The sequence below is a fragment of the Ostrinia furnacalis genome, unplaced genomic scaffold (genome assembly GCF_004193835.3).
Source record: "Ostrinia furnacalis isolate ACB-3 unplaced genomic scaffold, ASM419383v2 OfSCF2870, whole genome shotgun sequence".
Taxonomy (NCBI): Eukaryota; Metazoa; Arthropoda; class Insecta; order Lepidoptera; family Crambidae; genus Ostrinia; species Ostrinia furnacalis.
In genome coordinates this window covers 160,894-221,841 of record NW_021133109.1, presented here as the reverse complement: position 1 = coordinate 221,841, position 60,948 = coordinate 160,894, and the positions used below count along the sequence as shown (strand labels likewise).

General features: G+C 35.7%; 1 protein-coding gene and 1 long non-coding RNA gene across 4 annotated transcripts; one reads left to right on the top strand and one right to left on the bottom strand.

Annotated features, from left to right (window-relative positions):
• Positions 1–540: 540 nt before the first annotated feature.
• On the bottom strand, positions 541–14,030 carry LOC114356718 (uncharacterized). Of its 3 annotated transcripts, none has more exons than XM_028310050.1 (3): positions 13,784–14,030; positions 6,290–6,744; positions 541–1,758 (listed from the first exon to the last, which is right to left on the bottom strand). In XM_028310050.1, exons 1-3 carry the CDS (start codon positions 13,851–13,853, stop codon positions 1,279–1,281), a joined length of 1,005 nt encoding a protein of 334 aa, XP_028165851.1. In that variant the 5' UTR covers positions 13,854–14,030; the 3' UTR covers positions 541–1,278. The 3 variants fall into 3 exon arrangements, with proteins under 3 accessions (XP_028165851.1, XP_028165852.1, XP_028165853.1); XM_028310051.1 differs by lacking the exon at positions 13,784–14,030 and adding an exon at positions 9,515–9,829; XM_028310052.1 differs by lacking the exon at positions 13,784–14,030 and adding an exon at positions 9,612–9,829.
• Positions 12,364–18,669, top strand: LOC114356719 (uncharacterized). Its single transcript, XR_003656240.1, has 4 exons — positions 12,364–12,845; positions 17,832–18,121; positions 18,318–18,460; positions 18,549–18,669. It is a non-coding gene; the product is annotated as an uncharacterized LOC114356719 (long non-coding RNA).
• The last annotated feature ends 42,279 nt before the right edge of the window (positions 18,670–60,948 follow it).

The window sequence follows — 60,948 nt, the reverse complement described above, 5'->3', positions numbered from 1 at the left end:
ATGACTTTCTGTAACTTTTTGGACTTTAAATAAAGTCCGTCATTAATTTATGCCATTTTATTGATGTTTACCTCAAAGATTTAATGTATTTCATTTTATTAATAGGAAATTGTCGTAGTTTTTTAATATCCGGTATCCGGCCGGATAGTGAGTTACTATCCGGTATCCGGCCGGATAGTAAATTTAGGCCGGATATCCGGCTTACCGGATAGTTACCGGATATCCGTTTCATCTCTAATCTAAACTATCTGATTGACGTTAATTAAAGATTAATTAAAATATTTTGAAATTTTTGATTTTATTGATAAGGCCTAGATTATGAATACATAACTTCCTATGGTAAATAGACGTTTGGTGTGTATTATTGTTTCTTTTATATCATTTGATTAGTAATTCTCTTAATTATAATATTTATTTAGTGCTAGGGCCCATAAATTAAAATTAAATAAGTTTATGATAGAGATCGAGTGATTGAAACAAAACAAATGCATTATAAATAATCCAATCATTTATTTCATGTTTACATAATGTAATACGTTATCTGTCCAATGTTAAATGAAAACTCTGCATTCAATTATGCATTATATTTACACAGTAAAGGTAATATTCACATGGTATCAGTTCATTGTTTACAACCTAACAAACTATCTAACGGCAATATTTTACAGTACATAGTTGATTTAAAATTACATCAAATATACTTTATCATCTATTGCCAAATATTTTATATCTTCATAGTTGTAACTTCAAACCAACTCTGCATAATTTAAGTTAAATATAGATCATAAATTAATTATGCAACTTAAATTAATTTAAAAGTCTTTCGTGGCGAAAATGGCATAACAATTTGCCTCACAATAACACTATACGAGATATACATTAGTAGGAGATTGAATAGAAATAACAGTTTCTATGCTTTGCATAAAAGTATTATTCATGATTTACAACAATCGGAAATGGAAAATAAATAAGAGATTATAAAATCAAGCGACAAGACGAGAAAGAGCATCGCGCATAAGTACAGTTGGACTTACATCGACTTAAATGCTAATCAATAAATTAATAATTAACGACTACACAATACTAAATATCACAGAGAAAGTACCCAATACTTAATCAACAAATCGTATCGTCAAACATTCAAATTATGCCTAACATCTCATGTAAGAGAGCATAATTTTAAATAAATAAGTACTGAAGCGGCAACAATGAGTTCAATAAATACAAATTAAGTCNGTTAAGTTGCAGAATCTATATTCCGCGTTAAAGCAAGTTAACTTATGGGCTGCTCGGCTGCTTCTTGCGTTTATTTCTTTTGCGCTTGTTTCTTTTTTCTCTAAGGTTGTTCTCGTACTGCACACATTTGTGCAGCGCTACTTTTCTGTTCTTGCCTGTTTTCCTGAATTTGGAGCAGTTGAACTCTAGATGCCAGTTATCTAATAAGTTTCCATACGCTCTGAGGAGGATGTCGTCATTTTTTAGGTATCTGGCTGCGTCTACTTTAGGTTTTATTGTGTCTAGCTTCATTTTGGCCAGGTTGATTTTGGGGGCAGGCATTTTTACGCTGATCATGGCGTCCTTGATATCTTCTATCGCGCTGTAGAGGTCGTCGGTCGTCTTGGTGAAGATGACCTGCCTCTTGACGTTGTAGCTGGTGATTTGTGTGTCGGGGGATACGACTTCCACGACTTTGAAGCGCTTGAACAGCTCGTGGTACTCCAAAAGAGATTTGTAGAGCTTTCGGATCAGAAAGACGAACTGTAACAAAAGAAAAAGGAGATAAGTTATTGCTGATCGTGTAATGAGAGGAAATACAATGTTATTTTTCAAATTGCTTATGCGTTATAGGTGAATAATTTTAACTACGCTTTAATGCTATACCTAGGTGTAACTTGTAACTTTAGTGCAACAAAAGACAATGTTAAGTCATTTCCACACATAACAGCTTTGTGAATGGCGACAATAACATAAATTTGCTAAAGCAGGCTCATGAAGGAATTAAGTTTCGGTGGCTTGCGACAGAGCGCGTATGAATTAAGTGCGGCGTATATTGTGAATACTTTAGTGTGCGTATTTGTGTCGAGGCTGCGTATTCTGTAAACATTATTAGGTAGTATCTATAGTTGGAATCGCTCTTAGCCGGATCAATGCGAGCTTCTGTCGCAGGCTTTCGTGTCACTAAGACGAATTGTCAGGACTTAAGGGCATTTGAATTTAGACATTATTGTGTAGGCTAAACATTTATCGCTCCGTTGAGTTCTCGTAACTGCATTCGTTGACGAATTCTCCAATAATGTCAAGTCAAATGCTGGTTCATGTAAAGCCTTAATAACGTAAGTATAAAGGTCATATTGTCTTAAAACGTAAATAATACTTGGTCGTGTTTGTTTGCAAAGGTTACATTGTTAATACATAACGTAATCAAACGTACCTATTAATATTACATTCGCGTTGTAATGACAATAAACATAGTTTTGTAATTGAAACTCATTTGTCTGGAAGATATTACGGAAACAATTATTTTAATTGTAAATTATTGACTATCAAAATTATCAGCATTAGAGCTTTGATCATGAGTTTCTATTTACATATATTATGCCGCAGGTTTAAGCGCCACTATTATGCAAAAGATTGTCTCATAACTTGCTAATTAATAAATAGCAATTTTCAGTTAATGCTTACGTATTTTCGCACCTCGCCGCGAGTCTAGTTATTTACATGAGCAGTAATAAATCTGTGTTGTTTATTTGTGATTTAAAACGACTTTATGTAAGTTTATTTATAGTTTGCGACATGTGTTACTATTTCCTGAGTTTCGAGTAGATTTCCATTGAGTTCCTGATTTATTTCAGGATAAACAGTAAATTAAGAATTATAATAAATGACAAATAGACGTAAAGAAAGACGTCCTAGGACAATACAAATAGTCGATCAACAATGACAGAGCTGACGGGCCGGTATGCAGGCGGCCGGTTTGCCTCGATCCGAGTAACCGATCGCGCATTATTCTTCTAAAAATGCGCGAGCGCTTATGCAAGCGAAGTGAGGAAAATTTACAATTTGTTCACGTGTTACTTGACTACTGTGGTACAGAGTTCAATCTAAGAACAGTAGCATCTTATGTCGTAGTAATAGATGTTATTTGGCATCAAAATCTCTAATGTGCTCTTGACTAAACGTATTTTTGATGAATTATATCCATAAAAGGGGTTAAAGTACAACAAAAGCTTTATGTTTGTTTTGGACTTAGGATCACTACACCGAAATGAAATAACGTCATGAGTTCGCGGTTTGAATGTGCTTTATTTTGACGGCTGTTGCGGTCGCAGGTTCGTATCCCGCTGGGGGCAAATTTTTGTGTGATGAGGAATTAATGCTGTGTTAATACTTATTATTGGATCTATTGTGCTTAGTTTAATGTGATTTAGAGAAAAAATAGTGTTCTAAATTGTCAGATCCTTCTGTTTTGTAGAGTCATAACAAGTAGGTATTACATTTATCTCCGTTAGCATACAATGCATTCACTGTCAATATTGTTTACAAACTGACAGTGAAAAATAAAATATTTGAAAGTCAATTTATTACTGACCGACCTGATTTCTGAAAACAAGCCGTTTGTCTAAGACTTGACTGATATCTAAAACATGAAAATGATCTGGAAAATGTTGTTCTTCCGATTGTTTTTCTAAACACGAATGGTTTTGCGCAAATACAATAACTACTTAGAATTGATCTTTGAATCACTTCTGCAAATAAGTTGGCGCTTCGAAGTGATATTGATTAATAAACTATGGTGTTAAGTGCGTCTTTAGTATTGTTGTTGCTAATGATAGTGTTTATAGGTAGTTTCCTAATAATAAAGATATAAATTTATGTGACTTTAAGCGACACTCTTAATTTTTATTTTATTTTAGAGTTGTTTGTATATTGGTATAATTGGTTTCATTCATACACAATATGTTTTAAGTCGTCCGATTTTCTTTTGTTTTCTTTTCGCATTTCAATTGACATGTCCGATTGTTTTTGTCTTTTGCACGAATTTAAATTATTAAAGAAAGTTAAATTAAAAACTGCTTGATTGGTAACCTCAACCTCTGACTAAACATTTCAACTGCTAACCGTTCAGCCGAATGAACTCATCTCATTAAGTGGCCCACTCACCGTTCCGGGAACGCGGAGCCAGCGATCAAGTACTAGGTATTTGTTTACGGAGTCGCATGACACGATCGGCGTCCCGTGGACTTCCTCTATAGACTTCATTAATTAACGAAATGATTAATAACAATGCCGCAGACGGAATTAAATGTTTAGGTTTGAATGACATCCGCTATTATGATAACTAGAGCTAAGTTTAAAATTTTTCGTTGTTCATTCAACAATATTATCAACTGTAAAATATTTAAATAATGAAGCTTTTAGAAGAAAAATTTCAAAATTATCAGAATGATTTACATTAGTCCAAAAATGCATTCTAAATCTAAGTCCATAAACCGATAATCTAATAATGATCTCAAACATTTCACGGCTCATAAACCGATTAACGCGTCGCTTTTCCGCGGCATTGTGCGCGCGCGCAACCAATAAAGCGGCGGGCAAATATGGCGGACTAAGCTGAAAACGCAGCCACAATGCGCCTCGCAGGCTTAACCCGCGAAACGTGTCGCGGACAAACGGCCCAAGATCGTAAGTTCACATTCGTCTCACTCGGACAAATAATGTGTTTTTAACATTTCGTGCTGTTTTGTTAAATCGTAAATACTGTACAAACACTAGCGCGAGCGCTCGCCGTGAAAGCACTGCGTGGTGGAATGTCCCCGCCCTTTATTTGTGCTGAAATATTATTAAACGTGGCCGGCTAAGGGTTTTAGAATTCTCTCTAAGCTCTTAGAAAATTGCTTTTAAGTTTACATTATGAAACAAAGCTTAAAAGAAAAACTAATTCAGCGCCACAGTTCACACTTCAAACCTTTTGTCGAACCCTATTTTCATCTCATTAGAGCATTGTTTAGTTTTTAAATCGTTCTCGTCAAATAAAGCTTAAGATCACTTGAATTCTCTAACGCTTTCCTTTGCCCAATGTCAAATATTTGAATTTCTTAAGTGGCCGTGCATTGACGAACTGTGGAGCCGTACTGAGTGTTCAATATTCATAGTTTGGAATACTGGTCGACTCTACACTGTTGTGTTAGAAAATAATTTTGTCAATGGTTCGCCGCGCGTCTGGACACCGGACACTGGCACACACTTATTGTCTCGCATTAAGTTTTGTGTACTAATTAGTGGGTGTCCGATATGAATACATAATAGAAAGTCATAACCGCGGTCCAGATGTGTGTTCGGTAAATACCGAGCCTCGGTCCGTTAAGTGCTTTAAATATTTTTATGAGCCGAGGTGAGAAACAATCAAATAATCAAGTCTGACTGTTATTACTGGTTGCCGATAATGCGTTTGTCTGTCATTTGCTAATTGGTGTCTGTGCGATCGCGTGCGCGGGCGCCGAAATCGGACGATGTCAATCTATGCAAATACTTGAGCGTTTAATTGGTTGGCTGGCCAGCGGCCGGTTAACGCCGTTATTAATGGACTGTCTGCTGGGGCTTTATGGTATTTTGTGCTTTGTTTTACAATCGACGATAGGGAATTAACGACAGTATTGACATTTAAATTAAATTTACAATTTCAGTAAATTAAACAGTAAAGCCGACAATTTAAGCGACACGTTTTTGTAAAGACTTGACATTTATCAAAAAGGCAATAAAATCGCTACAAGTACCGCAATGGAGTGACTCAAACTGTGCATTGAGGGATCGAAGCTGAGTTAATCTGTGCCAATTTTTAAAGGCAACGGCTTTAAAATTGAAGGGCCTGTGCCTAGTTATTGCCCTTAAGTACAATGTGAAGTAAATAAACGCGGTACAAAGGCGGCTCGGGTGTAATTTGGCCCGACGAAGCTCATTTAAGCCGCGGCCTGCTAATGCACGCATCCTTTGTCTCGGATAAAGTTGAGAATAAAAATTAAAAATGCGCGAATATTGAACGGGAAGAGTTGATGAGCCCCGCCCCCGAGTGATGGAGCACGGCAATTATGCCGTCAGATTTGTACACCGAACGCTTACGCCTCATTGTAATCGCATTGCATCACTATAATCAGTGACAAGAATTTTTTTATCAAATGATGTCATATTACCAGCACTGTATCTACAAACTTGCTGGTGGTTATTAGCACTAAAGTTACAAGAATTGCCTGCTTCTATTTTTGTTTGAGATATTTAAAAAATAAATACTTACAATGCGTTTCGATTTCGCCGCCTCATTTTTGTGTGAGATTCTGTAGTTGTGGAAGTGGATATCCACGAAGTTAGTCTTGGGCAGCCACGTCGGCATCCCGGAGCCATAATCTCCAGATTCCTTCAGCTCCTTCCGCCTCTCGTCAAAGTTGTCTTTCGTGTACGCCACTTTATTCTCTATCTTTATTCGCGCTCTCTCGTACGGGTCCGTCTGTCTTCTTAAACTCCCGAGGGTATCTTTGGTTGTGTGGGTCCCGTTCTTCTGGCCTTGATGCCGCCTCTTGTGGTCCTTCAGCAGAGCCTCTGTCCGCGACACGCTGGAGTCTTTGGTTGGTTTCATGTTGTCGTGCAGGCCTCTTTGTCTCTTGTGCTCTATGGAAGCTGCCTCTGCTGGCCTCAGGCACATCGCTACGATTATCACTACCGTTACAGCTACCAATAGCTTTTTGGGAAAATCTGGAACAAGAAAACGTATTGTTAGCACTCTGAATGAAAGTGAACTGATTGTTTTATCATTAATGCGATACGGTTAATTCCTTATCGATTTGTATTTAGTATCAATAAAATTAAATAATTACTCATATCGTATATCAAGTGTCTGTGTCATTACGTATCTATTTCCGATTTGTAGGCTATCGTGATATAAGGTGTAAGCGGAATGGTACTCTAAATATATGTATAGGAGTAATGAAAGTCGAATTACCCTAATATTGCATGATAATACAGCAGTGTTTCATAATGATTAGAGTTACTTATTTAAAAATTTTGCACAGTTAAGTAATAATTTATCTTCTCTCTAAGTACATGCCGACAAACGAAAACTATTCATTAAGCCTAGTTAAGCTCGCGAGGATGGGAGCCCGTGATCTTATGAGTAGTATAAACTTGATTGCACAATAATTGCACGTTTGGATGGTATACTTGATCATATTTAATCTTTCATTGACTATTAGCGATAAGCGAGTCTTGCGTACCTTGCGTAGGGTCCACAAATCTCGGCAGTGCTATTAAATTAAAATAATGAAAATCTCGTTACGAAACCAGTGTTGGCTCAAAAACGTGCATTCATATTAAGCGGGCGGGAGTAGCGAGGAGTCACATAAAAAATAATAAGCTCCATGATTATCGTAAACGCGGCGCTTCGTACTCAACCGCATGAGTTCTTGCGCGATCTCCATCTCGGGGGCTTTCTCGGCGCCCATTAGCCTTCGCTGGGACGCACGTGATTTTTTTAATCAATTTCGGTCAGAGCACTCTCATGGGACAACGTTTGGTACCGCAATCGATACTAAACGCCACTGCATAAATAATGTTCGATTCATAAAGGGCGTTCTCGGTGGAGACTTCTCGATAAATTGATTCGAGCTCGCGTCGGAGTTGTTTTGTTGTAAAGTAATTTGATGTCAGCGCCGTCAGTCAGCGGCGCATGCGCGTCGAGCCGGCGTAAAAAGCCTAGCGACGACGTCATTATGCACATTTTCTAGTAGACTATTACAGGTAGCCCGAGTGATTTAATGACATGTGGACAGCGACTAGTTTCTATAGTTTGTTCTCCGAAAGGCAGTTTCATATGTGCGCTGCGTGACGCGCAGTGCACCGTTTGCGCAAAAATCGCATGTCTCCTCATTCGATTTAACGTTTCTCTGTTATTGAAGGTTTTGATGTTTTGCGCCGCCGCCATAAAACATATTTTATGTGCCAAACGGAGACGTGCAATTCTGCAGCGACGTTTTCAAACTTTAAAAGGAGGAGAAACAGCGCCAACTTTGAAACGCCTTTTGTCCGCCTCAAGTGCTAAAACGTAGAAAGTTACCCTTTTCATGCCGTATTTACAATTTTTATGTGTCAATAGTCGCCAATGGTAGGCTATAAAGTTTTAATAGAGCTCAATATTGAGCAAGTCACGGCCTCAAACGTGCGCCAATAAAGCCTCACTTTGGTATCAGTTTTGGAGGAACTCAAACACTTAACCCGTGGCAATATCTTAAGTTATTCGCTATTTCTCGGTACTTCTTGGCATTTGTGTGTTTGCCGGTGTTATAGGCGAATGGTATTTCGATGAACTGTTTGTAACGCGTGTTATCGTTTGAACTAATAGTGAAAATTTAACACGTTCGTATGTTACGTCAGACGAGGATAAACCGAGGTAAATGGTCAGTGAATCATTAGGTCAATCAGAGTCGTTGACAATATAACGTATGCTAAATAGATGCGATGCTGTGACGTCCAAACATATGAGCGAGGCTCGCCTACTGCGGATCAGCCGAGGTTTTTGTGGGAACTTTTTTAGGCTGTGCCAGCTATAAGCGTTTTGCAGATTAAAGTATCAACGGATCGAGATCAAACAATGCTAACGCGTGTAATTGTTACCGCGAAAAATGACGGGCATGAAGTGATTTACCGTCATGGGGTTTTCCCAAAGATTTATCGCATAGTGGAAAGCTTATAGGACTGTAACGACTGTTTTTAAAATCATTATATACTCATACAAAATATTTTCGCATTAGCCACTCAAAAATACTGAAATCAGGTAGAAGCAGTTTTTCCTAACTGTTTAAATTATATTCAATAAATACTAAGTATAGCTAATATCATTCTCAAATTTTCTCAATATTTGATTAAGTATGTAAATCTATACCACAGCAAAATTTTCGAGATTGAATTAAATTATGTCCAAAATAAGTAGCGCGCATCGGTTGCCTCAAAAAAGTTAAAGTTAGTGAGTATCGCATGACATCGGGCGGGTTCCAGCGAAATATGCTTTGATCGATTGCCGACACTCGAATGTTGTTCATTCCCACACGATTCGCTGTCTAGGCGGTACGAGATTTCTCGTTTGGTGCCTCCAAAAATGATCATCAATCGAGTTAGGACTCGGCTTGCAGAATTACAATGACTGATGCGGTTTCATGTGTAACTTACCACGGAGAAAGGGAAGCACTTAAGTCCCGATGCTATCAAGATTTCTCTGTTTATGGGTCTCGCGTTATGCATTGCAATGAGACGTATTTTATATTTTCATGAGGCCTTACGGTCATGTGCAAACGTCACGTTTTACGATTTTAATTTAATTTAATTAGAATTTAATACCAAGCCTCTCAAGTTTGCCCACCGGCGAGTGAAATAAGCAATGATTAAGTTTCGCATGGAATATTCAAAATGATTGCAAAATTTTCTAATCATGAAAAGTATTTAAAAATATTATGTAAAAAACACGAATACCCACCGTTGGTCAACTGTTTAATGTCAACGCGTATTCCTGAACGAAAGCGGTCTCTCATTTGTCTACGAAGCAACAAAAAACATAAACAAACATCACACACCAGTTAAAAAGACATCCATGAACAACGCATTGATGTTCCTTCGGGCAAGTCCATGTTCCGAACGCGGTTTTTTTGTTCACTGAAAACTGGCCACTCGCACTTTTGGAGGATTAAAAAAATTTTTTGTAATTGGAATCACTGTTAGTGTTTACGTTCGTTCGTGTGTCACCGGTGCGCGTGCGAGGCCGGCGCGCGGGCTGGCTCCGATCGTTGAATGGGCGCCGAAATGCTGCACGGTACATGAAATAGCCGGTCAAACACTATGCGAAAACCCTTACCCGCGCCACGCAGCGAACTCCGGCCCTCTCGGAGACTCCCCAAGCGTTTGTTTTTTGGTACTGATGCGTTGATGTTTAATATACTGCACTAGTACGTTTTTAATTTTGACTAAAAAAGTTGTTGCTAAAACTAGGAAAATGCTTTCCTACTTATAGGAACATTTTTATGCGATTTTCACTTTACAAATTAAAGAATAATTTTTAATGTATTATATAATTTAATGTATGATCATGTTGTTTGTAATATAATTATGTATTAAAAAGAATACTGAGTCATTTGTAAAACAATAAAAACTTTTTATTATGTTACATGTTAATTACATAGTTACTAAGATTTTCGTTATTTAAATAAACTTATGTACAGACAACCTTAATTATTGTATGTATGTAAAATATAGATGTACGTGTATGATGAGATGTATTACGTTTCGATTGAGTAATATATTTCCTGACTAATAATAAAANTATTATAATACTTTGCAGGAATGTCGCAATGGAGATGAATGAGGACAAAATTAAACTGATGTAAAATTATATTAATAAATATGATTGAATAGGAATGTACGTTTTGCGTATGTTAAAAGTGACACCTTATTTAGGTGTAGACTGGTAGCCTACCTGCTTATTACTATTACAGATCTATTTTTGCTTCGGAAATTTACATCAGCTGTTCCATAACACTAAATTTCCACACTACATAATTCAATTCTGGCGCGCCTGTAAACTTGTAAGAAAACATCACTTAAATGCAAATTTATTTAAAGAATATTCGTCTCTACACTCGTCGCTGTTCTCGTGCAAGTGTACATTTATTCGGTTAGACCTGCGGTGATTCATCGATGAGTCTATCCTAAACTTTTATCGGCGTATCGAGTCGCAGACGCGTGTTCGATACGGCGCGCCGATTCGCGATCGAGTTTGTAACAAGTTGAGACTAAATCGCAACCTGATTACGATTACGATTGACGTATTTACAAATTATTATGTTAAACGTAGCCAAATATTACAGCTGATGTGTTAGAACTGATAATTTCGCAATATTGTGAAAAATAACATAATAGTTGATGCCATTATCAATGTTTATCATTTAAATAGTTACAATTCTCTGTGAAATTCTTTACTTTGTAACAAAAGGCAGGAATTTTATTTAAAATTGTAGAGTTAATTTAGTAAAAAGAAAACTTTTTTGCTCCCCATTTATAAGAGAAAGTCATTTAACAAACATAACTAATCATTAGGTACTAATCATTATTAACGACGTAGTATCAAAAAGCGAAACGCACGCGCGAATTAATTTGTGTAAACAAAAAAGTGTCACCGAAGTAGGTAAGTGGGTACTTTCAATTTCTCTCGCCGTCGGCACACGAACTTCAAATACATCGCGAAAAATGGAAGAACTCAACACGTGCGAATTGGAAGGAAAGCCTTAACGAGGCCTGGGAAGAATACTGGACATGTTGTCGCATGGTTTATGGTTCATTCATACTGGACTTGAATTTATTTCTACAAAATAACAAAGATTTAGGAAAATAACGACGTGAAACTAAGGCTTTATAAAAGTAAATCAATGCCTCTGTAATATTAGGTAGCATATCCAAAAAAGTAACCTTAATTGTACCAAAATTCGAGACATTGTGTCACGTAATAACGACATACCTAAACGTAACCGCTTATCTGATCGGTGTAGATGCACCTTAAGCTCGCAGGCCACACCAAAAAGCCGAGAATCACACACGTTACTTTGTCCACTGAAAGGAACGGGTTTCGTGCCAGATTTATCTCGTATGTCGTTTACTAAACATTTGGACTAGCAACTCGAGTATTTACATTGACACGTTTTTTGTCGGCTAACAAGCCGGCCCATTGTGTTCGGATGTTTATTGATACTGTCAATAGAGGATTATTACGTCTATGATTAATACTTCCCGAATATCGGAGCTTTGTTTTGTCTATGGTAAATGCCTCGGAAATGAGAACGTAGGAGGTCCGTACGATTAATACACTTACTTACATTTTTTACTCGATAATGTCAATGCGAATCCGTTTATCTTGTGATTATGGTTTTTTATCTTATATTTGGCACAATTTTGAAAATGATGAATCAATACGATATCATATTAGCAATGTTTTCAAACATAAGTGTGTTTTATTGTTCTTTGTGTCAGTCACGCGATAAGTATACTTGCTTTCAGGGTTCCCTAATACAGACTGAAAATTTATAGTAAACTGAAAACTGTAATTTGTACAAGACTAGTATCATTAGGGCAGTTTAAATATCGCTATTTGCTTTTCTTACCCTTTTTAGCTACAAAGGAAGAGCATTTCAAAATTTAAATTTAGCTAATATTTTCTTTACAACCATTACCAATTTGGCAAATTAGTGTAATAATGTGTCATGCGGTCACAAGTAATTAGGTTACTAAATTAAATAACTTTGTAAGGCACATACGGACGCTAGTAGTCGCGATCAACTCGCTCTTTGCGCATCGTTTCTGCAAACAATATAATTAACGGCTATGCAGAACTCGGAACGAGCAATTAAGATACTTTTTTCATCCGAGGAGATTCCCATTGTGAATAGAATGTGATATAATAGCTTAGCTTTCATCGATGTTTTTGTGCGAAATTTTTCTAATGGTTTCCATAATAGGAGGCTTTTCCGCGGGTTGTCTCACCGGTGAGTCACGGATTTTCCCGAATTTTCCCGAGTGGGCGAAATGAAAACCTACAAAAGCGGTGTCAGATCACTCACTCGGCCATTATTACTCACGCTCGTAGAAAGTAAAGTAGATCCGGCGATTCGTCATTCAGAAGCGATGTGATTTGGAAGATCTTTGGTGTTAAATCCTGGTTATGGCGGTCAGTGATTTGTGTTTGTTTTTTAATGTTACCTAATGACCTGCTAATGTAATAGAAGTTCCACATACCACACCAATTTTTCCAAATGGAAAATCACGTAAGTGTATAAATGAAGTTGCTCTACAAATCGCATAATTTTCTTGTGTTCTGGAGAAAAGTGCTACTCATTTAATTTAAAATCGCCTTATTTTTCACATTACATTTTAATTTTTTTTAGATATCACAGCAAACTTTTACTGTGTAACATGTTAGCCCTTACAAGTCAGGTGTTGAAATTCCTCAACATAATTTCAGCGGCTAATTTAACTTTACCGTAAGCGAAGGCTTCCGCGACACTGCGGTGCGCTAGCGCCGAACGGCATTGTTCTGGAGCCGCAATGTAAATCAACGTGTACAGAGGCTTTTACTCATCACGGTAACCCCTTTAAAAGCTATAGAACCTCATTGTGCCATATGTAATGACCCACAGAACTTAGTGTTACGAGCTTATCTGTGGCGACTTAGATATTTATTTATTTATGAGCACGCGGCGATCCGCTGTCGTCACTCACCGGCGCGAATTTCAAATTAAGCACCTATTGTCTATTGTTTTTTTAAGTTCAAATACTTAATTCAACTTTTTTTAAAAGTGAAGCTTGACATTCTGAGTGTGATTTCCCGCCAAAAAAGAAAACTTTTCTTTTTCAGGTATAGTTTTCTTTTATTTTGTGAACTGGTATGGTTTAATATTTATTTGTCAGAATCCTCGCAATATTTTTATAAACTTAAATAAAATTAATTTTAATTGTGAAATTGATTGAATGAAAATTAATTTTAACTTTGAAACTGAAATGTTGGAAAATGTTTATTTACAGTAATTTCTTGTATGTAAATTAAAAGTTATGGTAATTGTAATCATTAGTGCATTTATTAAATGCTAATCAATGACACCTTATCGTAATTTCATTACTGAAAAATTTATACTTCAGGTGAAAATTATTATAATAAATATATTCGATATTTTTTAACGATGTATTAATGAATATAAATACTTACAGTGTAATCTGAGAGATTCAAATCCTTGTTTTGAGGAACATTGTTTACTGCAGGTGCACGTGTCAATCATTTTGTTTTTATTATCACAGAGTAAATATCTTTGGTATAAAAAAATGTCACACGATTTCACAGTTCAGTCACTGGCACATCACAATTTTCTTTTAAAAGGAATAAATTAAAAATTTGAAAACAGAACAGAAGTCGGCCGCGATAAAAAAAATATGCTACGCGGTGGCGACTTCAGGCGATCGGTTGTTACGATCTCAGGCCGGTTCGTTCGGTTCGCCGCTTATATGCCGTTGCCGGCGCTCCCGTATAAAGGGTGCAAAAAACTGATTGTTTGCATTAGAGGGCCCGCCATTACGTCACGGATGCGACGTCGCGCGCGCTAGTACGTAAACGCGCGCCTTCTTACGCAATCGCTTGTCCAAACAAATACATGTGTTCCAGTACCGGATCCTGAAGGTGTGTGAAAATCGCTCTGGACGCGCGTCGCGGTATCGCTGTTTAGTTTGATGTAAAGTGACCTTTTTAAATATCAGCAATAAGCTCACAATGTGAGCTGAGCTGCGGATATGGAACTAATTCATCAATATTGATTTCGACGGTCTTTTTTTCAGAAATATCTGAAATGCAGTGTGTTTTCAACTCAAATATATTAGTTAATTTATTAATGAGTTGACGATAAAATATTATTTTAAAAACTTACAGTTAGCATCACCAGAAGTTGTAGATTGCAAATTCCTCTTCTTCTTCGGATATTTAAATTTTGATTATCTCAACTGTTATCTGTAAGAAAAAAAAATATTTTCAGTTTGATTGTAAGTTCATGGCTCTTTATAATCCAATATCCTTAGTCCTAAAAGCATTTTTAGAGAAAAGTTTGTCAAACCGGTCATTATGGAAATCATTGGGGGAGGCCTATGTTCAGCTGTGGACATCCTATGTCTGAAATGATGATAATTATGTAGAAACGAAAAAGTTCATAGAAAATAGGCTTTTAAGTGGGGTCATGATCAAAAACAATTTAAGTAAAAAAAAGATGTCTTTGGTCTAGTTTCTAGTATCGTAGATACATACTACGTGCTACGCATTTTGTAGACGTAGTCGTAGCTACTGTATCTTCAAATACACAAATACTAGTAGTGATTAATTTGAAGAATAATGCAAGTTCGAAGATCCAAATAAGTTTAAAAAAGTTTCATGCGTGAAGTTATCTAAGTTACTCATTTAATATTTTCCAAAATATTTAAGTTAAGTGAAGCGATAAGGGTTTGACTGGTTAATGTATTCAGAGATTACTTAAATCCGCAGAACCATTCCATTCAATTATGGAAGCGTTAATTAATATGAGTCATTGGTAACACTTTTAATTACTTGACCGAGCTACAAAAGAGGCGCCAGCGAGAGGCGACTCGTTTTGAAGCTAGTTGGTCATTAATCAGAGAGGAAGAGGCTCTTCTTTCAAAGTAACTTTAGCATCACTCGTAATGTGATTCATTTAAAGCTTAATAAAAGGTTTTTAAAATAAGCTTTTGGTTTGTAAGATAGTTCAATTTTCATAATTTTCTTCTTCTATCTTGTGATTGTACCCACGGAGGTCACTGTGCTAGTATAAGCCATTATAAATATAGATTTCATAGCTGAATCAAACCAAAACCAAAAGGTTTGAAGAGCCTTTCCAAGTATGGACCTCAATATTATTCAACTACCTGAAAACCTATGTTAATTCAAGCCCTTAATGTTCTAAACAAATTAAGAAAAAAATACAAAATAATTTTTCAGCCTTTATGTTCAAGTTGTAAAATAAGCACTTAAAGTGGGTCAAATTCAGCCTGTATTTCGATAAGTGGGTCAAATTCAACCTGTTTTTTTTATTGGAGTATTATAAGTATTGGAGTATTCACACATGTTGGGACTGGCAAAGCTCGTAACAAACCAGGAAGAGCCAAATTGTTTGAAGAACTGAACCTTCAAGACTGAAAAAGTGAGCCAGATGTTTGAAAGGATTTTAAATTTATTGTATTATCACCGCTTCCTGGTTTCTGGCTTTACATTTCTCATCAATCTCTGGTTTGCGTCAATCAATGTTGGCAGTAGTTGGCTATAATGAAGGAATGGGAGGAGTTGGTGTCAGCATCCCGCCTCTTGCCACCTCCAGCGGTGCTCCCGGAATGCTCCCGCCCTATTGGTTGGGCTCCCTTCGCATATAACGGGCATACTTTAAACTAACTAGAGCGAATGCTCAGTACACATGTCGGCACGGCCCGCCGGCTATTGGCGATTGTATTTAGCTTGGCGGACCCACTCGGAGAGTTGTGTGCATTTTTATGGGCTTTTAAAAGTTGTTTAGAAATTCAATGCTTATTTTCATAGCTTAGGTAAATGACTGTTAAAATTAAAAAAAAAAAAAGGTAAATTAATACTAAAATAAATTTTATAAAAATATAAATAAAAGTGTACACTTACCTACCTGTTATATTGTCCCGTTATATTTTTCTATCGAATGATAGAAAAATATAACGGGACTGGTGGATGTAAAAAGCGAAAAACCTTGTTGCGTAGCGTCTCTTGTGGTAGGCTTGCCTTACCCTCAGCAATGGACTGCCATTGGTTGAAATGATGAAAAGTTTCACAACGACTAGATTTTATATCAAGATACGAGTTGTAATTTACCTGTGTAATGGTATTTATTTATCTAATCTTTAATTCCATAAAAATTGGTACATAAGGTGAACTTATTGCCATAAGGCATTCTTTACCAGTATACCTAACTTAGGCATAAGCAGATGGTATCACGATCACAATCAACAACGACAAAAAAAAATAGATGGAACCATAAATCTTAAAACTTTTTTACTATTTACCGATTTTAAAAAATCGTTCATTTACATTATTCAGCAGTATTATTTTCCACAGACTATTTTCAGCAGTATTATAGGTATGTAACTAGTCAGACAATTTAATAAATAAGGTAATTTGATTATTTTGAGACATGCTATCACTATTAAATCATCGATGTGAGTTCATCGATTTAAGTTTTCAGTGATGATGACATACAATAAAATTCATATCTAGTACTTACTGAATTTATAGTGAAAATTACTAATAAACTTTATCACAAAAACACAAATAATTAAGAATTTAAGGAAAAGCATAGCCCATCCTAATAATTATTTTCGCTACTACTTAGATATTGCTATAAATATGTAAAGTGAAACTTCCGTTTATTAACTCCGTTGGTAATTTGTATCATTAAGTCTATTCTTGATGACGCTTTTATTACAAACTGAAATAGAAAAAGCAAACTCATGAATAAAAAAAATAAAATCACTCTTTAGATGATAGAACTCTCACACACTTTTGACCGTTCAAAGTAGCGAAGAAACACTAGAAAAAAATCAAAAAATAAAATTGGGTAAAGAAACCAAAGGCTCTAGAAATCATAGATCGATAAACACTGGATATCCGAGTGACTATTCTTTTGTATCGATAATCGCGATCGGCTTGACGACCGCGGTATGTCAACGCTACGATATCGTGATGCGCTCGCATTGTGAACGCATAATTACTACGTAAATGCACTCTTGAACAAAAGACACAATTACGTATGGAAGTTCACATCACACCGTAGCCTTTACCTTGTAACCTATTGTTCGACTGGTGACATTGCGACTTGTAATCGATTGGTGACAGATTCTGTTGAGGAATGCGCGTTATGTCATTTCTAGAAACAGTTGCTAGGGGAAACTGGTAACAGGGCTTTCAGAAACGGTAAATACTCGCATAGTATCATATACGAATAGTTATATAGTTATAATAATTTTTTTTAATTTTTGTAAATTATTTTTGGTTTTCAGGTTTAACTACGTCCAACTTTGACCTCACATCATTTACAAATAAATCGTTAATCATTAGTTTATAATAATTACGAGTACATCTCTCAAATTCTAGCTAAAATGTTGCACTTGCATGTAACTACATTCGAAAACAACAATGTTACATGTTAATGTACAAAAATAATAAAAATCAATTAAACTTTTTTCAGGAAATCCGGTGTCTACGCTCGCGTCGGTGTGACTGTCACCCACAGTGAGGTCATTAACGCACAAAAAGCGTGCCTTTCTCAGGGAAATCTGAATTGGTTCGGTTCATATTAAGTGGTTTCAAAACGTGGGGTTATTTACACATCCTGATACTGAGATTACAGAGAATTCAGTTACGTTTGACCTGTGGAAACCCCGTACTCATTGTCTATGCAAATCCTAGATTCTACAAATGTCCAACGCAAATGGCAATCGGAAATGAGAATGCACGACTGCGTAGGATCCCATCTACGTAAGTATTTTTTGTGCAAGTATTACTTGTTATGACTAATCTTTTCAATATAGTACAATTGAAAATTTGACATTTAGATTATAGATTATCTATTTCTATAAAGCAGTAAATAAGGTTTCCTTACGTTTGAAAAGTTGTGATAAGATAAGAATTTGTAACAAATAATTAAGTACATATTTCTTCTGTTTAATTTCAGGATCAACGGTTTTCCTAACCTGAAAAAGGACAAAATACACTTCAAGAATCATTCATTTATACAAATGGTGTAAAAACTTGGAAATTGGAAAAGCCATCATAGAGAGATAACAAACGATGAGCCAGTTTTATATGGGTCTAAAGGTACAGCATTTATGAATACATTAGATTATAATCAGAAAAATCTGTTACGTTAGCAATTGTATTGTTAGTCAGATTTTTATTGTTCTAGCTCAGGGCACAGGCCTTCCCCTAGTACACAGATGGGCTCTAAAATGATGTGATTTCATGAAGTTAGAAGTACTAGGCACCAACATCCCAAGTATGGTTAAAGGCAATTGTAAAATCCGAAAACGGTACGTACGTTTGAGAGGTAATTTCCGTAAGATAGGAAAAGAGTATTTTAATTTAAGATGTTTTATTCTTAAAGTAGGTTACTTGTATCTTTGTAAATCGACGTTCTAAGTACTAGGGATGTACCGCTTCGCTAAATATTGTTTACTTGTAAATAACTAAGGTTATAAACCTTCACCAGCTAAATAGCGTGAAGTAATTTCGACTTATAAGGTGGTCTAATAAAGGTTAGACTTGAGTTGGTGTTTCGTCATATCCCAATAAACTTTATGAAGGTACTACGACCATAATAAAATCGAGACACCCTCCTACAACAAATCGATAGTGTGTTTGCATCAATTTAGTTCTTGCGGCTAAGTACCTACGGTATTAAATTTGATATTGTAGATTCGTTGTAGTCAATTATTGTAAAGTATGGAGACTTATGTTCAGCAGTGGACGACGCGCGACGTCCTGTAGCTGAAATGATGATGATGATGAAAATTAATACTAGTGACAGTTTGCTATCGCAAACGGCTTTGTAGCCACGCTTTTCTTAATGGAAATGTTGAAAATGATTTGAGTATGGAAGACAAGAGGAATTGAGGATATAAATCATTTGTAAGTTACGACTACGTAACTACATAAAACTATTGAGTCACTAAGATACTGTAAGCCTTTTTATTCATTGAAGGTCTTTCATTCACGAATTCCTTTCGGTTGATGGTATGCCGAAAGTTCTGCGTGACTAATATGACGTTAGAAGGATTCTGGGAACATCTCAGGTAGAATTTGAGGAAATGCCATTCAATTTTATAGTGTTAGATTATCTTTTAATTATAGGTAAAGTAGTTACAGGTAAGTGGTCTGTAACCATACAGGTTTCATGATGGGTAATAAAGTTAGAAAGTGTAATAGTACCTACCTACTTATTTTTTCATTGACTTTAGGCCTGTAGAGTGTAGGTACAGGACATGTATCCTGGATCGAATTTCATTTAAAATCATTTAAATTGCGGTCAAATACTTTCCTTGTTCTGCATAAAAAATAAATCTTTTTTTTTGACCGGAAAGGCTAGGTATTTTCAGCCATTGTGTTCACATGTAAACAATAATGCAATATTCCCATCCCTGATTAGCCTAAACTGGACACTCATCTTACGACGAAACATGGCAGTTAACAATAATTTACGTATGGACAAAGACTCATTTGAATATAAAAGTGCGATCGTGTGACCAATTATTATAATCTAGTTCCTACGGAATCGCTGCAACCTGCTACGAGAATCGCAGTAACACTTACACTACCGGAAAAACTGGAAAGTTCTACCATAAAATGGTTTTTTGTGCGATTTGAATACGGCGCGGTCCCACGCTGGTGGCCATCCTTGAGCCTTTTTACCACATCTAATTAATTGATGTAATTAGCATCGTGGTTATCACTGGAAATTGTCTTGGATGAATATGTTTAATATCAGTAATATAACCGCAACCGATCAATAGAAATTTATTTTTATTTGGTCGCAGTTCAAGCGATTACGGCAGATTTTTTTACACCATTAATAAACTTGAGTATGGATAATAATAGTACGCAATCATTATTGAAACGAAGCAACTAATTAACTATGAGTAAGTATTAAGATGCAATTAAAAAAATGATTCCTTCATCAAATAGCACTCCAAAAAAGGCTTATTGGTGTAAGTAAATGAGAAACACAATTACCTCCAATTACTACTTACGACTTCATTATGGAAAGCCTTTATCCAGCAGTGGACGTCATTTGGCTGAAACGAACGAACGAACTACTTACCTAGTATATCCGGCATTAATAAAACATTCGGCCTACCCAGCCCACCTGGCCAGCGTGGAAAGTGTAGGCCAATCCACCATTTCTCCTGCAAAACCCTCTCTAATTAACAGGAGGCAGCAGGATTTACAGGAGCTTTAACTTTGACTTCCTTGACTTAAGGTCCTCTGTCCCCTAGATGGGGCAGAGGGCGTCCACAACAGTCCTCCATCGCGTTCGGTCTTGAGCTTCGCGTTTGATCTCGCTCCAAGTCTTGCCGATTTTCTTCACCTCGTCTGCTACAGTGCGCCGCCAAGTATGCTTGGGGACCACTACAGCTTTAAAGAGACTAATTACCGGATGATGACGATAATGATGATTACCTACCTAGCATTTAATTACTAAACTGCTTACCTTAATTTTATCGCTTAACCTAGGAAAGTTAATCAAGATAAAATTAAATTAGGTCGTATCACTAGCCACAAACGGAGGTATAAACAGCGCGTGGCAACTTTAGCGAGTGACCGCAAGCGTGCGGTTTGGCGTGGTATGGCCAATAAAAGCCGTGAGTACATGATATGACATGACCGTCTGGGGGTAGAAGGTTATTATGAGATCATTTGTAGTAAACATGATCCTTGAGGAGACGAGTATATTTTTTTGTCAGGTGCATACTTATTTCATTCATCAATCATTACTTTAGATACTCGTAGCTCCATGGCAATTAGAGGACCTCTAGTAAAATATTCCTTAAACAATGTGCTATTAGACTCTAGAAATGCTCGTAAATCGTAATCTAGTCAAATTAAATTAATATGTGTAGTATTGTCAATAACTGCCCTTGCCTAATAGGTATATTGTTTTTTAAAATTTGGCAAAATGCACTTAACTAACGTCAATACTAACACTACAAGCCATATTTTGTGACGTCCTTTGAATTTCATGTTTATATAGCTTCAATCAGTCATAATTATGTGACTAGAAACTATCTCTAATATCTATTAGAGTAGTGTGATAGCTTTGGCATATCAGAACCATTAAGAGATCTCATTTCACTGTTACATAAAACACGTGATGCGCCCGCGCCGGAGAAAAAACGGCTGATTCCGCACGACAAGTCGACTAATGGCGACTGCAGTTAAGGTGCACATCTACTGCGGATACAGTGCAACTGTCCCGCTCTACTTAATATCTTTAAGGCTTTATTTTTCATTTTCTTTCTTTTTTTAATTAAACAAAAGGATACAAATTACATAAATTCTGTAAATTATTTTTATTAATCCTTGTTATATTTCAATCGTTTATGATAATAATTAATTACACATTTTTTTTCACATTGAAAAGGTTTATTTGTCGTGATTGTTGTTTGGAATGAGTTTGACCGAACACCGTTTTGGGTAGTGAAATCAGTAGCAAACGCTTGCTACGAGTTTCATACATTAGGCGTAGCACTGTAACGTGTACGAGTATAGCATTGTAGCTGGTAGAGTTTTCGTTGAATCTTTGACGTGACGTGACCTCACTAGTCTCAACAACTTATTGAGTGGTCTGAAATGTTAACGCTCGTCTTCACAAACATTACTACGAGGTCTCAAAGTCCGTGTGGACGCACAGCGTGACACACGCACCAATCACAGTGCTCTACTCAACGCTGTGCGTTCGATTTGCTGCTTCATCTAAATGAATGGTGTGTTAGTACCCTTACACTGCACTCGCCCGGCCTGTATTTCCTGTTTCCCTCCGGTTACGCAAAACTACCACACGATTCAAATTCCATCATTTTGCCTCGTCTTGACCATTGTAATCGCTTCTTAGACATTTGCTTTGTCTCCGATATGAGTGTTACGTAATTTATGCATATCAACTGGTGCTGACAACTTTTTAATGTTTGCATTGTGTTAACGCTATAATTAGCTTCTTTGCGTACAAGGAAATTAATGTTTTGTTTATCAAATAAAATTTATTGAACATTCTACTGAGTTTACTTCTACAAAAATGTGTTTGTTGTAATATAAGTGAATAACGAATTTTTTTTATTGTTGTGTCTATTTTGATCCCATGATACCTGTTACTATGAATGGTAACATAACTGTGGGTTTGTTTAAGCATTGAATGAAATCTATAAATCAAGCTTAGTTTACCACAAGAGCAAGTTGATGGTTGTGGTATGTATGAAATCTGGTTATTTAAACTTGTCATCGCCTTATAATTGCTGTCGACATATTGATCTGGACATACCTGTTGTAAAGGGATATGTTGACTTATATCATCTAAGAATAGATCGCGTATAAATCATTTGCTATTTTTAAAACAATATACGTGGAAAGCTGACGTCTGAATGCGGTGTAATGAGTAATTAATATCAATACACCGAGCAGATTTATTACTGTAATTTATTCAATTAAAGTAGTCTTTGTCATGGACTCACGTGTGTTGTTTTGTTACTTCACATAGGTACAATTGGTAACCACAAATTTATACTGGGAATGAAAATAAGTTAGTATTATTTAGAATGACAACGGGAAAAAGCTGTTCAAGTCCCAGATTCAAGTTGGAATTTAAAACACGGAGGAAAGTTTATCGAATTTATTGAGTTGACAGTTGATTATTTTAAAATAAGAACAAAATTATGTACGAACTACCTTTGAAACAAGTGAAGCACGATTAAAACGTTAACATAAATTGGCGACAAACCATCGCAGCCACAAAAGAACAGCTCAACATTATGTCTTTTGTTTTGGATCCGAAACTAAACGTGCATCGATAGGGTGTTCCAATGCAAATGACCCGACTCGCAATTGTCTGGGCTTCTGCCCACACCATTAATATACAAGTATGTGTATTATACAATGAATATACACTGAGCTTATGCAATGCATCTTTGGCAAACATCCCTGCGGCTCTTACTACATATTTAAGCATTTTGTCATCTATTTCCTTCGATAGATATACGAGTTACACAATGATGAAGAACTTGAATTATTTGCAAGCAAGGTATGTTCGTAGACGAATATGATTGCCACCTTAGGTTTCCATCGTTGCGATACCTAAACATAAGGAGTTCAATTTTATTAAAAGTGACTGACTCTAGGAAAGTTTATAAGTGATTTGGAAATAATGCTCTCATTTTCTCTCTATTAGTCGAATAAAAAGCCTTCAGATTTCAGCTTGACTTACAGATACAGATGTATTAGGTACAGAGAAGTGTATGCTATAATGAATGTATGGATTTTTATTATATCCTGTGCGTATAAATAAGTTGTTTAGAATTGAAGCACTGTGATTCCCCTGAGCAGATTGCGCGAAGCGATTACGTATTAAATTTGACCCAGGAATGTCAAACATCCACAGAGGTTTATAATAAATACGTAGTCCCCACTGTATACCTGGTAATGATAAAAATCTAGTGAATTGATGGAAAACTAAAACAACTATTTCAGCGCTATTCACATTATTTAACTTAGTTGGGAATGTAAGTACCTACTACCTATAGTAAGCATTCATTACATCTAGTTCCATGTACATACATGGAACATAAGGGATGTACATACATCCCTTATTAAATTGGTTAAGCTCGATAATATTTGGCGCTGATACAATCTTTACTGGGTTGCCGGGTCACACGAGCAACAATCACAAAAAGATTTCAGATTCTTTAAACGTTAAACAAAAAACAATCTATAACTTTCACTTATTGTAGCAGATTAATCGATACAGATTTATATTAATTAGGGCTGTCACCACAAACTAGTGTTTTCACACTGCTATTTTAAGTGACTAAAGTGAAACTTCGTATTAATAATGTTTCTAAATTGCTGTTATTAGTTATGCCATTTTTATTAGCTATAATGTGTTGGTTTGACATATCGTTGCCTACGTGCGTGTGTGGGTGCGATCGTAAAGTCGATTGTTGGCGCACTATTTCGTATTACAGACAGACGACTTAGTACGGATATAAATTCATATTTGGTGTTCAGGTTACATCTTAAACAGTAATAACTTTAATGGCAAAATATTATAAGGCACGATACAGTCGGCCGGCCGGCAGTGATCAGAGTTGAATATTTTCTTGTAAAATGTAAAATCGCATCCGTTACAACTTCTTAAGATTTTTAAGCTAAAGTTAACACAATGTATCACAGATCACCCCTACTATGGTGTACCTACTGTATGAGTTTAAAGAATTTATTTTTCACATTTTACTTATTGCATAATTAATTAGTCAGTGTTACTTCACATTTGGTTTCTAGCTAGCTAGCTTCTAGTATTAGCTTCATAAGCTTCACATAAGCCTAATTTTTAACTCTAATTAACGTACGGGTATAATTTTCATTAGGAATTAAAATAACCGTGTCACTCAGCAATTAAAAGTGTCCTCTCAAAAATAATCTCTTTAGATTAATAGCGACTTCTCTAGTGAAACTGCACAATTTATTTATTTTTGCGTTGGCGAAGCGAAGCAAAACAAGTAAGCTACTTAATTTTATGACCACTAAAGGGATGTTTGCTAAGATATAATGCTAATGCTATTACTGTGTCATAAAATTAGTTTACGTAAACCTAATTGGACTTATTTCAGTAAAATTACGTTATTAATATAATTGTGTCACAGTTTGAAGTAGGTAGGTACTTCCCTTTATGAAATACGGGAAACGTACGTATTACGAATGCTACCTATACCTACTTATGGAAATATTTGTAGTGTGAATCACAACTCATTACGGTAAAAAGCTTTAGACCACTAACCATAGGTCATAATAATTATGTGACTAAACTTAGGCTACTGAAAACCAATGGCATATTTATCAACTTAAATTGTCACTACTAATACTGAGCCAGGGAGATTTTTAGCACAATTCGCACATATTCAATTTTAATTGTTTTGAGTTTTTTTTTCGTTGTTTTTCTTTTTATTGTGTGAAAAATAAACTTTTTCTTTCTTTATTTCTAGTGTCTGTGAGGTTTGGTCTCTCTTTGCGCTCTCTGATGCTATGAAGTGTCAACGTCGGCTAAGGGCCAAAGCCTTTGTATCCAAGTAATGCATTTAAAAGTTTGCTTCAACGAAAGAAAGGATAAACTAGCCGTCATAAATAAGGATAAAAGACTACAAGAAGTTAGAATTCATTCATTCGCCGCTCGTCTTATTTGCATCAGTGGGATTGTCCTTTCTGCAAAGATTGACTTCCTTCCTATACTTAAATTGGAGATTTATTTTGCCGTAATTTGGTCTATCTTGTATTGCAAAACTCTCTAGTTTTTAGTTTTGTTTTGTTTATCTTCTTATTTTGTATTATATTATTAATACAAAATAAGATTCTAATTTAAAAATGAGATTGACAAAAGTAATTGGATGAATCACAAGCAGTTGGTAAGTAGAGCGTTTCGAGTGCCTTTTGTAATAAGGACCTTAATCCATTTTTTAACACTATTTTCATGGCCTTAAGGTCGTCGTCGACCTCCAAAGTGGTACGGCGAGAAACCTGAGAGAACTCACGTACTAATCCGGTTAATTTTATATTTATTTAAATCGATTAAAATTCTATTTAATTTGTTTTAGTGACATAAATACATACTTGCTTACCTGGTGTGTCAATAATAATCAAAATAATAAGTAACTGAAGTACTATTTGATCTTTGTTTTGCATTACGATTAAGAATGTAAATTTTCTCTAAATCTAATTTTAAGTTTCGTACCGGAAAACGCAGCGTGGGACGTCCACCTACAAGGTGGACCGACGACATCGTAAAGGTAGCAGGGAAGCGCTGGACACAGGCCGCTACCAATCGATCAACGTGGAAAGCATTAGGGGAGGCCTATGTTCAGCAGTAGACGTCCTATGGCTGAAATGATGATGATGATGAATTTTAAGTTTAACTATATTTTTTTCAAAGAGTACGTAGCTATACGTATTTTCAGTCTACAGATTGGCTTTCATGTAGCTGGTAATTAGCTGGTCATAACAAAAAAGTGTTATGAGTGACACTGATTAACAAAGTGATGTCCACCATGTTTCACTACCAGAAGTGTCACTGGATTGTTGCAAGCTCATTCAGTGGCAAAAAATCAGTTGTTCATTATTCGGGCCTATGGTTGCCACATGTTATTTAATCCATATTTAATATACCTAGTTGTCGCCAAGTTTACAACATAAAATAAAACAAAACCCTGACATAAAATAAAATAAAATTTCGTGTAAAGGTGTTTTATTATGGAAATCATTCCTGAAAATAAGAATCTTAAAAACCGATTATTGAGGGATTTACCATTATGTTGCTAAATACACTACTCTTGGGTTAAGAGAAACATCACGTGATTTTTCGATGTCAGATTATTGCTTTTTTCGCTTTTTGTGAAGTAAAATTGAAATATTAGTTATTATTATTGAATGTTTTTCCATAATTTACTTGCGATTTGCATAGAACGTCCTGACCAGATCATTCACTAACGTGTTTTGTCCACTAAGAAGGTTTTACTGAAAGTCCTCAGAAGTTTCCTTATGCCCGTTTTCACCATCAATCCCTAATTTTTAAGTGACCCCTATGTAAAAAAAAATCCTGTTACTTGTTACCATAGGGGTCACTTAAAAATTAGGGATTGATGGTGAAAACGGGCATTAATCTTCTACTTGGCAGCCCTACCACGTCTCATATCACAGTGCCACACAATACCGCACTTGAACATGTCGCGCTAATTATGTGGGACAAGAGTAAAGCTCGATGACTAAATTATGATTCGGTGTTGTAAGACCCGATTATAAAGTTGTCGATCACAATTGCGGCCTTTTTGGTTTGTACAAGTTTATTGAGCCCTTCACGTTTCTTGAATCAAACAGCACATACCGCTGAGATGATTTATAAGAGTAATGGCAACTATCGACTGTTTATTTCTCAACGCGTCTTTGCTGTTTGGTGTTGGTAGAAGTAAAATAATATGGACCTTAAATCTTTAAAGCTATAAGTATGTTTTAAATTAAAGCACTATGAAAAACCAATAGGTTAATTTTGAAGTAAACAAAAAAGTTAAGTACTGCCTTAATACTTAAGTTCTACAAAGAGCAATGCGTCGCTAAGTCTTATGATGAAAAGAGGCAAATGGAGGATTTGGCCTCCTCACGTTGGCCAGACGAGTTGGGGAGGCATGACTTAAGTTTGCCAATTTTAATGGTGTGCTACGAGACTGGGACCTTTTAGTATATTGAATCTCATGTAACGTAGGGTAGGGCAGACGTAGGCAGATGATGTTAATGAAAGTGCTTTATTTTGTAAATTTCGGCAGGTAAAGAACCAGAAATGGTTGCCGCTATACAGCTTAAGCTTATCGTCTTGCAGCTTGTAGCTTGCATCTTAGCAGCGATAACACATACAATAAAACGCTACTAGAGGTATAAACCACTCACGACTCAATTCCGCTAAAGCGAGCAAGCGCTGACAAGTAAGTCACCGAAGCCTTCAAATCATCGCGCTGATCGATCGCGCGTCGTGCACGAGCGATCTTCGAGTTATAAATACGCAGTCTGCCACCCACGTGTGTATGGAAATCACTAGGTCACTAGGAGCTACACTAGTAAGAGGTCCATATGATGCGACTTTGGTCGTGTGGGTCAATTGAACAGTCGAGTACATGGAGATATCCTCAAGTCTGTAGATACAGTGAATGCTCTACATTAATTAGAATATTTTAGAACTTCCACCAATTGTTGTGTGTGTTATGTGGGATTTTGGATACTAATGACATTTTATCTGATCAGCCGGGCTAGGATGATACTTTTATCAACGTCAAAATGTTTGGAAAAAATCGAGAAAAGGCGTGATAACCGCTTATCGCGGTGCACTTCTTAGGTCTACAGAAGCTTTTACTGAATCCTATGCAAGAAACTTCTAACATGACATCAATGGTAGAGTTAGTTAAGTACTAACATACATTAATTACAAGCTTTCTTTTTTTTAATATCAACAACTATTTATTAAAAATCTCTTTTTATAGTAAAATCATATTAAAAGACGTACCCTACTATCGTGAGATTGACTATCAAGCGATTCGGGCTGTGTAAACCTCGCTTACGCGAGACTACGCTAGTCACTCGATTCACACATCGTGGGCGACAAGGTTGATGTACTCGAAATTTGCGGTGCCATTATTTGCATACCCGCGGGTCAGACTAGAAAAAAGTGACACAAATAGATACTTATTATATGACGGTGGTGCAAATTGGTATCAAGGCCACTCAGCTCTCTCCTTTAGTGGGTAAGTGTACCAGCCAAAATCAACTTATGATAAATTGCTTATTGTGAGTGAGATACGAGTGAGTCGTTGTTTGAGTGGTTTCCTATGTCGGCGAGTGAAAGCGGTGCGGCAAGGATTTGGGATGCTGATGACACTTTGGGCACGTGTAATAACTTTGCAAGTGAAAACAAATCAGTCAAGGTGAATCACCTTGATATTGACAATCTTCAGCTACCTAAATGACTACGTACAAATGATTCAGATGATTGATGGGGTTTGTAAAGTTCCACGGGTAGCACTATAGAATAAGTCTATGTAGAACATGTATTGAGATGACAAAAGATCGTAAAATGTATTAAAATGCTTATAAGAGAAGCTTTTATTTGCCAAAATGTACTGACTATGCATATTACGATAAAAAAGAAGTGACAGACTTAAAAGAACCCGAACAATTGTTAAACAATAAGATATCCCAACCTATTCATTATGTAATAACCTCTTTATCTCCTATCTGTCTACAGTTAAGAAGTAATTTCCTTAAACTAACATTCCCACATAATACACATCATGCATGCACGCAGTGTGGGCATGCACCCAACCAATATTGGAAATCGCCTATGGAAAACTGGTCCAAGCACAACGTAACTGCAGAATTCTGGTTAAACAATTAAATCCATTAGGGCGACGATAATTCGTTCGAAAGGGACAAGTAAGCTCAGCTCGGATCATTTCTGCATACCGGGCTGCGATAATAATAATTATGATCATGCTTCGGTTTCCGAGGCGGGTTATGATCACAGGCAAAGTAAAACAGTCAGGTTTGTTGTGATTCTAGAACTACACTTGGATTGGTATCAGAAACCAAACGTAATCAAAAGCTCTCGGTAGTCAGACATGTATTATGTTAGCGTAGTAGCGTAGTAGCTCCTACTTATGTCTCCCGCTTACAGGGAAAAGTTGCTTTTGGTACCTGACATGTTGACTGGATGCTCGTATTTTTGTAAATAGCTCCACTTACCATCAGGTGAGATACAGGCCAAGAGCTTCCTCGTTGTGGATAAAGAAAGGAAAAAAAAGCTTTTGAAATTTTAAAGTAGGTATTTCAAATGTCTACCACGTCCACCACTTACCATTGGGAAAAGCTGTACCTACTTAGTATTTTTCTGTGTACCTATTTCTGTTGCTTGGCGCTACAATCAGTGAAATAAAAACGATTTAGGTACCACTAGGTACCTACAACTTAAGACTATTTTAAAATGTTGTTGTTGCATACATTGTAGAAGTGATAACTGACGGTGTCAATGCAGTGGGTTGATCGGATTGACCTGGTTGTTCTGTTGGCTCTATTCCATAATAGGTTCGTGTGACGATTGCAATCTACATTTCACGTTGTAATTTTGCACAAAATTACATACATTTTTGGAGACACTCGGATATTTTTATGTAATGAATCCTGTCAGCCAATTCCTTAATGATTAGTTTGTGATTTTAATTGTAACGTAGGGAAAATAATGACGAGTTTGCAAAATGATTTATGACTGATGGAAATGTCAAGAAAATTCACTTTGTAAGATTACTAAGTGAACATTTTCAGCTTCTACTTCTAGGTTCTAAGGAAGATCTTTGGAATTTATATCATTAGTTACTGTTGTAGTGCTAAGTGATTTTAATAATAAACCTTATCAATGAAGTAATCAAAGAATGCATGATTCAATTGATTTGCATAAAAAGTACCACCAGTTTGCTGATGATCGCCGACTAGTCGACCGTGAAAAGGGCCGATGACACACCGACTGATCATTTTCACTCCCAACGGAAGGTCATACAACTAACCAGGCCCACACTACTGGTTAAATATTATAGTCGAAGTTGTATCCAATATCGATAATAATTTTTGTCTGTTATAAACAATTAATGGATGAAAGTGAATATTTTCAAAAGCTTTTCTTTTTAACCTATTATTTTCCACTGCCATTTTTACAAGGATTTATGGATTTTGTCTATGATCTTTAAACAGTTGAATTCGAATGATACAGCGAACTTAGTTATTATTATCTAGAGTCGAACCAAAGACTAACTAAACATACAAAGGTTAGGCCAAAGGGGGTATCGTGATACACTAATTGCACCGCAAACGGCACTAATGAAAATTACTAGTACTCGTATAAGGGGCAACCTCGCAACTCGGGTGGCAACCCGAGCTCGGCTGAACCATATAATCATCCATCCGCGAGCAAAGGTTACATGAATTATTTCAGAGAAAATAAAGGTGAATGACCTAATTATCAGGTGATCCCCTGAAACGTACAGACAACGTGTAGGCATACCGCCGAGTCAGACAGCGTGGGCGGTATCTGTGAAACTTTCGTATTAGGCACCAGTACCACAGGCGTGTTGTAATTTAGCAACAGTGTTACCGTATTATATTATACTTAAGATTTACTTTCGCTTGGATTCTGAATCTTCGCATTGTTTTTATTTTTAATGTACGCGAGTCAATTAGATTTGATCGTTGCCGATTTTGTATGTCATATATGCAAATCAGCCTAATTCGCCGACATTGTACAGATTATCATAATTAGTGGAGCAGTTTCTCATTTTATACGTCGATATTTTATAATATTTACTATTTTTTCAACATTAAAATGTACGAGTGTACCTCCTAATAATGGTTCGGTTTTTTAAGTAACATGTAAAGTGTTACTCAGCTTACCTTTTTTGTTGTATCTCTCTCGCCTCGATTATTACCATCCGCAATTACTAGGGAAACTACATTTTTATTTAAACACCTTCCTTTCGGAGTCGTATCAGCAGCATGCGGTGATCAAATCAATTAAAGCATCATCAAAGGTGGTCGAAAAAGGGCCTAAATGCGACATAAACATTTATCGACTCCAGACTCCGACAGCATTCTTCCCGATTCGTCTGGCCATCCGATTGAATACCTACGTGTTCATTTGCAACGAATTGATCGAATAGCCGCGTTCAAATCGATTAAAATGCTCGGAGTCGAGTCGGAGCACAAGTTATTATTTGTTTTTGTTGTCGATCAGCTGTGTTTGACTGTATTTGTCCTTTTAATTCTCTAAAGAGATTGAAATATGTAATAATGTGAGTATTTCAAATCAGAAAATATTACAATGAAGTATTCATCATGAGAATAGAGCTTTAGGTCAAAATCTATACAAACCTAAAACCTCTGAATACATGCATGTAATGTCTTTACAATAATTCATTGATCTATTAACTCATCTCAATATTTCTAAACTATTTGATTCGCTATTGATGGGTCGAAATTAGTTTATTTCTTTCTCAAAAGCTTCAAGATAACTTCAGCATTCATGTCTCATTATGATTGTCCAAATATAACTTTACTCCCACTTTGCCTCAAAGTTGTTCGTTTTTACACATCACTTAATTTGAGTTGTACAAAGTCATGTTGTCAAATCAATTCAATTAACTGCATATCATTTCAAATTATACTCGTATTATGTAGGTGTTACTTTTTGCAAGATTTAGGTTTTTATGATCCAATGTGAATCTTTCAAGCGTTCTTTTGTTTTTAGTTCAAACCGATGTTGTTTAATTTGTTTCTGTTAATTCAATGACGTCAGATTGGACAGTAGGGGCTTAAGACCTGCAACAAGTAACATTTTTTCTATGATACTTTTTAGTCATGTATTTCTGTAGCAGACTTAATGCTTTACTATTATGAAACGAAACTCTATACTTTCAGCTCCAATTTTACATATTTTATGTTCAAGTTTATATTTGTACCTAATCCCTAATGTAATATGTAAACTTTTAATATGTAAAAAAGTTTAACTTTAGACCCGTAATTTAGTTGATTTCATATTGTAAAGCTTTTAAAAAGTAGCTGCAATAATAGGTATGAATCATGTCAGTTAAATTTCATACGGCGGTCTATGTATTTGCGACATCAAAGCTAGTAAATCAATTGGGCAACCTTTATACATATTGCATCAAATATGTATAGGTATGATGTCCGGACGGTGGATATTAACGCCGCTCCTTTTCGTGTGGACAGGTAAATTAAAATATTATTGAACATGTTTAATTCAATATTATTAGCAAATAATGAACTAATAGGCACCTCTGTAGTTCTGCCGTCATGTCATATTAATAATCATATTCATGAATGGGATATTCGTCGCAAACATTGTTTTTAATGCAGCAGTATTTTAATGTGTCATCAATAGCACGAGATAATATTTCTTATTTACCTTGAGACTGCTGAAATGTGATAATTATGGTTTTGCCGTTTTGACAAAGATCTATTTATTATCCTCAAATACAGTAGGTAAGTGTCTCATTCCTATTAGACAAAATAACGAACCATTCTTTTGAGAAAACAAACAATGTTATATTTTGTTGTGCGAGCTTTTACCGGCTAATTTTAGCTTTAATTTTTATTTGTCTCAGAAAGTTTAAACATTCTGTGAAATACGTGCTTAATGAATTTTAAACTTAAATTCGACAAAATTAGCTGCATAACAATAGTTATAAATAGACGGTAATAATCTTCTATTTATAGAAATAAAATCGTAATAAGTACAACACAAGCCACAACTAACACTATCGAAACAGCATATAAATGATTGCAGATTCGCCAGATTGCGGTAGCGACAGAATTTTCAACTCTCGTATTTTTATGGTACTACTTACCTATATAGATATATAGATAGATCATATACTATCCAACCTGCTTGCGTTAGGTACGTTCATTGGGTTTGTCACCATGTCAAGGAGCAATGTTTCCTTAACCCAAAAGGTAAAACAAAAACGAGTGTCATGGCCCACTATAAATAGCTGCTCATCTACTATGACACATTACACATTAGCTAAAGTCAACGGTCTATTACTGCTTTATTTCCATAAATAGGAAGGAAAGGCAAATCATTATGCAAATATGCCGCTCGGCCTTCGTAATGACGTGTGATGACGATGACTACCCGCCCGCCCACTGTTGACTTATGATTCAGTAGGATATTACATTACTGTTACGTTTACGTAATGACATGAAATCTTATCAAGAACGTGCTTTTAACGAAGTTTTGATGGGTAATAATAGGATGAAAAAGCACAGATCAATAAGCCTGATTTTATCACGTTCCATCAGGTGAGATGCAGCGAGGAATCTTCCTTTGTGGATATGCAATTTTCCTAAAAAGAAAATTCATCATTTCTGAAAAAGTATAAAAGTAAGTAGGTAGAATTGTTATATCAATGTCAACAATTCATGTTTGTAATTGGTCTTTAAATGATAAAAAGAAATTTTTACGAAATATGTTCGTTAAATTGATAATTTTAACGAAAGAAAGGTACTTGTTTAAGAAATAAATTTTAAATGTTCACTTTATTTGAAGCAGTTTTATTTACAACCTACGTCACCTTGCCACAAAACTCTTTAAATTATTTTGGCGCCTAGCAATCATTGAATAAATATTTTATGTAGGTTGGTTCTCATGACGTATCTCGAGTGGTGACGGCGCCGCCCGCCTACTATTTGATCTATGATTCAGGGCCCATAGCCCTTTATATGGTTATGTGAGTGTGACCTTACGTTACCTGAATTAATTTAATTGTTAACAATACCTGTTCCATGATGATGGTGACGTGATGCAAAGGCCAGGAGCCTGATTGTAAAAGGAAACTTATCACGTTAGCTTTCAATATGACTATCTGAGTACATCCATCATTGACTTATAGAGCGGTAGTTTGTATTGTGGCAGTTATGGATGTGAAGTGTACCTATGGTAGGTAGCTATAGGTAGGTAGGCAGGTAGCAAGCTTGATGTTGTTAACGTTATAGTTACTAAATTTTTTGGCATACTTTTAGGTACTCATTTGGATTATATCGTCACTTACCCTGCATAACCAAGTTGTGAAGGCCAGGACCTACTAATAGTAACATATAAAGGGTAGATTTGAAGTAGCTTTTATAAGCCTCTCGTTGGAGAGAGGTTGAACGTTTGGGTTAGCTCATAGTCCCAGGGGGGGCATAAGACTTTTTTTCGCTTCAAGTAGCGTAGCTTTATGTGGCTCGAAACGTTTTTTCCATGACTTAACTCACTCATATTCGCACGCTCTACAAGTATGACGTATGAGTTTATGTGCTCACGTTGGTTACGAACCCAGCTGCCATATATCCTGCACAAAATGTAGGTACCTCTGCTAAGTTTGGGTTTTCGCGGAAAATATCGTAGAGATACAGTCTTAGATAAAAAATGTATGTTTCAAAGTACAAAATAAATATCTACGTGATGTAGTTCACGTATTCAGTTTTGTGAGACTTTGACATACGTATATGGAACGGAAATGGAAAATATTTATGCTCTATGTAATATGACGTAATTAATGTGTAAAATATGTCTCCTGAACACATTTTAAAGCAATTACAGAGCTTTATTCAACGCTGTGCATTCGATTTGCTGCTTCACATAAGCAAGTATCGTTTGTGAATTATCTCGTAATTAGTTTAAATTTTTTAATTCGACTAATGAGAACCTTTAATATGCTTGAGATTGAACACAGTTGTAAGCGTCGCTCTACATAAAATATAATACGGATCTTACGCCCGTATTCACAAACGATGCTCGCTTAAGTGAAGCAGCAAATCGAACGCACAGGGTTGAATAGAGCTCTGTGATTGGTTTGTGAGTCACCCTGTGCGTACGCGCACTGTGAGACTTCATAGTTATGTTTCTGAATACGGGCTTTAGATTTCTAGCCGGTCGACAACACACCTAGCTGGCAAATGAGACATAACAACAGTTGTAATGTCCTCAGCACATGGAGACGCACTAAAACTTTATTTGTATTGCTCGACCCACACCTAGAGGCCTGTTAGCTCTGTCTGCAGCATGTAACAGGAGCATGCGATAGTTGTCTTCATTTGATGTGATGACTGTGTTGAAACAACCCTCTACTAGATCAAGTAGTATCTATTCAAAGGTGACTGATGAAGGTACATGTTATGACTATATACGTCATCTGCTTAGAAAGGATTTTACGAAACTCTACCCTAAGGGGGTAAAACGGGATCCACGCGTACGAAGTCGCGGGTGGCCGCTAGTTTATCATAATCATCATTTTCCGTTTATACTTCTGAAAATTAGTTAGAAATAAATGTAGTTACCAATAAATTTCAAGGAATTTACTCGTATCCTATTTTCTCCAAATACACAACACATTTATAGCCCACGCAAGCGTTTCCTAGGTCTTATCTCGGCCGTGTCTACAATGACGGTAGTCGACGGATCGCCAGATGGTCAGCTTTTGTTACTTTCGCTGTCCCTATTTTCTTGAGAAATTTTAAAATAAACCAGAATAAACTAAAATAAAAGTCAAGAAAGTGTAAACTGCCGCCATCACTTTACCGATCTGTAATCCGAAGTCTTTAAACTCAAACCGCCTTGCTACAAAAAAATTACACGCATATTGAAAAGTAGTTTAAAATTATATTTCTACATGAAAAAAAAATGACACTTTAAACTAGCACGTGTAACTTTTTTGTAGCAAGACTGAAACATTCTGAATAAAATGTAAATTAAGATATCAAATGATACCGAAAGTACTAGCCGCCACTTCTACAGTGCTCATCAATTAAATAATAAATACCAGTGGACTGATCAGCGAAAGGTTCAACGTCTGAAATATGAAACGTGCAAGAATTTAATACAATAGATCTCAAACACGGTCATGAAACGTTATAGCCGTAAAGTTGTGATACCGATTGCAGATTTACGTCCTCGGGTCGGTATAAACCAGCCGGACGTTTATTGGTCGCCAGGGATACGTCTGTAGGGCTATAGGACAGAATGAGAAAAATATTTTGTACAAAAAAAAAATCACGCAACGCATCGTTCTTCGGGTTCACCAAAAACGTCCATTGCGAGACAAAGTAATAGGATTAAGTAATTGATAATAAGGCCTGGTGTCAGCATATCTACTGCATGGCATGGGACAAACTTGACCTTCATTGGTGGGGTTTTTGTGGCGGTCAAGCTGTAGATCCTGACTATACAGGAGTTGCAGTGGTGGGAAAGAGAGGTGGGAATAGTACCGTTTTATACCGCATGGCTAAATAGCCTCCTCTTCTTCTGATAAGGATAAAACATTTAGTAATCGTCATAAAATATTCTGTAGATATATCGCCCTTTAGTTTTAAAAAAATGCTGTTGCACTCCATTATAAAGTCAGTGACGTTTTTGTGGCGCGACACAACCGTGAATTGCTCGGGAAAATGCGATGATTGTCAAATTGTATGAAATGTAACATAGTTTAACTTCACGTTGCGTTTACGTCGGCTGTATGTCACTGGTATTACGTGTAATTGATTTCATCGCGTTACAGTTAATCTTTTCCTTCTCTCCGACCTTCACAGGATGTGTATGATTGGCGGAAAATATAGCTTCCTTCCTCCTTCTACCGGCTTCAAATAACATCACTCCATTCAGTAGCCTAGTTAGTAAGGTAGTAGTTTAACAAATTATGTGTGTGTGGTTTATTAACTTGTTTTTTCTGTCTTAAATATCTGTCTGATTTTATGTAATTGGCTTTTTAAGTTAGTGGTAGTGGGGTAAAGAAAACATATCAAATAATGGACAACCCTAATAATTTTCATAATAATTATGGTCTAATGAAGCCCGGGCCACCGGATCGTGAGCGTATGTGTTAATTGGATGTTATAAATATCCCAAATCAATATTATCTATAGGACATTCCAGAGACACAAACAAAGCATTAGGCATTTATGATCAAATAAATATGTTATGAAAAACAAACAATTCGTTTTCTAGATCTCGGAATCGGACGTTTTCACACACAATGTTCCTTTATTTGATAACTAAAGATTAATATTGTTGGAGGAGATAAAACTATTCCTATTTTGTGTGGATCTGCGAGTAAATAATATGACCAGCTAGGTATTCTTCGAATCATGATTATAAAAGCACGATTATTGCGAGTCTGTTGTTGAGATATATATTTGGAAAGTTCTAAATTTATGCCGTTACTAGCGAGAGATCATGCCTCAATTTTTTTTCATAACACTGAAATAATCTTCTACCAAAAGTTTCCTTTCCTGTTATAGTTCTTGGAAATCACGAAAGCCAGTGAGCTTTGTGTGTGTACGTGTACATGCACCTAAAGATAGAGTAATCTCTATCAAAACTTTTGAAAAACGAACATTGGCGAGCCACCACACAATATGTAAAGCTCACTAGCCTTTGTGAATTGCAACAACTATACCTACCTACGATGAAGGTATGTCAAGGGTCGGAACGTTATTATTGATGTCCATCTGCACAGTAAGTAAGTGCGATTGTTTGGAGCGGGTGAATGGAGGCCATTTTGAGCGGGTTATTGAATGAATGGACTACCGTGTGGCGCTTTCGATTTGTTAGAGAATAGACCATTACGGGGGAACTAAGTTTACAGATAGTTGGAACGTAAGGAAATAAGGATTAGGTTCATAAAAGTGGTTATTAAGCTTGTATATTTGTAGCGCTAAAAATATATAGAATACTTGAAGAAATCAACAAAAGGAGATCCATAAAAAGTAGGAAAATTATTACATTGATGGAGTCTCACAGGAGTAAATACAGGATATACCAATACCCTTATAACAAAGTGGTCAGGCATGCTTGATTAGTGTTTCCTAAAGCGGTCGCTTAGGTATTTGAACCCAGTCTTGCAGCCTCCGTTGTTACAGCACATGTAACCGATAAAGATGTGGAAAACTTGAGCTATTATAGTTGTAATTACTACATAACATGTTGATCAATGTGAGAACTCAATACTTGGCTTAAACTTAATGTCGCACAGGTGTGGATCGAACTAACACTTTCTAGATTACTTATCATGACTTACGATTACCTAAATCCTAAGCTGCCAATTAAGTGTATTTTCTAAGTGTGTAAGCTATCCCCGCAATTCTCAATGCACGCATATTGCCTGGGCGAACCGATGGCTGGCGCGATAGCCGGCTGTGTGGGCATACCGTTGCATACTTTCCTCGCTAACTGAGGAATAATAGCTTTTAACAATGATTCATAGTTTGTCATGACCACGCTCTGCGCATCCGCAAATAACTGAAGAAATTAGAAATTGGCTTTTATCGATGGTTTAATTAGATCTAAATTCATATGACGCGATTTAAAATAGGACTTTGAATATTTTTACCACTCAATTTTTTTTTTCAAAAAGCATATAATTTATGGATTGCTGATTTGTGGCATATTAGCTTAGTAGGAATACTACAATTTCTCATCGGTATACTCGTACTGATTGTTTGTGGTTAGTGTAATAGCCCATTGTTCCAACGTTATAAACTTGATTAAAATGTTTTAATGTAATGATCACACTTATCAATCAGATCAATAATAGAAGAAGAGAAGATCTTAAATACTATTTTTACTGACCGATTTACATATTTTTACTTGTGATTCATAAGAACGTTCCATAAATCTATCGATTGCGAAATAAGACTCGATTAACGTGCTGTATCGAAACATGTTTTTTCGATTCCAACATCAGTATCGATACACTGCAACATCGATCATCATCCCTAGCGCGGTCGGCGACGACAATTACTCAACAGCTGACGGATTCGCGGCGCGGCGCTACCGCAGCCTACGCTACGCCCCGCCCACTCGCTTGTGCGGGCGAAACGCGCGGTCACGACGTCTGTGGGGGTGAATCGAGCGTTTTAAAAACGCTGTAAACTACTGAGCGCTTTGGATTTGGTGCGTTTAGTAATAAGCTATTCAGTTCTACTTTACTGAGCTTTAGACTGCTTTGTATTTACGTAAGTATACGTGGTATGTATGGTGTATAATAGACATAATTTTCATGATGTTCATATTTTTCCTAGCTGAAAATTTTAATTGTAAAAAAACGAATCTCTCCTGACGCACGCTTTATTATGATAACGTTTGATCTAAGAGATATTTTTTTTAAGTAATTTGTATAAGTTATTGAGCCTATTTAATAGAGTACAATATCAATAATAAGTAATCAGTTGAAATCAGCTCACTTTGGAATCTAGGCACGAAACACGGCTGTGAGATATAGATGAAGTTATTTATAGAAAATATACATATGGTGATAGTGTGACGCAACGCACATACATGGTGTACTCACATGTAGGGCAGGTTGTTTCCGTGAACATAGCGCCGTATACGGCCGTGCAAATACTTCGACCACTGCAATTAAGTGTTGCGATATTGGGCGAAACATTCGCTGAGGTGGCGTTAAAATTGTTGGGTAAACTTCGATTGAGATAGAACGACAAAAACAAAAAATACTTGAGACGAAGGTTTATACTCCATTTAATCAATTTAAGAATACAAGCGTAAAAACCGAACGTGTTTGTGTTAAAAAAAGTTCTTCTTGAATTCTATGAAATTTTCTGAAGATTTATTTATCTAAATAAAGAATACAGATATTTTTTTCGCTCTACTAAACTGCGGATTGTAGATTTTTCCCTCTTTTTTCTCTGGACTGGTTAGGTTACAATTATAGTAGACCAGAATAAATGTCATGGCCAAAAAGATTATGTCTACAAAGTATACTGCGTTTGTAGAAAAAGTGAAACATTGTACTGCAAGTTACAAGAAGCAACAACTTACTTTAAATTTTGTATTACTGCACTGAGTGAGTTAATGTAAAAAATGCTAGCACTAAATTGACTATTCTTATTTTTACCCGACTGCTCCAGAAGGAGGGTTATTTAATTTAATAAATATCTTCAAAATTAAGTAAATGACCATACTGTTTATTTTCCTAAATTTTATACATCCTGTATGCAAGTACGCTGTTTTTCTTTAACCTATTTACTGACAAAGTTATCATGTATGATTAAACCATGAACCTGGACCTTCATAAACAAATCAATGTGGACGTTTTGTAATCACAATATGATTAGTGTCCAGCGTTATCGCCAATATTGCTTTATTTTATGGATAATTGAATCAAACTAAAGGATATGGAATAAATTATGTCATTGTTATTACGCATTGACCTCACTCTATGTTGCATATTCAAATGTTGTGGTTTTTACTATTGTAGAGTCAAAAGTTGTGAGCTTTTGAAATCACAAATGAGATGCAGTCTAAGATGCTACATATCTGCCCCGTAAGTGCCTTGAAGAAGCCCGGATTATAGTGTGCGGGAAAGACAGAAGCAGTCAGCGAATTCCAGTCCCTAGCTTTTTACATTATAAAATAATTTCTATGTCATACATTTATTTTCATGTAATTTTTTCACGCGGCTGATATAATAATGTGAGTGAACTCAAGATAAGTCCACTAGTTTTCCACGCGTTGCTACATGGCTAGAACCTACATATATGGGTAACATAAATTTAAACAGACTTGATTAGCCTTAACATGATTTTCAGTAAAGTCCTCACCTCGCGTACTTCCCCGGCTCTACCTTAACGGTCGCCGTGTATCAGTAACTTATCTATTATAAATATATGACTGTTTGTTTGCTCAATGAATTGCGCGTGCGTATGAATGAAATGTACTAACAGAGGTAAGTACGAGGAGTTGATAGCGTCATTTCTAGTATGTTTTCGATAGGTTAACTTGTAGATGTTGGTGTAGGAGTATAGGTGTGAATCACATGCTTGAAGGGAAATCCGGTCACATGCTTCTGAAAGTGAAGATTTCCTTTGCTAATGAGTTGATAAAGTGATATAACTTATCGGCAAGCGGAAGGAAGAGGGTTTTGTTATTGTTGATTGGAGTAACGTCATGGAAATTAATTTAATAATTTATCACTTTCGTCGTGGTATTTTGGAAATACGCGACATTATCGTGGAAATTATTGAGGTCAGAGTTTTGATTTGATTGATGATGAACAATAGTAAACAATGTGAACTTAATTAAAAAAAATACGTTCAATTTAGTTAACCAAATTTTAATCGTAACAAAGACAAGGGGTGATTATGTTATTGCTAAAGCTTTGAAATTGTAGCTTAGCCAGCAGTCTGTCTACCCACAATGCTTTGCTACTGGGTTTCGCAAGAGCTTATTCGTACGGTAGCACTGTCTGTAGCGTACCCACGTGTGTCTATTAACTTTGCAATCACTTTGAATATGCGGGCGTGGAGTATTGTTCGCGTCCGTCTGAACTGCAGTTTTGTTTTAAGTCACACCGAATGCAACGTTTGTGGCTCTGCCAATAAAAGTCATTTATTTATTTAAGGTCAGCTAACAAGACATACACAATCAAATGGAAAGAAACATTGAAATCATTACATGTTTATAGAGTAGCCTTAATTAAAAGCTGCCACGCACGACATGTGCATAGATTGCGTGGAAGCGTAGTATGGACTAAATTGTAAAAAACTTGAGAATTTAAGAATTTAATTCAAGCCAGGAATCCAGCATATCAACTGCATGTCTTAGATAATAGTGACTGAAGTCATAAGTAATCTAAAGATGATAAACTTAGTACGAGTATCTAGTTTATGCTAATAATAGTAACGTAATAATTCGATAAAAAAGGGATACTTTTTCATAATAGCGCGTACTCGTAATATGCTTTCCATTCAATTAGTAAAATGTTTTTCAAACTCTGTAAGTAGGTAACTACTTTATTTTGTTAGAAGATAGTATATTTTTTTAGAATAATAATAAGTAGAGACAGAAAATCCATACCAGAATTCTATACCAAGATTCTGTTAACTCTTTAAATCAATTTATAACTTTATCCCAATTACATTTCATGACCATCAAAAGTAAGCCTTTGAGTGCATCGTTCTTGCTAAGTTATTCGACCAAAGCCATAAAATTACTCGTACAAATAACAAATGAGCTTTCATACCATAAAAAAGTTCGCGATGACTTACTAATTGAATATTGGCATGGATATTACAAAAAAGGTTGTTTGATAAACTATTCTCTTTCAAAACTTTAATAATCCTTTGTTATGTTGTTTTTGATTGTTCAAAGTAGGTATATAGGGTGTTATTTCTTACATATTATGGCGGATTAATTTTTCTCTTAAATTAATTAGGTATTTAAAAAAATATTGCAACTTAATATAATCATCAGCCTACTGTTTTACTTACAATCATTTTACCAAAATGTTCTACAGTCAATTAAAAATACTTTAAAACCTTACTATCTGCTACATTTTAATAGATCTAAGCTCTACTGAAGTGTTTGTTGTTCAATTTGAATAGCAAAATCAAATCTTTGCATTGAAAAGTTCGTGAAAAATCAATTTGTGTAATTTCTCTTGTCATTCATCTTTTATTTGGGACTTTTGAAGGAAAACACGTTTCCTTAACAAAAAATATGTTTAAACTTTAAAGCGCCAAACGCCAACAAGCGGTATTGTCAAATGTTTTTCGCACTCGGCTCAGACGCGCGCTTATCATAATCCAAAACATGAGATAGGTAATAATTTGTTCAAATACTGGCGTCCCCCGGGTCTACGTATGACGTCAAACGCCATTGACGCATGCGTTCAAGCTGCACACTTTTTTATTTCTTGGAAAACTTTAACCTCAATCACGACGAGGCCTAGTCGAAAATATGTTCAATATGTATCAACATATTGATATTTCATGAAATCTATAAGCGGATTCTAGTTTTAATTGAGTTGTTGTCGATTTGTCAAAGTATGACACAAGTGTCACAAATGACGATCGACTTTGAGGCAAATTGTCAATAGCCACTTTCATCGGGCCAATACCAATGCTTTTAGCATGTTTTTTTCATTCAACTTTAATTTTAATTCAACTTTAGCTTTAACATATTTTGTGCCTTATGTACAGTCGCGGAATGAAAAGGTTCGTCACCATAGTGTCGGTTTTCGCTTGCAGTAGGTACTGTAAGAGTCAAACCTGCCAACATCATAACCGTGCAAGAAACAGTGCTGCTAACATTTAAATAAATATGACGTTTGCTAACGAATAAGGTTTTGCTTGTTTATTTTTCTATCCCATCAGTGCAATGTTACAAAATGAAGTTTTTTTTATTTAATAGATAATGGCAGGTTGAACCAACAAGAAGGTTTTAGTTTATCAATCATAATAATCTTCTTGACAAGTTAAATTGTCAAACAACTTTGATCTGAATAATTTTGAACTTTACTGACGAACAGTTAAAGATTATTTTCTCTAACTCGAGACTATTCTGTAACATAGTTTCAAAAGGTAACATGTGCTCGCGATTCGTTGAAGGAATCAATTTGAAAACTGACGAACCTTTTCATTCCGTGACTGTACAAACCCCATTTAATAGTTATTGTATCAATCAGAACAAAACTTTTAAAAGATATTTTGTTCCGTTATTTTGTTCTAATTTTCGATATTTAATACTCATACAGAATGCAATGATTCTTATTGTAAACAAATCAGTATTTTACTGATATCTATTGATCAAAGAACTGACCTACATATCACATGTCCTTTTAAGGGTGCTTAGTCCGTTAAGTGGGCATTTACTATTTCGCAGTCAATAGCTCAGCTACTTACATTCATCATTTGTATTGGATTTAGTTATTAACGCTCTCTGTCTGTATCGATTTCGTGTTTACTTAATCATTATAAAGTTGCTAACCGTGTTAAAATACAATGCTACTACCCACAGCTGTACTGAAGTAACAGCTTTGATGTACGATCTGTCCATTTTAATTACGACATTTAGGTCTACCTCACTAAAGCAGCCTATAATAATTTTGACAAATCTTCGAGAAAATATAACAATTGGTAAGTATTCTTAATGTTTAATTTTATTTATTAAACTTTATTATCGCTATATCGCAGGCCGCTACCAGTCGATCAACATGGAAATCATTGGGGGAGGTCTATGTTCAGCAGTGGACTATGGCTAAAATGATGATGATGATGAATCTTTACTAGAGTACCTAACTTAATCATAAAGCTAATCAAATATGCGTTAAAAAACTTTCTAGACACAGTACCAGTCTTGATTTTCACTTGAGAATCTACTGCCTAAGAATGGGAACTTAATCCACGACCTTGGACTTCAATAATAATAGTTTTTATTACTAGATCTCAGTTAGGAAGAATAGTTTAATTTCCAATAATCTAAAGACTCTATGCTGAGTTTTCATGATATTTTACACGATTGTTAAATTGTGTTCGCGAAGCAACGGCGAAATAATTGTTTAGTGAAATCGATACTCATTGTGATAACGAGTCCAGCTAGTAGGAATTTCCTGTAACGTAAACGGTTCTTCCGATATTGATTTATCACTATATAAGAATATCTATTTTTGACGTGTGACCACTGTAGTTAACCACAATCTATAAGAGAGTGTTGATAAATATTATCCACGTAATGTGTAACACAAATAATGATGATTAGGTACGATGACTCTACCATTTCGGTGACTTTAGGTTTTAATACAGTTCCTGTGACATCATTTTGTAAAAACCCTTTTCAGTTGGTTTTCCCCTTTCAATTGTTTCATTAGTTTACAGAAAAGAAAGCAAAATACATACAAATTAAATGTGTTTTTTCAATACTAGCTTACCTTTAACACAGGTGTGGTTAGTAGTCGTTACTATGCCACGAATTTATTTATAAAATCTTCACAACGATTCTTGTATTATACACCTTGAAGTAACAAAGTTCAGACAAACCAAACAAGCTTCAAAACATGCCGCAAAATAACACGACAGAGTAGGAAAGGGAAATGTAGACTACCTACTGAAAATACAACAAAACCACGATTATGGTGTTTTTAAAATAAAAATCAAAATGACGACTCAAAACTTTGGGTAATGTTACAAGGCTAATTTATCCTAAAAATAAAAAAGCCTAAAAAGCCTAAGCAGTCGCATGAGGCCGCAGTAAAAATTGATTTCAATTTTGTTTTGATTCGCGGGTACTTGAAGGGCTACAATTGGCCAAATCACAGCGATAAATCTCATAATAAGTCTGTCTTTCTGTAACAATATGAATTTCACGAGGCCGAAACCGCGGGCAAAATCTTTTAGATTTCTAAGCCAATACGCCAAGCTAATACGCCGAATCGTGCGCACTTATAAAAAATACCTCGTACCTAGCCTAACTTTGTCACTTTATTAAACTGTGCCAAGTGGTGAAGTGCTCATTGCTGTGACTCAGAGAATGTTGGCGCCACCGGCGAAGACTAAAAACTGGGTTGATAACAGCGTTTGCGCAGACGGCCGGCAACAAACGAGCTTTTTATTCCATAATCTATTTATGAATTTGCAGTGCAAACCAAATTTATCGGGGGTTCCCAGAACAGGTTTATGTTTACGTCTTTACTTACAATAGTTGCCCTAAAAATATTTAGTGTAAGATACTGGCAACAGATGTAACAACATTCAGCTGTTCAAAGACTTGTAATGTTTGTCATTTATTTTTCAATCAACACCCTAAAATTAATCATCCTAAAAAAGTCAACTTTTTAATACTGTAACAATATGTTTTGCTACCATCCAACAAGTAGATCAAAACTGGTCTACCAACGGCTTTTACAATCAATCAATTTTAATTAACTAATATTTACATCTTTAGTGACTGTATTGGATAGCTACCGTAAAATTGCTAGAGCTTCAAAGTCAGTTAACAATAGCAATGCGAGTGTTTAACAATAATGTTAAGAAGCTACCCACAAGCCTAGTGGCTTGCCCTGTGTCCTGATCGGCCAGGTCCCTGCCCTGCATCCTTGCTTAAAACGGCAGACTATCAAAAAACTGAAAATTTGTTCCACATGTCAATCACTTGTCAATCTGATAGCGGCTCATTAGGCACATCAATCATCGGCCATTGTTTTTGCTTGCTCACTCATTGCTTATGCTACAGGTAACCTGGTTAATTATTGCTCTGTTATCTTTTGCATCTCCGATTAAATAAGGGCAGTTGATTTGAATAATTATTTGTGAATTTCAATAGCCGTTTGTTCCTCAATTTGTAGAATCTATTAGATTTTTAATGGTCAATTATTTGGAATTTCATTTTGTGTTTATATTTAGATACATTTGAATCAAATGAGTCCCGTTTATATTATTTTGTTTCACCGATAGGTATCGTACGTTCAATCATAAGCAGACTTAATTTATTAAATAAATAAACAGGGTCACACGATTTACTTACTGATCTATCAATGTATGTAGTGTATAAACGGTACATTAACACTATCTAAATCATTGATCACCTGCTAATTATAATGTTAACATCCAATTAGGATATGTCAATGTCAATGAAAACACCGTGGGCAGAAGATTCGATTGGTCAGAAAAAAAGGCAGCGAAGAAAATTGGTCATCTCTTTTGGCGCAAAACAACTTGTCAAACTTTTTACTGATGAATCAATGCACTATAAAAACCAAAGGACTCCATAACGGAGTGCCCTGAATACAATCAGTATGAGCTGTATGATATTGATGGATCACAGGCTACCTTTATGCATCAAGACATAAGGTTCAAATTGAGAATGAAGCGTGATTATAATATAATATTTGGTGCACATTACCGTTCGATGCAGGCCATCGATTTGTGTATTAAAACTTATCATAAAATATTGAAATCTAAATGTTAAGTGTTTAATGCTTGTAACTGTTGCATTCAATAAGCCCGCGTCATTTCATTTGGATTCATTTCTGAAAATAAACGTAGAATCTTTTTTGTGAAATGATGAGCAATATGGACTCTATTAACTATCCCAAAATGTACCTATTATAGTTGTTGCAATTCACGAAGGCGAGTGAGCTTTACTTACATGTGTGGTGGCTCGCTACTGTTGGTTTTCCACAAGTTTTGAAAGACATTACATTATCGTTATGTGCATGTACACGTACACACACAACAAAGCTCAATCGCCTTCGTGAGTTGCAACAATACATTTGTACCTATTTGCTATTATATCTAACTGTTGTAGAACTCAAGTAACCTAGCAGGGCTAGCAGTGTAATAATATTCTGGAAACCAACACGCACATAAATTCAAATACTTATGTTCTTCCGTAGGTTACTTTATGTTATTATAAATGACATAATTATAGTAGTTTATTATTATGTTTTGCCCTATTACCTCTAGTTATTAGTCGTGTAATTGATATTGGTGTAAAATATTGTTGATAAGAGTGGCTTTTATGGAGTTGACACTACATCTATAAAAACAAAATATGAGGTTATGATTAAATTGAATGAAAAGTACCCAACAGTCTGAGCTTTTGGTTAGGCATTGACAGTATAAAAAGTTATTTCCCGACTAGGTACTTATTACCTATATCATTGTAAGAAATAAAGTATGAGTAAATCAATGTTTGTGATTGACCCTAAGTTTGTAGGTTTACCATTATGCTATTGTGATGGTGAGGTTAGGTAAGTCTTATGTTGAAATAATTAATTTCGTGATTCAATTTTCGAACTTATTATGTAAACTTTGCTTTGGCGTTCAAGTCAAGTACGACATTTATCTTCGTTCACCTTCATCCAGTTCATAATGTAATTACTCAAATAGCTACGATTACAGCTGTTCGTAAATCAGCAGAAGTATTTATAAAGGTAAATAGTCAAGCATTTGTCAAAGTTGTTTGACTCGTGTACTTACTTGTTCTCACGGTGGAGTTAAATTTATTGCTGGTTATTCTTATGACTCTGACTAAGAGCTTTGTTCACTTAGATGTAAAAAAAAATATATTTTTATTTGCAAAAATATCAAAATGAATATTGCATGCATTCATACTAAGTATCTTACACAGAATCGGTAAGTATGCACTCCAATATTTTATCAGAACATTTTTCATATTTAGTACCATATCCATGGCTGATTTTCTTTATAGAGGAGAGTCTAGAGCACATAATTTTTTCCAAATAGCTACAGTAGTGTTTAGTTTGAAGATGTTAGTTAACTCCTTTAATTTTCATTTTAATTAAATGTATTATTATTATTGTTTACACGCTATATTGTATTAAAAATAGTAATTATTAACTACAGTTTAAATATAATTTCGTTTCTTTCAGTTAAGATAAAACTAAGCTAGTACCTACTTTAGTCTTCTAATATTTTTTTATAACAGTAATGTTATAAGTCAAGAAAAAAATTCCAGATAAGAAATCGGCACAGACAATGGTTTTTATTTTTAACCCAACAACATTCGCGTTTGCTCAGAGCCAACAGACACGCGACACCGGACGTCTAGGCTTTCAAACCTCTTCCTTCTAGCCGATAATGTAGTACTTAGCTAGCCCTAACTAAGGTTAGCCAGTTATCTGATAAATCTGGGATAAAGAAAGTAAATCTTGATCCCTTTAGGAACAACTAAGCTCGTCTAAAATGTAAACGAAATACCGTAAACTTATAATTTAATCAGGCTGTTAATCAGTATGAAAGTACGCACAATACACAGATTTGATATTAGTCGATCCTTGTGCAAATAGTAGCTTTGATAAGCTATTGGCTAATAATATCTGTACCAAATCTGCGGGGTCTCTAAATAAAAAATAACGCAAAATCATGGGCAAATAATGAGCTCCTTATTGCAGAACTTAGTACTTTACCTTCGTCTATCTATGAATTATTTGAATGACCAACTAAAAAGTTGGAAACATTTTAACCTATAAGGCCCAGTTTTTTGATTCGTAGTTAAAATAACTAATAGTCAAATTTGACACATGTCAAATGACAAGTGGGTAAATATCAGAAAAAAATGTTTTTCGAACAATGGTTAGCTTCACTTTTAGTACATTTTTAACTATTAGTTTACAGTTTGTTAATATTTAACCATTAGTAGCAAAATTTAACAATTAGTTATATAGGGTGTCCCGTAATGTAACGTCAAGCCGGAACTGGGTGTTGAGGCAAGTTATGCTGGTTATCAGAAAAATAAATAAAAAAATCTATGTGGCATATTTTCAAAATAATGGGCATTTAAAAAAAATCAAAAATTTCTACTCCAGGTGACGGTCTTTTTACTCGTGTTGCCACAAATCTTCACTTTTTCCAAAATTTTTTTTTGTTATGTAACCCTGAATAATGCTTCTCTAAATTGTTATCAAAATTACAAAACTAGCTGCTCCAGCTTGGATAAAAAAAATACATTATTCCCAAAAAAAAATTCAAAATAAAAATTTTGTCTAGTTTAAACTGACTGTACTGAAAAAAAAAAGTACTACGCAAGTGTGGCATGTGAAGTCATAATTTGGCGCATTTAGTAAGGATTCCAAAATGGTATAACACTTGGTAAATTATTGCTGTAATTGTCGACAATTTTTGGTTTTTTGGAAATAATCCCGTTTTTAACTTTATCTACCTTGGTTAAAAATTATTATTCTAATGTGCCCAAAATTCAAGTTTCTGTGACTGACTACCGTACAGTCAGTCACAGAAACTTTTGTCACCATGACAGTAATTAGTAGTTGACATACTGTGACAAAAGTCACCCGTGCGTGCGCGCCGTTACTACCTGCTCTGCCTGCACTTGTACTTGGTAACAGGGATAATAAGGATATGAAGTTTCGGTTATGAATACGGTTACGGATATTAGAATAATATTATACCGGTTTCGGTTACGGAATGGGGATGTTGCCTGGGTCAAAAAGCAAGAGTTTTAATTAGTCCGTCAGTTAACTTATCAAAAAATACTCTACACGTATTTTTCACTTTTTCAAACTAATGAAAATTTAAAGAGATAAAGCGCCCCAAAGTTCATAAGAAGAGGCCCGTGACGTCAACGCTTGCTTAAAAATGCCGCACGTTGTGACGTCGTGCGCAACTTCAACGCACCATAACTATGTAATTATTTGTTAGATTGACAAATAAAAATATATGTGTCCAATATTTTTTGATATTAAACATTACGGACTAAAAAAATTGTTTTAGGCAACTAGCCTATTGGGCCTTAGTTAAGTAAGTACGTGAGATTTTATTCACAATTTCACTGCGACATATCTAATAAAATATGTCCCAAGACAACATAAAATCATGGTGATTCTCTGAAGGGCCCATCCCGTTCCTATAGTCAGCCAACAGCGTGGCTCGTGTTGTAAGCGTTAAAAGCAGTCATTTGTTATCACTGCACCTAACTTAATTTAGCAGCCGGTTGCATTGCACCCGATGTTAGGCTGTGTACACACCAGTTGGTGCTTAGTAGAGTCTAGTTAGCCATGTACTGAATAAAGTTTAAAGAAGCTATTGGACATTTTAAAGAGAAAATCGCTTAGGCAGACTTTACTCACTATAGAAGGCCGTACGTGAATGTCCTACATTTAGAGAATCAGAAATCTTAGCATAGCTCTGATGTAGAAGTCTATTCAAAAAATTGCAGGAAGGCACTGGACGCGGGCTGGTGAATGATGATGATGATAATGAATCAAAAATGTATACCAAGAGCCCTATCTTATAGAGAGAAATATCTATTCATGGGGTCTCTCATTGTAGGTATCCTAAGAATATTTACGGACTAATCCAGATCTTAGTCAAATTTAAGATCTCACCAGACATGGTAGTCTAGCAATTTAGCATTCAGCTCAGCATTCGTTTACACTTTAGAATTATGTAACCAATATTTCATTTGCTACCGCTCGAACGAGAATTTACATTTGAATAGATTTTAATCCACATTTTGTTTATAAACCCACCTAGGTTTATGGACCTTTTGCCGCCATTACTGGATTGTGTGAATGTATCAAGATAAATACGTTTCCAACATGGAATAATTCTCGTTAGGCGATTGTAACCTTTTCGACGGGAGAGGCCGGCTTATCTGTGAATTTTCAAAACTAATTTAGCTGAGTTTGATATGCTAGTAATGGCAACCAGCAACCTACCTATTAGGTAAGACTGGAAAGAATTGTACTTATTGCCAGTTCAATACAATGACACATAATATTATTTTATAATGATTTTGTAGACTTTTATTCTTCACCGAGTTCGGAACTTACATTCTGTTTTTCTTTGCCCTTTAATCTTTGACCAGTCATGACCCCCAAGACCAATTAATATTTTTTGTTTTACAACCTTTTCATTCCAAAAATGCATTATTACGCAAAAAGGAGAACTTTCGATAGTTCACTAGGTGATTGTAAATAAACTATATAAATAACTTTTTAAAAAAATAAAACCGACTTCAAATGCGTGAACACAAAAAAACAAAAAATTAAAAATATTGCGTATAAAAAAGTTCATCCCCAATTTTCCACCCTTGGGGGTGAAATATTTTCTTCAAATTCGCATGAAACCACCCTTTTGATAATACCTATTCAACAAAAAAATAATCGTTCAAATTGATTTATAATCGGCGGAGATATTGCGTATAAAAAAGTTCATCCCCAATTTTCCACCCTTGGGGGTTGTTTTTTCTATTATTAAATTTAAATGGGACCACCCTTGAGGTATTACCTATACGTCGAAAAAAGATTTGTTCAAATCGGTTCATAATTGGCGGAGTTATCGCGTAACAAATCGCACCAAATTGAGAACTAACGCGTCGAATTGAGAACCTCCTCCTTTTTTGAAGTCGGTTGAAAAATATAAGTGGAAGATTCTCAAGACAAAGTTAAATAGTCAATTGCAGGTTAGTGTCAACAAAGCTAGTGAGTAAGCAATAGTAAACCACATGCTAAGATTAAAAAAAATATAAATAGAAACAACATGACTAAATTCATCATTCTCGTCTGCCCGGCCAAGTCTAGCCGTGGTGATGATGTTGACTCATCCTTCCAAATGGATACCACATTGGAACAAATCTAACTCAATTTTTAATTATATCAACTTAACGATATTATCGTTTATGTAGGATGTGATAATTCCAGTATATCTTGACCTTTACAAAGAAAGTCTTTCAAGTTCATTAAGCATGTTTTCCAAAGCTCAAGTCTAAAATCATAGTAGAATCATCAATGTCTACTTTGGAACATTAAAATAAATCAAGACCATTTTTGACATTTTAATTAAAGAAAATTGATATTTATCAAAAGACACAAGCGTATCAAATTGCATGACATCAAAATCAAGATGTTCAAGGGTCATGTTACGGTGGTCACTCAAGAGACCACTATTAAAAACAAATTTTAGTTAATCGCCAGATGATTGTCACACTTTGTTAGCGGTTTATGTGCCGCGTATGGTAATTTTGTTCCAATAAATACAGTGAGTCATGGAGATAAGTCGGTGACCCACCCAATTTGTGGTTTATTAAAACTCATTAAATATATTTTTAACGAGGTTTTGATGGGATGTGAAATAATGGCTGTGATTTATTCTATATTTGGCAAGGAAGTGGCGCCTATCGACATTTTTTTAAATTATTAAGTGTTTATTTTAGCGTGCATTAATTAATGTTTTAATAGGGATGTTTCCTGGGTAAAAAAGCAAGAGTTTTAATTAGTCCATTCTGGGAGTGGGTAGTCAATGCGAAAAAACGCTCAACGGTTGGAATGTGCAGGTGTCAAAATGTCCATACGGACCAGCTGTTAGTGTGGCAAAAAGTATGAACGTCAAAAAGTCCCAGTGTCAAAATGTACATTATTACCATGGTTACAATGGTTTAGTGACAAATGGTACACATCACAAAATACAAGTACAACAAAAGGTGTGATAGATAAAATGATCAACTGAATTATATTGTGCTCATGATTAAATTAATAAAATTAAATGTCAAAATGTTCAATGTTCTTGTAGTCTAGTCAATAAAGTTCTGTTGGACATTTTTATCTTGATGCATTTAAACACGTGTTCACGTTAGCTATTATACAATAAGACGCTTGTTCAAATAAACCCGAAGACATTTTAACTTCAGATCATTTTAACCATTGCTCATTTCGACGTTCATACTTTTTGCCACACTTACAGCCGGTCCGTATGGACATTTTGACACCTGCACATTCCAACCGTTGAGCGTTTTTTCGCATTGACTACCCACTCCCAGAATGGAAAATTCACGCACAAACTCTATAACCGTACACCGTAGTCATAACGACAATCACGTAAAGGTAGCTAGTGACTTGACAACTTTTCCGACGCTAAAATCGGCCCGGACATCCTACAATCGACAAAAACTCTATCAACAAACGTATCGACTAATGAATTAGATTAAGCCGTTTCCAATGTGCAAATTGCAGGGAATCCCGACTCGATTGTATCATATCCTACCAAGAACGTTTTTAGCTATCACCTTATCTTATTGTCGAATTAACTGTCCTATCAATAGAGCCTGAAATCGCATAGCGTTAACATGGTGTTTCAGACTTTATCTCTCGATTGATACAATTTGAGTAAGTAGACTTTTTTTGTGGGACATGATTCAAACCGACGTGCCATCGCTAATCGTTCAATAGAAAATATTCGCTATAGGACGTGCAATAGGATATGGCGTGTGCGTACCTATGTGAGTTTGTTTAAAATAGGTACTTAGTCATAGGGCTGTTTGTTTTTTATTTAACAGTAAATGGACCATAGTAACTTTTAAATAAAATCTGTGTAAGAACATGAAAATGTACCCGTTAAAATTTTCCTAACCAGTTTTTAAGTATGTAAGTACCTCAGCTTATATAAATTTGAGCGCTGAAACCCGTAATTTATGAATGACGCCATTCAAATATGTAATATGAATTTATATTCAAGAATCGACTTATACTCGTAGTCTCTCGGTCTTATAAATAATATTGAAGTCAATCAACTTCAGGGTTAAATCCCTGCCTGAATTTCGAGCTTCGTTTCGCAAAGTCCAAGCTAAGCTAAGCCTAAGAAAAAGATGATTAATGTACAAAAGCATGTATTCTGAAAAAGGCCGTAACAGATAAATACAAAGAGGTGAGTATTGGCTGATAGACAGAATAATATAGTACAACCTTCTGTGACCGAAGTTCACACTCCCGGATTTAGGAAGCCTCTAGCACCATTGGCCACGGCCTCCTCACTGATCGCTCCGGTGGTTATCGGTCTTTACCCTCTTTAGTGACAGTCATTCTGTTTGCTGACTTTTGTCAATACGCAATGACGTTACTATTATTAGCATGGAGTAGGCTCGTTTAGGTGAAGGGATTTTTTTTGATCAGCCCTAATAGTATCCCCCACGTCATGTCATAGTGATTTATCTTAGGCCCAGAACAGACGGTGAAACGCAACTGCAACGAAACTGCAACTTTCTGATGATCCCTATGAATGAAACTGAAACTAAAAGTTTCAAACTGGTTGCGTCATGTGTGGTCTCTCAACGGACGCTATGGCAGAAACTTAGATGCAACTCAAAAGTAACTAGCAGTTGCAGTTTCGTTGCAGTTGCGTATCACCGTCTGTTCTGGGCCTTAGAGACCCTAAACTTTGTGACGTCACAGTTGACTGAATAGATGCGTCTTACGTTTTTTTTTTGAAGTTATGTCTAGAATTATGACAGAATTTATGAAGATGATCCAAATTAATAGAAAATTATTATTTTTTAATTACGTTGTTAAAACGTGTCAATTTGCAGGTGTCCAGTACCTCTAGTAGGAAAAACTTTCGAGTTCGTTTCGTTGCGTATTCAAAGTGTCATCGAAAAATTTTGTATGAAAAATTAAACAGCGCCCCCTAGGGCGGCTATAATATAGGGGGCGCTGTTTAATTTTTCATACAAAATTTTTCGATGACACTTTGAATACGCAACGAAATGAACTCGAAAGTTTTTCGTACTAGAGGTACTGTAGTAGGTACTTACAAAACACAACATGACAATCAATATTAGATAGATTTGGCAGACTCATTATCATACCTAAATCCGTTTTGCAGACCCCAAATAAACATTAATTAAGTTCCTTTTTAGTTTAAGTGGGGATTGCATCTTAAAATTTTAATATCTAATTTGATCACTAGGGTAATAAATGGTTGCTTTAAACGTATGAAGGTTCCCATAAATAAGCAATAAAACAGCATGTGTAAGCAAATATTAATTGAATCACCATTTGTATACAGTACCTCTAGTACGAAAAACTTTCGAGTTCGTTTCGTTTGCGTATTCAGTGTCATCGAAAAATTTTGTATGAAAAATTAAACAGCGCCCCCTAGGGCGGCTATAATATAGGGGGCGCTGTTTAATTTTTCATACAAAATTTTTCGATGACACTTTGAATACGCAACGAAACGAACTCGAAAGTTTTTCCTACTAGAGGTACAGTATCTCACACGTATGTTGATTGTTTGGCAGTAAAGAAAAATGTGATGTTTGTTCTGAAATCTGAGTTGTTTGATATTTTGCAATAAGCTTTTCATCCACTTGCGACTTATTTACCTTTACCTTTGACTTTCTACAAAAAAACATAATAAGCTGTAAAAGTAAAAGCTATTAGAGTCAATTCAAGTCTGTAATAGTCAAAAATCTCACGGCAAAGTGAACTTTCCTTCACTGTTAATACTGCCTAAACTGACTGGATCGCTGTGAGTTGAGTAATAGATTTATTGCCTAAAGGTTTCCTTAAATCAAATAATAATATGACAAATCACTAAACCTCATAAAAGTTTATTAACATACTAATAACTTACGATTATGTCCGCTAATATTGCAACCGTCAGCTGCACTTATGGATTTTATTGGGTAATTTGTCGTTAAAGTAATTGCTAATACATAGTCACCATTTATAACTTTACTTTGTTATTTTCAGTATTTACTAGATAAATGACGAAACAAGATTTTCTTGTGATTTCGTAAGTGTGTTCAGATGTAGCACGTAGAGTCGACAGCACTGACATAGCTTGAAGTGCTCTACTGTTGTATAGTTTCTCTGTCTCACCAAGAGATAGCGCTGTNATGGTAGTGTTTTTAGTTTTGCTGTGGTTCAGCTACTAACCGCTAGAGGCGCTGTACAATTTGCCATATATTTTTTTACGCCCTCGATAGCGAGATGCTCGGTAGGTAAACTCATGGTAGAGGCACAGATGTAGCACGTAGAGTCGACAGCACTGACATAGCTTGAAGTGCTCTACTGTTGTATAGTTTCTCTGTCTCACCAAGAGATAGCGCTGTCTGTAGATTAGATCGCGTTAGCAAGTTACATCATCAAATTGAAAATTGACAATTGTATCTAAACAAATATAGTTGAGACCACTACTACTAAAACCCAGCAGAGATTCTTAAGAATGGCTACAAAAAAGATAATGTCTATTAAAAACAAACAAAAATAGTTACAATATGCGTGCGAGGTAGGTAGGTATATTGATTGAATTAAGTTTTCAACAACCCATAGATCCATTTGTCCACTCCGTGACAGTGTACTGACAACCAGATAAAAATAAGTATAGTGCCGTGCAAAATAATAAGGCACCTCGCCGATATCGTAACACTACTAATAAACGGTAATTTGACACGACAAGTCAATTACGAACAGACATAAACACGTATCGGCTTCGATGGAATTTCGCTTGTAATGTCAGACGTGGGAAACATTTTTGCAATTCATTTTTTATTTAAACATGTTCAGTTAATAGCCGCAAAGCGCGTTCTTCCTACTTGCATTACAGTATGGTTTTAAAGATTTTAGCCTTCTGGGTTTGATCTGTGATAATTTAGAACAAAACCTCTTGAACTGATTGTTTTTCGTTAAGGTACTTTATTAATTACTAGCTTTCCGCCCGCGGCTTCGCCCGCGTGGAATTTTGTCTGTCACAGAAAAACTTTATCGCGCGCGTCCCTGTTTCAAAAACCGGGATAAAAACTATCCTATGTTCTTTCCCGGGACTCAAACTATCTCTATGCCAAATTTCATCAAAATCGGTTGCGAGGTTTAAGCGGGAAAGCGTAACAGACAGACAGACAGACAGACAGACAGACAGACAGACAGACAGACAGAGTTACTTTCGCATTTATAATATTAGTTGGGATTTAATTGAAATCAGTCACAATTAAACTTTTTACTAGAATTAGGGTGGATAACTTGCATAGTTCCCTACAGTAAATATTTTAATAATGAAAGAGTCTGCATTCTACTCGAAAATCAAAGAAAGATTAAGATTTGTAAATCCCTGCAATTGCAAGTCATTATAATCAAAATGTTTGTAAATCAAACAACGATTATAAAATCATCACAAGTTCGCACCTCCTGTGGGCGGCTTCGCAAAACATTGACCTCAATTTTCTGTTTTTGCAGTCAAATAATGCCTTTGCGCTGTTTAATGAGACTTTTACACTTCTGATAATACATAATTGATATAATTTCCAAAAAGAAATCCGTGCAATCCGCAGCGCAAAAAAAGAAGTCATTACTCTTGATACTTTGGAAAACTTTCTCTCACGCGGTCAAAATCAAAATCCCTACAATGTTCAGGTAGCCGTCATTACGGAGCTCACCTCATTAGCTCAATATCAACACGTCTTATGGCTTTAATAGATATTTAATCATGCATATTATTTAAATTGCTTGACAAATTACACGTCGGTACGCAGTTGTACCCGCTCACTTGTCGGTTACGTTTCGAACTGCATTTCTTGTTGTCTCGCTGCTGTTTGCTAGAATTTTTCATGAGATGTTAATTCGCTTTCATTCGGTTAAAAATACACAAAAAGCTTCTGAAGATAATTATTATATAAAAGCAAAAGCATCGGTGAACAAATAATAACCTCCTCCCAACTAACATAAGGTACTTGATACAAATAAGGCCTACCTAACTTTAAATGCTTATATTTTAATAAATATTAACGCCAATCAACAAAAAAAAGGTTAATTAACTTCTTCCATCCTTTAATTTTAGCAATATTACAAAAAATAACAAAATTTTTAACTAAATCTCTTCAAAATAAGCAAATTACGAAACCACTGATTTTGGCTTTAATAAATCACCTACACGGAATAAGGCCTATATGATTCAAATGCCTCTAGACCTTAAAATTGAGGTTGTATTAAACAAAATGTGGTCTTATATCATTAAACACGTCGATTTGTTTGCGTTATTAAAATTGTACATAACTAGTAAACAGAAATATACTGTATATCTCTAGATAAACTTAAATTCCACTTATTAAGAATTATACATAAATCTAAATATATAAAAGGAGAAACTGACTGACTGACTGACAGATCGACGCACAGCCTAAACGGCTAAACGTAGGCACTTGAAATTTGGAAGGGACGTAGCTTAGGTACCGTAGAGGTGCACTAAGAAAGGAATTTCCGAAATTCCCACGGGAACGGGAATTAGCGGGAAAAACGGGATTTACGCGTACGAAGTCGCGGGCGGCCGCTAGTTATAGATAAAATTAAATATTCATAGTAACAAACTGATGATTCCTTACATATATTATTGAAAAAAAATATCAAAAGCAAACAATATTATTTTTTTGTATAGGGCTTATTAAAACACCGTGTTCGAATAAGGCCTACACATAAAACCTTTGAAATAAATCAGTTTAGGAATATCATTTAGTCTTGAATTTTTGTAAACAAAATGAGATCTCTATTTTTATTAGAACCAGTGCATAAAAAGGCTTCTGAATCATCTTTACGAACTCCTACACAATATTTGTGATACCACCAAAAGCAGTCCTTTATGGTCGCATATTATCTGCTACTTTGTCTTCGAGACAGGCATGATAATACCAGCTTTTATTCTTCTTTCCTTTAGAATTATACATACGGCTTTTTTTCTTATTTTTTTATTGATTTTGTATTTTTTTTCTTTTTTTTTACAGGGTTTGTAATTTTTTTCGACTTNCTTAAGATATTATAATTAATTAAATACATTATATTGTTTTAATCTTTCATGGTCACTAAACATACATGGTAGCAATCTCGTCAGTAATAATAATTAAGTAAATACATATCCTACTAATATCCTACTTAATATTAAAAATGCGAAAGTTTGGATGTCTGGATGTTTGTTACTCTTTCACGCAAAAACTACTGAACGGATTTTGAAGCGGCGAAGCCGCGGGCAAAAGCTAGTTGAAAATAAAATGATTAATTTTTATTGACTATTTATTTCACAAAACCTAATACATAATACACAGACTGATTAAAAACAAAAGTAAGTAATACATATTCATTGTCGGATTAGCTTTCTATCATGATCTCGTAAGGCTGCGTTTCCACCAGAGATGTGCGAGGATGCGTAGCGAAGGATGTGTTTGTAAAGAACCAATAGAATCGCTTCATTTACCTCGTCTCGGTCAGCACATCTCTGGTAGAAAAGGCTCAGGCTGTACAACACTAATGAGCATTTACAAATCTCTGCTACACATCCTCGTACGATACATTTTCCTCGCACAGCTTTGGTGGAAACCCGCACACATTTTCACGGCACAGTTAGACATCTTCGCACGANTGAATAAAGTAATAAAAAAAATATTCAAATAATTACATACAAAAGCTTAACGCTTTAAACAGCTTACTAAAGTTACAAGCCAAAGTATCACCAAATTCAGGTGTCCGAAGTGGAATGGCCACAGGAAAAATTTGTAGATTAAGATTGCAGAGTTTTGAAGAGTGTCTCTCCATTAGTACGTAAGTATTTTTCTTTTGCAAATTGTAGTAGTGCAACTCTAAATAGATCTCCCATACAGCTCTCGACCCGCAGACACGAGTTGCCAATTAGTACCAAAGGAAATGTGGCCGACGCGCGACGGGTAAAATTACGAGAGCTGCGCGTACGCACTACATATGTACGTACTTAGGTGCGACCAAACCAACGCGTGCACGATGGCGATGGCGATCATGTAAAGGTTCGGCCAAACCAACGCGATCACACGCGATCAGCCGGCGTGCAGCGATGGCGACCAGACTTAAATGCATTGATCGCCATCGCTGCACGCCGGATGATCGCGACTGATCGCGTTGGTTTGGCCGAACCTTAAACGCATTGATCGCCATCGCGCTCGCAGCCTGATCGCGTTGGTTTGGCCGAACCTTCAATACTTCGCAGGTTCAGTAGGTAACGACGGCACGTCCAGAAACATTGTGGCCTTTGCTGTATAAGAAATAGGAGCCATTTTGCAAAAAAATGTGTAGACAAGTAAATAATTTACTAAGGAAGATGTTCATGATCAAGATTTTTCTAAATTGATTTGAGATTTTTTTTTATATTTGGTCGGCTTATACCCGCTTTCTCTTTTCAATCCCTATTTTTTAATTAACCCTATGAAAACAAAAGCTGTTATGTAATACCAATACCATAGGGGTCACTTAAAAATTAGGGAATGATAGTGAAAACGGGCATTAGTGGATCTTTAAAAAAATATCAGGCTACATGATAACATTGATAACTTTCCACTAAGGAACATTTTGGCACCTTCTATTGACCTATATTGAGAGGGAATATCCCTTGGAGTATTCAGGCACTCCCACTTA

Excerpts from the sequence above, each read along its gene's own strand:
- LOC114356718 (XM_028310050.1), bottom strand. The coding sequence starts at position 13,853 with ATGATTGACACGTGCACCTGCAGTAAACAATGTTCCTCAAAACAAGGA. Across the intron at positions 6,745-13,783 it reads TGAATCTCTCAGATTACACT|ATTTTCCCAAAAAGCTATTG; the intron begins GTAAGTATTTAT and ends TTCTTGTTCCAG. Across the intron at positions 1,759-6,289 it reads CGGCGAAATCGAAACGCATT|TTCGTCTTTCTGATCCGAAA; the intron begins GTAAGTATTTAT and ends CTTTTGTTACAG.